Genomic DNA, 67,492 nt, shown 5'->3' with positions numbered 1-67,492 from the left:
CAGTTCAGTGTATGGAGTAAGCATTGCATAATTAGGTTACCCCATGTGTCTTGAAATGCATTTTCCTAGACCTAATATATTATATAGTTACTTTGTGCTGCCAGTTACGAAAGGGAGTGCCACAGTGGTCTGACAAGGTGTGTAATAGGCAGGAGAATTCCCCCAGGTGTGTGCTGGGCACTCAAGGTCTCCTGAAGGCTAAAGTTTGTTTAATTTCTGTTAAATTTATTTTTGAATCTTGAGTCTAGGAAGCAGCATGAAACAAAGGCTGAACCTTGGCTTCTATGTTCCTCTCAAATCCGGAGCGACTCCACTCCCCTGCATCCAGCGAGGGCAGAGAGGCTTCTGGCCTACCCAGCCCCTTGGCTCCCTTATCATCTTTAAACTGGGCTAGGTCTACACAAGTAGCTGAGAAAGGCTATCCCATAACCCAAGGTTTTTTTTACAACAGAACCCACTCCTAACGCTTTCGGAGCAACATTTTCTGGCACTGAGCTATGTTTTGGCATCCTAAAGATTACTTCCACTTGGGTCGTTCTTGAACAACTAGAAATCTAAAACTCTCTGACACATTCCTATGGAAAAATTCTTTGGGTGACAATGCGCTCACACCCAGCAGAGATATTGTTTATGAGTCCATGGATTCTATGTAGACGCGGCCATATTTTACAGTCCAAAGGAATCAATTAATTAGCGCCTCCCAGTCCTCTCGCAGGCCGCTGCTCCACTGAGCTCGAGAGCTGAGATAGATGTGCGTGGCCAGCTTGCTGATCTTGTTAACACGCCTCGTCATAAAGATGGAGATGATAAGGAGAGCAAGGAAGCCGCTGCAGCCGCGAGGCGGGGCTCGGAAGGCCCAGCCCCGCAGGGTGTGGGGCAGCAGCTGACCCGAGCAGGAGCTGGGTGCTGCTGCCCTGATGCCCCACACAGGTTTATCCAGTGTTCCCTACTTCGGGGCGTTCATGTTGTCAGCTAGGACCCGGATAATTCCCTCTCCTCTCCCCTCCCCTGAATTTTCCCTTTTCCTCATCGAACCCCAAATCAGATTTTTTTAAATAAAAAAAATATAAACCTTTGTCCATGAGTGCCTGTCTTGCCCTCTGCCACGTTTGTTCGGGGACCTGCTGCCTTGTTCTTTCCCCTGCATTTCGCTGCGTGGTTCACTTTCGTCGTCTTCTGGCTCACTCTTTCCTCCTCTGGCTCTCTCTCTAGCTTCGTGGTTGCTTTTCTACCAGGTCGGTGCTGGCTCAGGCCCCAACAAGCTTGTAAAAAAATATACAAATACCCCCTAGTTATCTCCTGCCAGAGTGAACACCCCCAGATAAGCCAGACCCAATGAAAATAAAATTAAAAAAAAAAACCTTGGGTGTAATTGCTGGTTTGGGTTGCAGCACTTAATTCTGTTTATTCTCGACTCACCGATGTGCATACTTAATGGAGAGATATTGATATTAAAGGGCAGGGGGGAATTAATTTTACTTTTATAGTCATCTATTAAGAGCAGAAGATGATCTGAGTCTCCTTTAAAGGGACCCAAAAGGGGAGGGAGGGAAAGAGAAAGAAGGGGGGGGAAGGAAAAATATGACTAAAGGCGAACAAAGATCTTTGCCTGAAGAAACAATGTAACACTAGACAGAACTATAAAGTCTGGGAATGTAAGAAAGCAGGACTCTCTCAGCGTCTTCCATTTGGAATCCTGTCCCCTGCACTTCCTGCTGAAATCCTGACCCTGACTACACAGTGGTATTCCAGGAAGAATTCATGCAATTATTTGGATAATTGTAGGGGGACAGAGAGAAAGCATTTCTCTTTTATTGTCTGACCCTCTCTGGTGTCTGTGCAGCGGAGGAGGAGGAGGGGTTGGGGGTGTATGGGATATAGAGGAAAAGGAGATGGTAGGGTCTTCCAATATCACCCTAAGCCCTACAAAATGGCTACTTTTAAATCAAGGAAGCCCCAGGCAGGAGCTTACAGATTTTGGAACATACACAAGAAGGCACAAGAAATACAGTTTGAATGCCTCTAATCCAGTTTCACTTTCCAGGATATTTGCTTGGTTTAACTTTGTCTGCATAGACCTGCCTCCTCTAATATTGTAATCATTACAAGTAAGTGGATAATTATAGGGGTGTCAATAATATTATTTTATAGCCACACAAGATATGATTAGAGTTAATGTTGGAGGCTCTGCTGGAGCCTTAGGAGGCAGCAAGAGACAAGGTAGAGAGGCCCGCATAGTTTTTCTCTTTCCTATTTTTACATGTGTGTGCATCTCCAGAAATCCCTAATTCTCTCAATTCCCTCCCCAGATGTCATAAGGGAAATCTCTAGTATTTTAAGGGCCGAAAGCCCAGAGAAGGGCAAACAACAATTTGGCACTTGAACTCTGCCCCTCTTAGTCTCAGGAACAGTGTGCTCTGTTCTCCCCATGCCCCCACAGCCTAAGGCTTTGCTCTCAAATCCAAGGCCACTATATTTTTCAGGTGAAACCAGTGAGAGGAAGACAGGGTCTTATCAAAACCAAGTTCATTATCATCGCCAAGTGGGCTTTGGGCCCAAAGTGAAGCCCTTTTTGATCCCAAACTGGCACTTCCTTGGAGTGTCCTCCCCCAGGGGCACTTGGGTGGGAGCAAAAGCCAGGCTGGGGCTAGGAGGTCCATTTGAAGTGGGAATGAAGGGAGGATCCAAAATATTTTTTCTTGTTTTGAGGATTTAAGAGAACAGAAGGCTGTGGGAGAGAAAGAGAGGCAGTGCCAAAGAGCAGGACAGAGAGAATTGAGGGAAAGTATGAAATCAGCAGGCAAGAGTAAAAGGAATGAGTGGAAGAAGAGGAGGAGGAGGAAGGGAAAGAGATAACAAAGAAAGGAAGGAAATAAAAAGGAAAAGGTAGAAAAAAGAGGAAGAAAAAGAAGGAGGGAAATGAAAATAAGAGAGAGATTTAAAGAGAAAGAGAGGCGAGAGGGAGGCAGAAACAAGGGTCGGAGGTTGCTCTCGCTGGGCCCGCTGCCTGCAGCAGTCTGGGTGGGCGGGGGCGCCATGACAAAGTGAAGGTCAAGTTAGCATCGTACCTTATAAGGAAGGCGTCGGTCCTCCATTTCAGCCTTTCTCTCTACCAGGACGTGGCCGTGGCATTTCTGGTCTTGTAAACACCGGACTCTTTGGGGCCCTAAAAAAATAAAGACCCCCTCCTTCCTTTATTGGGAGTAGGCTCTGCCAGCCTGGAAAGCGGCAGACGCAGAAATCAACTAATGAAGACTCCGGGAAACTTTTCTCTCCTTTTCTCTCTCTGGCTCCGCTCCCCGCCAGCTGGGGCACCCTCCCTCCCTCCTTCCTCCCCGCCCCCCGCCTCCCCCCGCCTCTTTTTTTCTCTGTATCTCCCGGTCTTCCGTATCTCTCCCCACTTTTGGTAACTCTGGGCTCCCTCTCTCGACTCCCCTTCTCCCCTACTGCAGACTTCTAAATCCGTTCCATTCCACTGCGAAGCGGAGCAGGACGTAAGAATTGGAGAGAAAATTAAACGTCATAAAGAAAAGTTCATTTACAGCTTAAATGTCTGAATTTACGGTTTCCTTCAGAATACAAGGCGGTAAGGAGAAGTGAGGCAGCAGGGGCGGGGAGGGTCGGTGTGGTAGGAGACCTGATTTTATATATTTCTCAGATCCAGAGGGGGGAAGAACGGGGGAGAAGCAGGAAAGAGAGAGAAGCGTTTTAACGCGGCAGCTCCAAAGGAGGAGGCTGCAGCTGGCGGGATCGGGAGCAAAGCGCGACTGCACAGGGACCCGGCACTGCGGCAGCGATCCCCGAGCGCTGAGCCGGCTCAGCGGAGGCTTTGGGTGCGGAAAGAACAAGTATCTTAGATATCTGTGGGTGTAGGGGAGGAGGAGGGCAAGGAAGGAGGGAGGCAGGGAGACGCCGAGAGTAAGGCGGCGCCGTAGCCGGCCAGCGAGACGGAAAGTGAGCTCCGGAGAGGCGGCGGCGGCAGCTGCTGCCCGAGCGGTGGGCAGTCGGCAGGCTCAGCTTGAAGGCGCTGGGACGAAGAAGCCTGAACTGGGATCCTTGATCCTTTTTCTCCAGTGTAGCACTGGAGAGGGGGGGGGAGAGAGAGAGAGAGAGAGAGAGAGAGAGAGAGAGAATGAATATGAATATGAATTGATGTGGGAATATCTGCTGGAAAACTCGCCTTTTTCCTGGACCTCACAGCTTGTTTTCGCCTTCGCCTCCTCTGGGCTCAAGGAGCCCTTTAAGGGCCTAATCACTGCTTTTGAAATTGGAATTCTAATGGCAAGGGAAGGGAGGGGTGCACAGAAAGCAATGGTGGAGAATTCTGCTTAAATCTGGTGCTCCAAAAGCACTTAATTGTCACCTCCACCCTCCCCAAATGGAAAACTGGCCTGTGGGATCAGCCCCCTCCCACTTCACCTACCTGGCTGAGAGCACCTCAGGGTATTAGGGACCTGAAATAGAGCCTGGGGGTTGGGGGGCCAGAGCAGGCAGGAGTATGGAGATGGTTAGTGGAGCTCCCAGGCCTTAATGCCTGGTGCCCTCCTACCCTGTGTTCTGATAATGAAAAACAAAGGGGGAGGGTTTATTTCTGGTGGTGTTACAGTATCCTGGCTTTCAAAGACGCTTCTGACCCCAAGATTGAAGGTGATAAGTGTCTCTCCCAGAGACATTTAACCTGGGCAAAGTGCCACTTATGTCACAAAGTGCCTGGGCTCAAGGGGCTGAGGGAGTAGCCAGGGTAGGGACATTTGTTGCCAGGAAGCCCCAGGGAGGGAACGGCAGGCCCTTTGGCAGTGGATAAAGAACAGTTGAAATGGACTTAGGAGGCCCTTTCTGATGTCCCCCCAGCCTGGGAAGGGGAGCCCCAGGAAGTGAGGTGGTTATGAGCTGGGACGTTTCCCCTCAGTGTGGGAAAGATAGAGATAGCCAGACCTCACCCTGCAAAAATGTGCTTCATGTCTGTGACATAAAATTGGCAGGCGCTTTGGAGATTTAGGGACTTGCAGAGAGTGGGGCAGGGCCAGACACCCTGGTGAAGGCAGAGGCTGAGGTGTGATTCAGAGTGGGTTGGGGAATCTAAGGGGTAAGACTGGAAAGGTATTACCCAAAATCATTTTCTCAGAGAAGCTAAGTACACACAATGGGCTCCAATATTGAAAAACAACAGATGATCTGCTTCGAAGGGACATAAACAGGCCAAGCGGATGCAGGTTAATAAAACCCGAAAAAGCCCAGACAGGAACACTTAAAATGCCCAAGAAACAAAGCACACCATGACAAATTCTCACCCAACACACAAGTACACGCACCGGAATGTTCCCAGACACAGAGAGAAAGAGACTTCCCTACCTCAGGCCTCTATTCATGGACACTCCGGCATACCTGCCCAGCTCCAAGAGCACACACAAATTTGTGCACTCTCCTAAACTGACCCAAAGAAACCCCCGGGGGTCAGGGGGGCAGGCATCGGCTGCATGCACAACCCGCAGAGCCAGCCCACGTCTCCTGAGCCTCACTAATGCACGATCCATACTGAGAGATAAAAGTCTAGACAATAGACGGCTGTTTATGACAACGAGTCTCTCCAAGTTTGGGGCCAGGCGATAAATCTCTGGAAAATCTTCCTGTAACTCATCTTCTGGCTATAGTGATGAGAGAACCACGGAGACCACAGAAAGGAAAGCAGCAAAATGGGGGAGACTTTTAAATCATGAGCAGAAGGCACCATCCCTGCTGGGGTGAGCAGGCATACCGCCACCCTCACTCCACCCAGAGAGTCCACACTGTGGGAGCTTTCGGATCAAGCATCAGAGTACAGGCGAGTCAGGGTGCTCAACAGCCTCCTTAGCTTCCCGCTGCTTGGAAAGTGCAGGCAGAAGGCAGGGCCTGGAGGCTGGAGCAGACCTACAGACCATTCTTGCTGGGAGCAAAGGGTCATTTTTGTTGGAGACTAGACTCTTCTTGCTTTGTGTCACCTGAATTTTTTTACCTCGCTCTTGCCCTCCATGTTTGTCTGTCTGTCTCTCTCTCTCTGTCTGTCTCTCTCTCTCTGTCTCTCTCTCTTTCTCCTTTTCCTTTTCCGATTGATGGGCTGTTCCCTTTTGCATTTTCGACCCAGGCGTCTGATTACAAGTAAAGAGCCACTGAAGTTGATCTCATAAAAATGCCGCGAGTTCACTTTGATCAGCGCAGACTGAGTCTGAGCCTAAAGTAGGCGCTAAAGCTGGGGAATGGGGGCTTGAGCCAACCAGGCCTCCGCTGTGCAGCCAGGCGGGAGATCCGGGTGGCCCAAAAGAGCAATCCCACCCAGAAAAGGTATTTTCTGTGCTGCTGCAACTCGCTCTGGAAACTAAGGCCCAATACCAGCGGCTCTATTTCCAGACCGCTTTTAAGACTTTTCCTTCATTTTGGAGCATTTGGTGAGGGGGACAGTGAAATGGGCTCGTAAAATGGGGCTTTTATGGGTAGAGATTGGACTGCATTGCTAGCCTCCTGGGACAATCTCACCGAGGAGGAAGCTGGGTGGGGTTGCGGGGGCAGAGAAGCCACCCTTCTTCCTCTCCCCTACCTGGTCCATCGATCTGAGGAACCTCCAATCAAGGCCCACCAACTTAGGTGGTCTGACTCGGGGGCCTCTGGCTTGGGGTGATGGCCAAGTCTGAGGAGAGGTGGAAGCCGTGAACCAGCAGTCTCACACCCTTCTCTTTCCCTGTCTGGGCATGGGAGTAAGGTGTCCCAGGTGCAAGACAAACTGCTAGCCTGAAGAAAGCACACTAAAGGGATTATTAAATGTAGCGATATTGCTGTAAGGGAAAGAAACGTGCCCAAGAAAGTGCAAGCCGATTTCTAATGAGCGTTCCTCCTTGCCATCCCAGCCTGGAGACAACTAAGGGTGTCCATGCATGGGACTCTCTCCACTTATCTTTTTATTGACTCCACAAGGGGCTGAATTTACAATCCAAGCCCACTAGAGCTCTTATGGGTCCCTTTTTCTCTTCTCAGTGTCTTTCTCCCTGCTCATGTTTCTGCGAGGTGGTCCCCTTTCCCTACCACAATCAGCTCTCTAGAACCCAGAGCAGCAGGAGGAGGTAGACAAGCAGCAAGGTGGCCCCAGCACTGTGCGCATTTGTGGGGGGTGGGGGCTGCTCTGGGAGCCACCCAGGTCAGAATTCAGGAGATACTGCCCCCTTCTGAACCCTTGTTGTCCATATGTGGGAGAAAGGGTGCTGGAGTCTGTCGTGGCCCCTGTCAGACTACCGCGGAAGCTGCCCAGACTGCAGCCGCCTGCTAGTGTCCAGGCTGGCTGGCGGCGCTGAGGCTACCAAGAGCCAGTGGGGAGGGCAGGATGGCCCTGCTGCGGAGGATTTCAGGCGAAGGCTGGGGACTCCAGGCGGATGGAGGGGCCACAGGCTCCCAATAAGTGAGGTAAAAAATAAATCCCCTGGAGCAGGGCTTGACAGGGGAGGTTGGGGGCCAGAGATGGGGCCCATGTCTGGGAGGCACTGATGCCCTGGCCAGAAGCTGCAGACTGAGAAGGTACAGCCTGAGGCCAGCAGCCCAGTAGATGCTTCCGGGTGGCCTGGACCCAGGGCTAGGCAGGAAGGCCATTACCTCACACCATGGGCATTTTTGCCAATCCACTTCTAGTTGACCTTAGCCACCAGGGCCTTTTCTCCTTGACCCCAGCAGCAACCATCAGTTGCTGGGATTTTTTGTTGAAAAATTAAAAGTCAGATCAATACTAGAGAACATTTTAAACTTCACACTTTACTTTTAGGTGGAATAATATTACTTTCCACAAGTCTCTGTTGGGAGGCCTGAGTTTCCTAGACACCAACTCCTTGACATACTTTTTTGCCATTCTTTTTTGTTGCAACGAACCAGGGCCGCCAGCAGCTCCTTGCAGCCGCCTGGCTCACTTTTATGGTGGCCCCAGAATAAACTTTGGTGGTCAAATTCAAGTGCTCAGACCCACAGCTGTCTCCTCACAGGAAGAAACCCCCCTCCCCAGCCCTGGCTGTGCAGACTATGCCTTGGGGGATTGGGCCCCATATCACCCTGGAGGCCAGGAGGGGGAAGGAAGCAGAGCCCTCCAGTGAAGTGGGGAAACTGGAAGCTGAGGCTCTGAGCCCTCATCCACACCTCTGCAAGGGATAGGGGTACCTCTCGCCTCCCTCTTGCTAGTTCCTATCACTGTTTGGGGAGCATTTTGCCTCCAATAATCTAGAGTTTAATGAGGTCAGCACGAACCCCATAAAAGCCACAGTACATAGTTCCCCACCATTATAATTAAAAATGCTGTCCCCGGCTCACCCTATAAAAAAGGCTAGAGAAAAGAGGCAATGCAACAGATTTTTCTTTTTGTGGTCCTTTCCTGACAGAGAAATCCCACACTTTAGCAAAGCCCCAATCTAGTTCCTCTTTGATTCAGTTAAGATCTGACCAGGACTAAAGAAGCACCCAGCACTGAGTAGGTAGAGGGGCTCCTGAGTCCTAGCCCAGAATATTCCAGAGCTGCCCCAAGAATGAGACCCATGCTTGAGGCAGTCTCCACCCAAGTATAATCCTAAAGGCTGAGCAAGTTTGGGGAGGCAAGAACATTGAGGAGGAATAGATATTGGGGGTTATATTTGGAGACAAGGTACAATTTTTTGTCTTCCCTATCTGGTTAGGGAGCCTCAGCATCTCATCATGTTTCATCAAGAAAAACCAAATCTAAATATTTTTAAGTGAAAATCAATTTTAACCAAAAATTATGGGTGTAAAGAAGGTTTGGGCTATTTCTGGCTTTCTCTGAGTGTACAGTGGGCTGGGTCCCTGGGGGCTTCACTTCTTCCCCTCCTTCCCAAACAAGTCATGTTCTGGCTGCTCCTCCTTGGATCTAAGGTTGCTTTCTGCTCTTGCCGGTTACCCTGGTCCCTTGGACTCAGTCCAGAACCTTTCAATAAAGTGATTTTCAGCTGCCCAGATGTGTCCTGTGGTGCCCAGAGGGATGGAAGACAAGGGAGGGCAGAATCACTGAGTCTACCCTTGGGCCACAGCCATCCAGGAGGCTGACAGGCTCTGAGGAGGGCAGGGCAGGACTGAGAAACAGGAGGGAGGCACTAAGGTCTGTCTGAAGCCCCAGGGAGAGGGGTTGGGGGATTTGACTAGGGAGTGGCCCCTGCTCCTGCCCTGCCCACCCCAGGGTCCACAGCTCCCTTCCACTGTCCTGCTGGTCTATACTGGAGATGCATACCTGGCCCAACAACCCACCCCACACTCCTCCAAATCGTTCAAGGATAGGAGCCCCAAACCCAGTACCCCCAGACCATATCCTTCCTGAGCCCCGATAGTAGGCTTTTTTCCAGCCTACTATCGGAGGCTGAGCCCCCAACCCAAAAGGCCCTGACATAGAAGATGCATGGCTCTTATTCTAATCCTTTTCTTTGGGGTTTGGGATTTGAAAATGCACAGTGGATGTAGCTTTCTTCACATTGATTGACAATAAAGGCAGGCATGAAATATTCACCCAGGGCCACTCTCTCATACTAAATATTTAACACAACATTAGAGAAGGTTTTTCCCAGACTTCGCCAGGCACCGGCTGGGCGGCTGGCGCACTGCTCACCACTCATTTATGACTAATCGGAGTCCCTAGCCAGCGGCAGCACAGCAAGCCAGACAAAGTTGGGACACTGGCTTGCAGCTGGGCTGCCTCACCTTTGGGAAACTTCAGATACTCTTCCGGGGAGTCTCTCTAAAGACTCCAAAAAGGGAATCTTGTCATCTAGCTCTGGCCAGGAAAAGAGTCGACTTCTTCAAACTCTTGTAAACAGGCGCTGACTCTGGGAGTTGCAGGGGTAAGAGTCCCTGAGACTTGGTGGGGGCGGTAAGGATTCACTTCTCTTGGGGAAATCAGGCAGTGGGGAAAGAAATCCTCACTCCCATCTGTCTGGTGCTGATCACAGGGAGGAGGCAAGACCCCCACACTTGAAAGCCCTCCTCCTTCCCCCCGTCCTGGGGGGAAAAAGAGCAGCAGCTAGAAAAAAATACAGTTACCCCCTCCCAGCCACCACCCTCGCCCATCCCACCGCCCACCCCACCCCAACCCTCTCTCTCCTCCTTTGCTCGTGCTGTGGAATGGAGAGGAGGGGAGTGACGGGAGAAAAACGAATACAAATCTGCAATTGATTTTCATAATGTTTCTGCGGTGTTTGCAAACCAATCGCCTGAACGTCCCCGATCTTACCTAAGAGAGAACCCCTCCTACGTCTGCGAAGTGCTCCGAACTGATATATGACAATATCTACTTTGGATCACGTGCTCGGGGAGAGAGACTAAGACGGATAACGCGTCATCTCGCCTTCCCAAATTTTCCCCCCTCGCTAGACCGGGTCCAAAACCTTCATCCGGAGCCGGCAGGAGAGGAGAACGATGTTTAACTCGGTCAACCTGGGCAACTTCTGCTCGCCGTCGCGCAAGGAGAGGGGCGCTGATTTTGGCGAGCGAGGGAGCTGCGCCTCCAACCTCTATCTGCCCAGTTGCACTTACTACATGCCCGAGTTCTCCACGGTCTCCTCCTTCCTGCCCCAGGCCCCCTCTCGTCAGATCTCCTATCCCTACTCGGCCCAAGTGCCCCCGGTCCGGGAGGTCTCCTACGGCCTGGAGCCATCCAGCAAGTGGCACCATCGGAACAGCTACTCCTCCTGCTATGCGGCGGCCGACGAGCTTATGCACCGGGAGTGCCTGCCTCCTTCCACCGTCACCGAGATTCTCATGAAAAACGAAGGCTCCTACGGCGGCCACCACCACCCCAGCGCCCCGCACGCAGCCCCCGCCGGCTTCTACTCGTCAGTCAACAAGAACAGCGTCCTGCCTCAAGCCTTCGACCGTTTCTTCGACAACGCCTACTGCGGTGGCGGCGACGCGCCCGCCGAGCCCCCCTGCTCGGGCAAGGGCGAGGCCAAGGGGGAGCCTGAGGGACCCCCGGCCTCGGGACTAGCGTCCCGGGCTGAGGCGGGTGCCGAGGCCGAAGCTGAGGAGGAGAACACAAATCCAAGCTCGTCCGGTTCAGCCCACTCCGCGGCCAAGGAGCCGGCCAAAGGAGCCGCCCCCAGTAGGTAGCAGCGGCCGGGAACAGGCGGGCAGCGAGGGAGGGAGTGAGAGAGGGAGGGCGAGAGTAGGGGGGAGGCAAGGGGAGCGGGGACGGCCTCGTGTTTTGGGTCAGTCCGATTTTATGTGGAGTTTTATAAGCATTCAAAGGATTTTATTATAACCTACAAAGCCCTCTCTCCCAACGACTGGACTTTTTACGATGGAGAAGGGGTGGGGAGGGAGGGAAAAGGGCTCTTTGGAAAAGCCGGGTGAACCCCCCCTCTCCCGTTATCTCCCTCGGTCTGTGAAATTTTTAAAAGCGCCACCATTGCGGGCGATATTAACTTTGATCGTGAACTTAGAGGAGCATTTAAGGAAGGATGGGGAGCTGGGCTGCCGGGGAGTGGGAGGGAGGGGAGGGGTGGAGGGGGAGAAAGGGGAGGGCGAGGGAAAGGCAGGGAGAAACCCAGAGAGGGGGAGAGGTGGGGTAGAGAAGCAATGGAGCAGAACCTGAGACCGGAGAAGCGAGCCAGGGCTGCTCTGATTCTTTTTAAAACTACTTTTGAAAATGCTCAAACTATGTGTTTGCGGGTCCTTGAGCAGAAACCCAAGCAACCCTGGGGTCAGCAGCGACAGAGGAATAGGGAGAGGCGGCTCAGAGCTCCCCTGCGCCCCAGGCGGGGGTCTCAGCGTTTCTCCTCGGTCTGCGGCCTTGGTGCTGGCCTAGAACTGCAGCCGCGAAGGCGCTGCCCCGCGGGCGTCCCGGGGCGCCAGGGCCCCGGAAGCGACTCTCTGGTGTCTTGGTGCCTGTTCGCTGGCTTCCTCCCCGCCTCCCCACTGCGTTCGCCAGATCTCACTTCTTTGCGCCTGTTCTCCGCCGGTCCCCCAGATTTCTGGAGGAGGGGGTGGTGGGCTTTCAGAACTACTGGGAGGGCGGCTCGGGAAGGGGCAGAGGGCTGCAGGGGAGCAAGCAGGGGGCCCAAGCGGAAGCCTATGGCCCCAGAGGGCTTTCCTTCTCTCCCAGACTCGGTCAGCCACCTCTCTCTCTTGAGGGGTGGGGGTAGAGAGGGGGTGCCGCGGGTCATGCCGTGGCCCCGGATTGGGACAAGCTAGATCTGGCAGGGGGTCGAGGCTTGCCCCAGCGCTGCGCCCGCGCGAGGAGAGCTGGCCGGCCCGGCGGGAGGGCTGCCTGGCTGTTTCGCTGGGAGAAGGGCCGCTGGGGGCTCAGCGGGCTGGGGTCGCCCGGGTCTCACGTGTCTCTCTCCCCCCTCTCCTCGCACTTGCCCCCTCCCCTCCCTCCAGACGCCCCCCGCACCCGCAAGAAGCGCTGCCCTTATTCGAAATTCCAGATCCGGGAACTGGAGCGAGAGTTTTTCTTCAACGTGTATATCAACAAAGAGAAGCGGCTGCAGCTGTCCCGGATGCTGAACCTGACGGACCGACAAGTGAAAATTTGGTTTCAGAACAGAAGGATGAAAGAAAAAAAACTGAGCAGAGACCGGCTGCAGTATTTCTCGGGAAATCCGCTGCTGTAACCGCAGACCGGGCCCTTTTGGGGAAGGGGGAAAGGGGGAAATTATTTTATTTTATTTTTATTTTTTATTTTCTAACTCGTCTTCTTTCCGCGGGTGGCAACTGGACTGTGGCCAGGGCTGGCCCCCACTGCCGTTGCTGGCACTTCTTTCCGGAGCCTCCTTCACCCTCGCCTGACTCTTGCTGTGTGACAGGGACCGAGCCTGGAAGGGGGGGTGAAGGGAAGTGTCTGACTTACGGCGAGTGGACACCGTTGGCACCGAGGCCACCGTTGGCACCGAGGCCAAGACTCTTTATTTAAAAGAAAACACACCTCGGCGACAATGTCTTGCTGCTCAGATTGGGTGAGGGGAGTGGCGACAGTAGCGGGCGCCTGAACCGAACACTCCTCAAACTAAAAGCCTTCCCTTGCCCAAGTGAAAATATCCGCTAAGACACCATGTCTGTCAGCGGAAACCGCTCCGGCTCCCCGCCCCTACCCCACCTTGCCCCACTATTAGTGGGCAGCTAAATGTGATCCTGCCTTGCTGTGAAATTCCTGTACCTTCGACCTGGTGTTAGGTGTGCAAAGTCCGTGTCCTACCTCCGTCCTTGCCCAGGCCCCGCCCGAGCCTAATTGTCTTCCCCGTGAATGTGTAGAGCCCTCCTTTGAAATTTCTTAACTGGTGCATTGAGGTTTCCTAACCTTTTTCCAAGCAGTGCCCCACTCCATGGATTTATAGCTATAGTCTATGCAGTTGTTACCTCCTTTTTTTTATTTTTAAGGACAAAAGAAAAGATTGGGGTGGGTGGAGGCAGTAGGAAGATGGGATTGGGCACCTCCCCCATGCTGGGGCCTGAATTTTTGTAAATAAATTTCACAAGCATTTCTTTCTACCCAGAGGGGATGGGGGGAGGACGGCCCAAAATGAGATTCGAATCACCCATCTCTCTCCATGTGCGCGAGTGCGTGTGTACATAGGCAATCCCCACCCTGCTCCCATCCCAGAGGGATTGCTGTGATTTTTTTTTGGTGGCAAATAAAGATATTTCATTCTGTTCAATATTATGATTTTATTTGACCCTTTTATTAACCCCTCTCCTCTTAAAACCCTCCATTCTCCCAAGGCGGTGGTGGAGGAGGAGGAGGCAGGCGGGCAGAGCCCAGCCCTTGAGGAGAGGCATGCAGAGGTTAGGTAGGCCTGTGCTGGCCGGCCTGGAGCTCTTCAGCACTGGCAGGGCCAAGAGTGTGGTGGTAGCCTCCTCTCGCTCTCAAGCTGAGGACATTCCACAGCTACTCTTAAGCTCTGCTTCCTCACGTGCAGCTCGAGCTGAGCTGTGTCCAAATGCCCAGCAACGGCTTTCTGTTTAAGTACACGTTTTTTGTGGAGTTAATTGTAACCATCATCGAATTTAAATTTATAGGAATTTTTTTGGCTCCACCGCCCTCCTGCCAGATGTCTCCGTCTGTCGCAATTAAATGTGTAGGGTTGAGGGTAGGACTTTAGTGTTTTTTTTCTCCATGAGAAGACTGTATTGGAATTTTTATATACAGTTTTTAAGGAAGGAGGGGAGAGGAAGAAACCAGCCCCCTCCTCCTTCTCTCCGAAGCCTCTGAGGGTGGGAAGGTGGGGCCTGGCCTCTTCCCCTCTGGCACAAATGGCCAGGCTCCTCCAGACACAACAAGACGCCTAGGCTGGGGCCACCCTGATGTTTATACATTGGGTGTCCCAGAGTAGAAAGCCCCAGAGATTTGTTTTGTAGGGGTTGGCATGGGGTGGGGCACTGGGGAAGGAGGTGACCTGTGGGGACAGTCATCACACCCATCTATATTTGCTCCATTTTCTTCTGTGTAAAGATAATCATGGTCCTTTCAGTGCTTTCAGTGAGGGTACTGGGCTGATGTCTGTTCCAAATTCGTTATTTGGAGGCAGAGGTTTGGAACCAATTCTCTCATCTTTCCCTTCTCTTTCTGTTCTTGTCTTATTCAAGAAAGATTTTTTGTCAATATGATTCTGTTGGATGAAAGGCAAAAGAATCATGACTATCAAATGAAGGTTCTGTCTTTTTTGATGGCAGAGATCCCAGCAGCCTAGAGGTCTGAATCTCTAATTTGTAAATGTGGGTCTTGAGAGAAGATTTCCAAACTGGGGCATATATGCATCCCATAATTTCCTCCTGTGCCCACAAACATTTGATTTTAATCAGTGTGCCTATGGGTGCAGGTGAGGAGTGTATTTATATGATTTTGCCTTAGTATGAGAAGTGAACCTAACCACATGCACATCTAGAGCTTGTGCCTCTATGGTGTGTAACCATAGGCAATGTTTAGTGAGTGTGGGCAGGAATGCAATTGAAAGTCCTCTGTGTGCTTGTGTGTGTGTGACACGTCTCTAGGTATGAAGTTTAGCCACTAGTCATGTTAGGGAATATTAGCCTTCTGGCCATGTTTCCTGTAAAAATAGGAAGGAGATAACTATATAGAACAAAGCTGTTTATAAAGCAAAATATTAACCTCTAAATGGCTCCTGATTTTGGAGAAAAATATTGAAAACCCACAGCTACTACTTTCTCTGCAATGTGCAGCCCAGAAAATGTCCTCAGCTCCAGAATAGATTGCTGATAGATGAGAGGAGAAGATCATCACGAAAGAAAAACAAAGGCTTCTGTGACCCAGGCCCAAGAACCTGCCAGGCCTTGGTGACCATCAGAAGGAGGAAAAAAGGAGGGTCTCTGATCCCCCAAACAAACCCACCTTCAGACTCCTGGGACGTCTAACCCCTCTTGCAGGTCAGGGCCACCCTGGGCTCAACCTCTTGGGGTAATCCCCTCCAGCCACAGCACTGCCCAGAAACAAAAGATCCTCGTCTAGACGCTGCCATAAAGCGCCCCCCGCGCCTCTAAACCCAGTTTCATTTCGCCCTTAACGACCCAGTCTGGCCTGTATTAGAAAACGCTTCCGCCCTAAATAGTAAACAAACCTGCAGTGGAGGGCCTTGGCTCTTCCAACACATCCCAGACCCCCACCTCATCACCCCCTTGCCCCACATTTTTCCTCTTATCCTCCAGTCTTTTTCAGTTCCCAGCTCCGAAACCCTCCCCCCCGCCCCAGTAAATAAACCCGAGGCCGAGTTCAAAGTTTCCCGGAGCTAAGGAGGAATGTTGGTTGTAAAAATCCAAGTTTATAGCACACGTGGGAGTTTACAAGGGTATTAAGTGGTGTGGGCTGAGAGAGCACTCTGGGCACCACCCCCTCCCACTATGGGCTTTGGGGGTACAGGGGGAACCCGGGGCACTTGAAAGGATGAGTGGGTTGGGGGACAGCCTTGGGATTGGGATTTCTTCTTCACTTAGACCCTTACGTTGCTGGGGAAAGGTGATGTCAGGGCCCCTTGGAAGAAGGCTCAAAACCCCCACCAAAAATATCTGAGAGAAAGTCCACAGGTTCTAGGTGCCCCAGATGGGGAGGTAGGGGACCCCTGTCTTGGGGGAAGTGAAAAAGGTGCAGACCAGTTGTTTGAATGGTAAACAGAGTTGGGGATACCTGGAACCACTTCTCAACCAGAGGGGGAGAAACTACCTTGGGCTAATTTCTCGAGTGGGCTGAAGGCAAAGAGGGCTTTTCTCACCAGGGCAAACAAGAACTTTGAACTTCAAGGGAGTCAAGGGCACCACCCCTTCCTTCTCCCCGCCCCTCTCAGGAATCTGTAGGGCAATTGTTTCTGGGCCAATATTCCCTGAAGGGGGCGGCCACTGGGGTTTTCTGGTGCCCCAGGGCTGGATAATGCTGTTGGCTAACCCCTCCCTGCACAGAGCCCGCCAGAACCTTGTGCACGCGACTACACTCTTTATTATTCATATAAACCTTTTGAAAAGGCAACGCCCGGGAAGTTTTTATAACTTTGCTTGGCGTAAAAATTTTACAAGATTCCCCCTCCCTTTAAAAAAAAAAAAACTTAAAATTTTGGTCTTGCCATAGGATGGGAGGGAGGAGAGAGGCTCTGGGATGCAGGGTTGAGGAGGAGTGTTTAGAGCTGCCTCTTTTTGCCTAAGGCAAAAAGGTTTGATGGTCTGGGTCTACCCTTCCTGAGGCCCACCTTGGACCCACGTTTGACAGCTACCAGCCAACAGAGGCTCCAGGCCTCCCAGAGAGTCCTGTCTAATCTGCTCTTGAGACACACCTATACAGACCCCCAAAGTTTAGACAATGTTAGCATGACAAGACCTTTCCCCACCACACTTGATCTCCCGTAAACACCGTTTCTCTCTCTCTCTCTCCACACACACACACATACACAAATACAACACTGCACACACACCCCCAACCCACTGCACAAAGCTGAGACCCATAACCTTGACTCAGATTGCTGATTTGGGAGCGTCTCTGCACACACAGTCTCACATCCGTGCCGCCTGTGAAGTCAACAATGGGTTTGAAAAATCAAAATGCCAAGAAACTCCTGCTCAGAGGTTGCAGTGGTTGCAGAACTAAAGGAGACAGAGGGCCAGCAGGGCTGCAGTCCAGGAGCCCAGAGAACAAAGGCACTCAAGGGGGGACGTGGCCTTGAGCTGTCAAGCCCACGGATGACCCCTTGGACCTGCCCCCTACCTGGGACTGGCAGAACCTCACTCCTTCATTTCCCCTGACTCCAGCCTTGGGAGCACCAATTGAGCTCAACTTTGGGTCATTTTAATGTTTAGCTGTGGAGGTCAGGACAAAGATGGAGTGACTTTGCCAGAGGTAGGCCTGGTAGATAAGGTTCTTTTGGGGCAATGGAAGTGAAAATACACGACCCCTGGATTCCTGGTACTTCAGAGAGCCATGAGCTTGAGTGGTGGTGTGCCCCGGAGCCGATTTTCCTTCCCTCTAATGGCGACGGCTGAGGCCTGGTGGCCGCGGCTGACATCCCTACACTTCGCCTTGTGAGGAGCCTGGCTAAAGCTGAAGGCGGGAGAAGGTCAACTCCAAGCCTTAGCAGCCCGGCTGGTAAGGCATACGACTGAGACTGGAGCATTCCCCCTCACTAAGCCCAGCACAACAGAGAAAAATAGCAAAGTCTAGGACAGAAATTCAAGGGGAAGTAAAGAATTCAAGAGGAAAAAAAAAGCAAATAATAAATTTGGTAATAGAGAAAGAAAGAAAGAAAAGAGGAAATGGGAAAATAAGGAAGACAACAAATTAAGAAAGAGAAAGCATCGGAAAAAGAAGGAAAAATGAATTGCAGGGGGAAAAGGGAAGAATGAAAAATAGAGAAAGAAGCAGATAAAGAAAAAGGAGAAGGAAGAAACAAGAAGGAAGGAAGGAAAGAGAGAAGGAAGGAAGGAAAGAAGAAAGGAAAGAAGGAAAGAAAGACAAACAGATCTTTGAAAAGGAATTTAGCCGCTTAGGGAGACTCGGGTTTTTCTGCGGAGCAAGCCAGCCCGACCACAGCCTGTCTGGAAACCTGACCTACTTGGGCAACTTAGAAGCAAACCACTAGAGCGGGGAGCAGGGCCTTCCCCCCAAGACCTCCTCTCATCTGTCCCCTCCTCCCAAAGCTTCTCTCCGAGGTGTTTGCGGTCTGGTTTCAATTCAGGAGGCAAAGTTAAATAACTGAACGGCTGCGGCAGGGCCAGGAAGCAGGCAGGCTGGCACGGCTTATCAGACTTCAGGATGCAGGGATCTCAGGGAGCACTTTGGGTAAAAGTGAATATTTGTGGCTGTGTATACACAATTAAATGCAAGTTAGACATATGTATAGATGCTAAACTCCACAGCATCTGGGTACAAGTGTGTACTTTCTGCTGGCCGGGCTGCCAGGGTGGCTTCGAGATCCGGATTAGACTTGAGGCCCCTCTAAGCTTCCTCAGCCTCCTACCTCCCTCTGGTACCTGTTTGAAAATCTTTTGTGGGGGGCCTCTGAGCATTCCGCATTTTGCCTGGAATTTCTCTGCTTCCAATTCAGCTGGGGCAGAGTCTTGAATGAAGCTAATGAATAAGAAAAGCAAATCTTTCCTTCAAGTTTTGGGAAGAGAATTATTTATCTTGGTCTCCAAAACAAGAGGAAAAAACCTGCAATCACTGGTGCGACTTTGTTTTCCATTTCGCTTGAAGAGATTTCAATACACACACTTTATTTTTATTTTATTTTATTATTTTATCCCAAAGGGAGAGACACTCTTCCTTTTTCAGTTCATCTTCAGAATTTCCCAGATGACTTTCTTAACCTCTTGGGGAAACTCCGATAATTTTTGTTGGAAAAATCAGGATGCGTCTGGGGTGCTTTGAGGGCTACAGCCAGGAAAGCAGCAAGGTTCCTTTCTGTTGTTGAGCACTACATTTTCCTTCTGCTTTCACACGGGACCCCTAGCGCCCCAGCCCTTGGCCTGCGCTGTGGAACGCGCTGGATACTCCTGGAGTATTCGAGGAGTTTCCGAATCCTCCTCTTCTCCCTTACTCACAGCCCCACAGGCAGAAGGAGGCCCAGTCCGGGCTCTGCTGCCCCTCCAGGGTCTGGGTACCTGGGGAAGGGCTCTGGGGTAGATGGGACTTGTCAAGACATATGCACACAGCCTGAGCCCCTCTCTGTCTGCAGACTCTGGATATTCATTTTCCCAAGTTGAGGTAAGAAGGGGGAACCCCAGAGTTTTAGGGTAAACGCAGGTCTCTCCGTACTCCAGAAAGTTGGAGAAATAGATTAATAAGAGTCGGTATGGGATGATTCTAGCAACACAGACTTCCTCTGGATCCCAATCCAGTGGCCAAGGGCGCAGGCTGGAGGGTCTTGGCCTGTGGGGCAGGGCGGTGGGCGCCTGGCAGCGGCGGCAGGCGGGGTGGCTGTGGCGGCCCGCTTGCCTTTGAACGCCAGGCCGGGACAATAGGACGGAAACGGCCTTTGCTCGTGGCCTCGGGAAAGACCGAGCCCAAGGGGGCAGGGCTAGGACCCAGACCCGCACAAATGCTCCCCTGGCCCAGTCCTCATGCTCACTTCTTCCTTCATTTTACCTCCACTGAGGCAGAATCCCAAAGTCTGCAAAAACCCAAGTTATTCAAGTCTGCGTCCGAGCGGGCTCCTGTTTAACAGCGCCGGGTTTTCGTTTATCTTGCGTAATTAGAGGCAAACATTTTTCCCACCGGGGGTCCCACTTAGGCTGATGAATTTGATTTCTTTTTTCATTAATGGGCCGTGTTTATCATACTTCTAATTATTTCAACTTTAAACACTATTCCTTCTTGTGAGGAGGTGGGAGTCGAGGCGGGAGGCTCCTTCTCCCCGGGGTATTATTTCCATTAGTAATGGCAAGGATTCTGAAGCGACTCCATCCCCTCACCACGGCTGAGGTGAGAGGTGGGATTGGGATGGGGGTCAGGCTTCTGGGAGCCCTGAGGCCCAGTGACTCCCCTCTTTTCCTGCTGGTTCCCTAGGTTCTACCTTGGGGGCTTGTCTTAAAGTTTATCTCCTCCACCCTCCTCTGCCGACTCCCCCAACTCCCTCCCAAGCTGGGCTCAAACTTGTCCACTGCAAGATTCTTCCCTCCAAACCTTCCCCGGATCCCAGCCTGGCCTGGGCAAAGGCTCCGGTAGTGCCGTCCCAGCCCTCAGCTACCAACACCTAGAGAAAAATCAGGAAAAGCTGAGGTGACCAAGGGGCACCTGGTTGTGGGGGAGTCTGGCCCACCAGACTCCAAAACCAGGGTGGGGGAAGCAATGGCATGGGACTGGGACGCTAAACTCCAGGGACAAGCACACCAGGCAGGAAAATAAGGAGATGTGAAAGAGGGGGGAGGGAACCCCCCAAAGCCATATAATTCTCAATTGCTTTGGTCTTTAATTTCATCGTCCCATAAATGAGGAAATATCAGTTCCCATACTAAATTTTTATCCCCGGCTGATAAATATGACGGGAAATTTTCGTTGAGTCCTCGTAAAAGGGAACGGTTTCGATCAAACTGGTGGGGAAAGACTTATGCAGATAATACAAACAGAGTGGTCATAAAGTCTCGGCCGTTTCCCGCGGGATGGGCGGTGGGACAAATGGCTCCCTGGATTGACTGCTGCCCGGGCTGTCCCAAGTCTTGTCTGGGGCCTAAACAGCCTAACCTTGCCCTGGACAACCCCCATGCTGAGGCCACGGCGACCCCTGCAAATGAAAACACAAAACCATTTCAAATCTCCCCTGGCCGGTCCTGCAAGCAAGTCACATACTCCACATTTCCTTCCAGTTTTCCGGAGGTTCAGAAACCCTTGCGCCTTCTCGCCACCCTTGGATTGGGGAACTCGGCGGATTTCTTTCCGCAGTCTTCTAGCCGCGCCGGCTTGGGCCTCCCTTGAAGCGATCTAGCCTCCTCACTCCTCCTCGCCGGGGCGCTCCGGCTTCAGTGCGCTCCCCGCCAGCATCCAGCCCCTCAGAAAGTCGAAACCGGAGGCTCTATCCAGGGAAAAATGCGGGGCGACCGGAAAGACAAGTTTTTCTCCGGATTCCGTTTCCTGAGGAAGGGGTGGAGAGTTTAGTTCGCTTTGGAAGAAAGGCGATGGAGAAACGGAAAGAACTATTTGGAACATACATTTCCCTTTATTTCTTCCCCTTATTAAAAAACAACAAAAATAGACTGGTCTTTCTTCTTTCAAAAATGCTCCCAGCCCATTCGCTGTGTAAACACTTCTCTGGGTCGGATTTTGTCGCGTTTTGTGTCCTGGTTTCCCGTGTGATCCGTGACTCCTCCAAACTGGCCGAGGCTCCGCGGATTCCCTTTTTCTCTCCAGGAATCTTCCCTGTTTTAGTGGGGGCAAGGTCAAGCGGAAAGCGAGGGCCGCCAGGGCCTGGAGCAAAGCAGCCGAACCGGCTCCAAGGCCAAAGCCTTGAGATGGAGACCCAAGAGCCGCCCACCCCTCCAGGCCCAGGCCGCAGCTCCGGGATCAGGGAGCCGGTGCCCTTGGTCGCCGGCTTCCTCCTCGCCCTACCCCTACATCCACTCGGAACCTTCTTTCCTGAGCAGCCCTGAACGGACCGTGACCCTCTCCCCGACCCACCCCAGAGACTGGAGATTCATTCCCCCCCGTCAATCCCAATAGGGAACCTGCAACTCAACCAGCCTCCAGCACCCCGCGGTCCCCAAGCTCCCAGCCTCAAGGGCCAAGACGGAGGAATGCGGAGGCAGGAGAGCAGAAACTTTAGTCTTGTCTGGGATTCCTTAACTTTTTCCCCCTTTCTCTATCAGACCTCCCCCCCCCCCACACACACAAACAAAACACAAAACCTCACCCCGCTCCCACCCCAAGGGAAGAAGCGAGGGCAGGATCCGAAGAGATGAAAAGGGGAGATGAAGAGAGGGGAAGAAGTACCTGAATCGTGTCTTGACCTTTTAATTTGAATTTGACTGTTTTGAGCCCTGGGTTGCCTTGCTCTCTCCCTCTCTCCCGCATTTCCCCCCCTCTCCGCCCCCCTTTCCCCAGGAGTTACAGACTGGTTTCCGAGTAAACAAACCTCACTCTCCCCAGAACCCCCCATCCCGTTCCACCCAGCTACGGCCCCTGCCGCCCGGGGGTCGCTTCCTTTGTTCGCAGGCAAGGGCTCTGGTGCCCCTACCCCGAGGCAGCTGCTAGGTGGCGCTGTTACTCCACGATGCGCGCTCCGCCTGCCGACAACTTGACCCCGCTGACGTCACGGCCGTCTGAATCATCAAGGCCATTTTCAAATCCCATTGGTCTAGCCGTCACATGGTGAGGACCGAATGCGCGGATAATTATGGAGCTGATATTTCCCCCCCTCCCCTTCTTTTTCCTCCCTCCCCTGTAACCGCGCCCCCCCTCCCGGATGGGGGGAAAAAAAAGATGTCAGCTCCTCCGCTGTAGTATTGCTCCTTAAAAACCCCTGTCTCTGAAAATGACATGCCCTCGCAATGTAACTCCGAACTCGTACGCGGAGCCCTTGGCTGCGCCGGGCGGAGGAGAGCGCTATAGCCGGAGCGCAGGCATGTATATGCAATCTGGGAGTGACTTCAACTGCGGGGTGATGAGGGGCTGCGGGCTCGCGCCCTCGCTCTCCAAGAGGGACGAGGGCGGCAGCCCCAACCTCGCCCTCAACACCTATCCGTCCTACCTCTCGCAGCTGGACTCCTGGGGCGACCCCAAAGCCGCCTATCGCCTGGAACAACCTGTTGGCAGGCCGCTGTCCTCCTGCTCCTACCCACCTAGTGTCAAGGAGGAGAATGTCTGCTGCATGTACAGCGCAGAGAAGCGGGCTAAAAGTGGCCCTGAGGCAGCTCTCTACTCCCACCCCCTGCCGGAGTCCTGCCTCGGGGAGCACGAGGTGCCGGTGCCCAGCTACTACCGCGCCAGCCCAAGCTACTCGGCGCTGGACAAGACGCCCCACTGTGCCGGGGCCAACGACTTCGAAGCCCCTTTTGAGCAGCGGGCCAGTCTCAACCCGCGCGCGGAACATCTGGAATCGCCTCAGCTCGGGAGTAAAGTGAATTTCCCAGAGACCCCCAAGTCCGACAGCCAGACCCCCAGCCCCAATGAAATCAAGACGGAGCAGAGCCTGGTGGGCCCAAAAGGTAGCCCCTCGGAGAGCGAAAAGGAGCGGGCCAAGACCGCCGACTCCAGCCCAGACACCTCGGATAACGAAGCGAAAGGTAAGGCCGCCTGGGCCGCGGGCCCGGCTGGGACGCTCGGGCACTTGGTCTTCGTGGCCAGGGTCGGGGGCAGGGGAGAGGATTGGGCCGAGGAGGCCCCGAACGGTCTTAGGAATGCGAACCCGGCTTGTGACTAGTGTCTGCTGAGCTCCAGGCTGGTGGCGCGTCATTTAGCTGGGGAAGGTAAGCGGCGACTTGGAGGTGCCTGGCCGGCCCTGCCGTGGGTGCTAAGGCGGGGGCGGTGCGCACCGCGGGCAGCCTGCAGGCTCCGTGTGCTGCCCAGGATGGGTGACCGAGGGCGCTTGCTGGCTTTGGTTTGCTTTCTCAATGCTGGTGTCCTGGGGGTCTAATGTTCCCCCCACACACACACTCCCCCCAGCTCAGGTCAGAGGCTTGCAAAAAGCTTAAAATGGCGATCTTGGGCCAGGGACTAGGGAAGGCTTGGGAGATGAGGGATTTCTCTTTACTGCGTTTTCCCAGTTGAAAATTGTTTTCTGCGAAACGCGATTTGTTGTTTGTGGGTCTGATTTGTGCGTGCGGTTTGGGCTCCCTTGGTTTTTGGCTCGGCTAGGAGCCTTGGGCAGCGGGGCTGGGGCCGGAAGAGGTGGAGGTGAAGGGCTGCCCGCCACGCCACGTCCCTCCCTCCTCCAGATGCCTGGCTTGGGGATGGCGTTGGAACAGGGCATTTGGAATGTTGTTTTTTGTTTCCTCTTTTAAATTTTTTCTTTCCCCTTTTTTTCTAGTTAAATTACACTTTTTTTATTGGTTTCCAAAAGCAGCTTACAAATGAGTGGTTGGGAAATTTCTGTGTGCGTGGCAAGAGGTTTTCTCCTGAAAGGGAGTGTGACTTTGGTTGGATTTCATTGTGATTTTGGTTGGAGAGAGAAAGCCTAGCCAGAGTTCAAGCTCAGGGTTCAAGATTCATTTCTGCTGTAGCAACTGGAGGCCTCAGGACCTTTCTCTGACACCTGGAGAAAGCATGTGGAGGAAACAGAAGCATGGGAGGGAGGCTGAGAGGAACGACTTTTCCTGAAAAGTTGGAGCAAAAAGCATCGGAAAAGGAAAAGGCCCAACGGGGAGGAATAAACCTGCTCCCCACGACACTGGCTACTGGCTACAGTATATAAGAGGGGTTCATTGGGTGTAGAGGCAGATGAAATACTGAGAGCAGAGCAGGCTGGGGTGGCCCGGATCCTCTGGTGCTTTGTATATGGATGCGATGCACACGCATGCCTGACGGCGACCTGTGTCACACTCACACACACCCATCTTGCATGCTTCTCACACACTCACGCATGCCCGCTCACACATGCACAGGCAGTCTTTTGGCGGGCAAGGGCAGAGCCTCATCCTCTTGGATCTGCTCTCCAAAGGTGGCCTTGGCAAATCAGCCTGTAAAGATACTGACCAGATGAGCACGGTGTGTTCTTGAAGATGAGGGGGAGAGTAAGGTGCCCACACCCATTAACCCTCCCTGTGGCACATGTGCAATGTGAAGGTTTAATTTTATACCCTCTCTACAGACCCTGAGCTTGGTTGGGGAGCAGATTTAGGATAGGAAAAGCTGAGTTCTAGCCCCACCAAAAGCAAAGTCAAGGTTAACAAGTTCACCTCTTAACTCGACCTGCAACCATTCTGGTAGCCTTCCCTTTCTCTCCTGCTGTCCCCACAACAATCTGAGTGAGCCCTCCCATCCCAACTAATCCCCCTTAGTCTATCCTTTGCCAGTGCCCTTCTTACTCCTCCCTTCATTTTTGGTGTCCCCACCAGCAGAGACAAGAGAGCTTTCTGCTAAACTTCCCCATTTATGATTTCTGCCCTCCCCCCCCAATCCAACAACCCCAGTAAGAAAATAAACAAGGCACAGGTAGCTGTGGAGAGTCTGTAGACAATTTAGGGGGAAGCTGCAGGTGAAAGGGTATAAACATAATTAAGGACATTCAGATTTTTTAGACTGCAGCCTCAAGTTTGCTTTTTTTTTTTGGTGTTTCCTAGTTTCCTTGGGGCCCTCACTCCACCCCACCCCCACCAAGATAAGATGAGGAACTTGGTAGCTTCATTTGGCATAGAAAGGAGAGAGAGAGAGAGCTCAGAACCAGCAGCAGAGTCCTTTACTAGGTTACCCCTCAGATCTTTGGACTCTATGATTTTCCCTAAAGAGATGGCTAAGTTCCCTTCTCCTGCTTAAGGAGCAAGACTGGTCCATTTCAGCAAGAATGTGTGCCATGGAGAGAAGCTGTCAATAAGATAATGGGAAATACACACCATACTACGGTATTTCCTTATATGAGTAGACATGGGTATTATCTATGTGTATGTGTACATATGTATAGGTGTGTGTATATCTGCAGGTATACACATGTACTTGCAGGCATACACATCTACATATACACAGACTGGGCAGGAGCTTTCTAGGCGGCTGCATTTCCTCAGGATATCTCTCTCCCTTGACCTTAGGTTCTCTGTCTGAGACCCCTCAGCATTCCCCAGAGCTGTTGCCCCTGACCTCTGCTGCTGCCACAAGCTCCCCTGCCTCAGCTACACACACCTAGGGGAAATGACCAGGAGAGGAAGAGATGACAACCAGGGAGATCTAATGGGGCAGAGTCACTCTGTGGCAACTCAGGTGGGAGTAAGAGCTGGGGGCCTGGTGCAGGACAGCTGCAGCTGGGACAAAGTCCCTCCACTGAGTTGAAAGGGGTCAAAGCTCTCTGGGAATTGCTCTGAGCCGTGGGTGGACTCTGTGCTCTGGTTTGGGCCCTGGAAAATGCTTTTCCATCTGGCTGGATTTTTCCAGAGCTTGAATGGAACAGAGTGAAGGGAGGGCCTTGCAAGGTTTAGAGTACCTCTCTGGGAAAGCAAGATAGGGAAAAGTGAGAGTACTCAAGATCTGATATGTTAAGGTGGACTTGGGTAATTTAAATTTAATAAAAGTTTGGAGACAAGAGCCTCCTCCCTTTCTCCCCTATAAGTTTAAATCCTAAAAAATAAATAAATAAATAAATAAAAAATTAAGAACCCTGAGCTCAAGAGGACCCCACCAGCCAGGCCCATGGGGCAAGAGCAGCTCCCCTGTGCTCCCTCAGCCACCCCACAGCAGGCTGGCAAAGGCTGCAGCACTGAGAGGGTTTGCGTCTTCAAGGGATACTTATGTACATAATGTTATTTTTAACAGAGGAGATAAAGGCAGAAAACACCACAGGAAATTGGCTGACAGCAAAGAGCGGAAGGAAGAAGAGGTGCCCCTATACTAAACACCAGACGCTGGAATTGGAGAAAGAATTTCTGTTCAATATGTATTTGACGCGAGAGCGCCGCCTGGAGATTAGCAAGACCATTAACCTTACAGACAGACAAGTCAAAATCTGGTTTCAAAATCGCAGAATGAAACTCAAGAAAATGAACCGAGAGAATCGGATCCGGGAACTGACCTCCAATTTTAATTTCACCTGAGTGTGCGGTCTCCCCTCCTCCCTCCCCCCTCCTTCCTTTCCCCGCCCCTCCTCCCTTTGTGCCTGGTGATATTTTTTTTCCTGCCTGAGTATAAATGCAACGCGCCTGCAAAAAAGGCAAAGACCTCAGACTCTCCTTCCAAGGGACCTATGGTTCGTGCTGCGAAGATGCTTCCACCTAAAGCATGAGAAATGGGGTGCTGGGGTGTTGGGTATGATGTGTGCCCTCATATATGGGGATGGGAGTGTGACTGGTGTGTGTGTCAACCCCTCACTCACCCACGCACTCACACACAGCATTCTGTTATCCATGCAAAGTTAAGATCGAATCCACCCGCTTGTAGGGGAAACAAGAAAAAAATCAACCAGAGAGGGTCTGTAATCTCGCAGAGCACAGTCAGAATCGCTCCTTCCTTGCTGCATTTCCTCCTTAGAATAATAGACGTTTTGGAAAGTTCAGCTAGTGTTTGTGTGTTTGTCGTAGCACCCAGCGCCTCCACCAAACCCTCTCAGTGTCTTTACCTCCCAGTCGCTCTGAGAATCTGCTTGAAGTCTCGTATTTGTACTGCTTTCTGCTTTTCTCCCACCCCTCCCAGCACCCCCCACCCCCTATCCACTAACATCTCAGAAATTCCATCCAGAGGAACAAAAAAATTAAAAATAGAACATAGCAAAGCAAAGAATGCCCCCCCCCAATATTGCCCTGTCTCTGTCTGGGAGTTGTGTTATTTAAAGATATTCTGTATGTTGTATCTTTTGCATGTAGCTTCCTTAATGGAGAAAAAAATCCTAATAAATTTCCAGAATCGTAATCTTCAAATGGGTGGTTTTTTTGTTTTTAGTGTTTTTTAGCAACACCCCCTCCCCCAAAGAGGCTGAGTGTGTGGATGTGTGTGTTTTGTGTTTGACTCATCTCCTAGAGCCTTTCTAGAACATCTCGTGGCGGGTTTAATGTAAGTGAGAGACCATAACGTTGATTTAAATATTATCCAGGTGACCACAATAAGTCAAGGTCATAAAACAGTAATGTCAGGACGGTCTTGGTGCGCGCGAGAGGTGGATTTTATGATCTGCAAATATAATGTGGTGCTGCAGTAAAAGATGCATTTAAAGGTGACTGGAGGAGGGAAAGAGGCAGAGAGCAAACTGCAATCTTGAGGAGCAGACGGATCTGATTGCCTGGGGTGCTGGGCTAGGCGCACCCCACTGCTTGTGGGGGGCACCCCAAGAGCCCCCCACCTATCCAAGGAGAGGAATAAACTTAACCGCTGGAGGGGCATAAGGAGCTCGGCCCCCCCCCTCGACAGCAGCTAACAGAAGCGCCAGCAGCAGCAGGAGGAGGAGGCAGCGACAAGGTAAGAGAAGCGGTTTCTTGTTCTTCTCTTGGCGGCGGAGTGCGGACTAACGGCGTCCCCAGGTGCTTGGCGTGCAGCGGGCAGAGCCTGGAGGAAGGTGTTTCGGGGATCCGTGCTTGCTGAGAGCCCAGGCTTGCCTTGTGGCGGCTGACAGAGGAGGGCAGCAACCGTGAGCTCCCTCTCCTTCCCTCCCCGGCCCATTGCCGTGGGGTTAGGCGGTTAAAGGGGTAATTTGGTGGGTTTTGGCTTCTTTATCTTTTTGGGCACTTAGGGTCGCCTCGAGGTAGACGCTCCGGTTTAGGTGTTGCTCAGTCTGGTCGTCTGTTTGAGGGAGGAGGGGGTAGAGAGGGCTGGAGCTTGACGCTTAGGTTTTCCTGCTTTCTGCTGGTTTGGGCGTGAGCTCTTCCAGGCTCTTGTTCCCCACACTCTCTGGCTGTGGGGCTTTGCCAGGCAAGTGGCCTGATTGGAAGTGGCTCCAGAGCACAAGGCTGTGGTTCGGCCACCCATATTCACTGGGAAGTCTAAACCAAGCTGAGAGAGGGAGAGGATAGAGGGAGTCTAGGAGGAGAGTGCAGGAAAGCCAGATGGATAAGACAGGGGACCCAGCTCAAGAGTGGAAGGAAGATCCAGCTTCCCCCAGGGCCAGGGCCAGATGCAGGGGAATAGCTCCACTGCGGTGCTGGGGGTGGGGCAGCGATTTGGCGGCTAGCGGTCCCATTTCACCAGATTTTCCCAGATCGATTTGCTTAGACCAGAAAGTGATGAAGGCAGTCAGACCCCCTACCCACCCAGCCACCCAAAGTCTACTCTCTAGTCCTTAGGGAGGTTGTGGGGGCGGAAAGGGGGACGGGGCTGAATTTCTTCCTTCCCCAACCCCCTTCCCTTCTCCTCCGGATAGATGCAAAGCTGAATCTCCCGCCCTGCTTGCTCAGCTGATCTGTGGCTTAGGTAGTTTCATGTTGTTGGGATTGAGTTTTGAACTCGGCAACAAGAAACTGCCTGAGTTACATCAGTCGGTTTTCGTCGAGGGCCCCAACCCATCTCTCCTGCTCCTTCCCTCCCCAGTGGGACTGCCCCACAGCCCCCTCCTAGATAGGGCAAAGTGGGTGCAGACCAAGGAGGGCAAGCTGCGAGTGGGGCTGCGGGACAAGTCTGGAGAACCCTGCTTTATGCGATCCCCTCTTCAGCCTGTCCCAATCCCTGTGACTGAGGGAGAGGAGTTTTTCCTGCAGCTATTGTCTCCTGGGCCCAGCTGATGGACACAGACAAAGACAGTCCAGTCAATTCCAAGGAAATTCAGGAGTTTGAGTAGAGGTGGCCTGGTGGGCCAGCTCAGTTGGGCAGCAGGGTGGGGCAGAATCATTAGGAGAGAGAAGAGCACAGAGAAGGGAGTCTCTGGAATGGTTAGCTTCTCTCACCTGCCACCTCCAAGGAAAGCATATGGCTCCAGTTGGCTGGGTCTGGAGCTTCCTTAGAAAAGCGGGGGTTGCCTGGAGGTCCCAAGGATTGGGTAGCTCGAAGTGTCAGCCCAGCCACTTCCCCTTCCCTTTCTATAGCTCCATCTCCAGGGGAAAGGCATATTTGGGGTGTTAGTAGGTTAGAGGAAAACCATCAAGTCCAAGTAGAATTATCCCCCACTCACACACACACACCTTACTGGGAAACATCAGGACAAAAACCTGACTCTTGTCTCCGTGTAGCTGTCTGTGGTCCATAGGCCTTGGTTTGTGTGTCTGTGGCTGTCAGGCATCTGCCTGTCTTTGCACTGTGTGGAAATGTCTGGGTGAACAGAGGCTGCCCGTGTGCCCACCATTACCATGTTGTTGGCTGATGCCAGGGGGAGGAGGGGAGGATAGTGGGGTAGAAGGAAATCTGAGCAATGTAAAACTTTGCGAAGCTTCCTCCACTCCTTTTCCCCTCTGGTTCTTCAATGCTGGCCCAGGTTGCTAGAGAGAAGGTTCTCAAAAGAGGTTTCTTTGCCTCCGGAGAAAAAAGGGGGAGGGCTCAGGGAGACTGAGGAGATACACCCCTGTTCTCAGAGATACTGGGAAAGAGAAGCCACAAGGTCAGGTTCTTGGTTCTCTTACTTTGTAAGTATTATGATTATTAAAACACTGTGAACTTTCAAACAGGGGAACAAAATCATGTCCCTGTAACAAAATATATAGAGTTCTATATTACTGCAGTCATGTGCTGGGGAGGAGGCAGAATATATGACCTCGGATGAGTGTAGGTCTCTGTTTCTATCTCCCTGTCTCCTCCAGACTCTCTCAAATCCCCTGTAGATACTTATAGGCATTTTCATTTATTTTTTTCCCTCTCTCTTTCATACAAAGAGATTTCTTTTGACCCCCAAGAAAGCTGGAGGAAAAAATGGGACTAGAGATTTTCATCTTTCCAGTTGAATCATCAGCCTTTCTGTCCCCCATTCTTTTGTGGGAGAAAAAAAATTTCTTCCCTTGCAGGAAAGTACTCCAATCTCTCTATGGCTCTCAGGGAAATGGAGATGTTTCCAGAGAGGCAGGCCAGCTGGTGGGAAGCAGGCAAGTGGCTCCCCTGGTTTGGGAGCTCCCAGCAGCCTGGCTGCCCCAGGCACATAGTCAGTTGGGGTGGAGGGAGTTCCAGACAAGGATAGGGTGCTCAGGAGCACTTGGCTTGGAGATAGAGTCCCCGATGGGCCGAAATTCACCCATGAACGACTTCTGCTCTTTGGGTCTCTCTGTTCCCATTCCTGTTTCAGAGCTGGTGGGCTTATGAGTGGGTGGTCGACAGAGCCAAGAGTTGGGGTATCCCCTTCCCCAAATCCCAAGAAATGGAGCAAGGTCTCATAGGGCCAAGGTGAGGGCCAGTCTGGTGGTCAGAGTCTACCCCAGGGCCCTGAGGCCGTGGATCATGGCTAAGGCGATGGTAATTATTTATTCGCTTCGCTGGAAGGGAGTCTTCAGAAGGAACAGCGTGAAGAGGAGGGAAAAAATTATCACTCTCGTCTGCGGATATTAAGATGGATTTTTATTTCTTAAAGGACCCTCCCCGCCGAGAGCGCATAAGCGTAAACTTAATATATGCTCCGCAGCCCAACTCCAGAAATCGCAATAAAAGTTAAAACCTCCCCTACTGGTTTTTTTTAATTATGATATGGGAAAGAGGAGCAGGATTTATAGAGCTGAACTCTCGGCGTGTGAGTGTTTGAGACTTGCGGGAGAAGGAGGAAAAGGCAAGAGCTCGCCAAGGAGAACCTTGGTCTCTGAGATATCTCGCCGGCTGCGGGGGCTGGGGCTCAGCCCGGCCGATCCCTGTGGCCTCCCTGGGACCCCGCCCAGGCCCACGGCCTTGTTTAGGCTCCGAGTTGCATCCCTTCTCAAGAACAGGTGAAGGGGGTGGCTGTAGCGGGGGACTGGGGGCCGTGGGTGGGAATGCCAGGGCGTAGAGCTTTGTGTGGATCTTGCAGGGGACAAGGTTTGAAGTCCCCGGCAGGCAGGGCCGCAGCCCGAGTATGGCCGGGAGGGCGGCTTGGCTAGGAGGGGTGTCCGAGAAGGGCGCGAGAGCACCGACAAGGTGGATTGTGTGTGGACTTTGGCGGCAGACGGAGCAGAGGGCTCCGGGGGCTGTGGCCAGCGGCAAGGCGGGCAACCGGATGTTGAGTCTGTAGGAAGGACCTTGAGGTCTGTTGAGTGTTTGGGCTGCCGGGGGGCGGCAGCCCAGATTGTGGAGCATGCAGTGCGCGGGGCGCGGCGGTCAGCGTGGGCGAGGCAGCAGGCCCCGCACACCTCTGCAGCTGCCGGGCCGTGTCCGGGACGTCTGAACCGAGGCCGACCAATAGTCAGAGCATGAAAAATAAATCCAGTTAAGGGTCTTTCTTTTTGTCTTTTCCTCATAAGAAGTCTTTTCTTTTTTCTCTTTCGGAGATACCTGGACTTGGTCCAGAGCAGGTTGCCCGCGGGAGGGCCCGAGAGCGGCAGCGCGCAAGGGAGGGAGAAAGGGAGGGAGGGCGAGAAAGAGGGAGGGAGGGAAGGAGGGCGGGCGGCAGCGGCTGTGGTGGCCGGGGCTTCCCTCCCCAGGCGGGAGGCGGCTGCCCTGCATCTGTGGCCATGGGGAGCCGAGGAGCAGGTAACCGGAGGCGCTTCCGAGGTGGGATTGGACCAAGCCAGAGGGACCAAGTCTTCTGGGTCTCTTTGCCTGAGGCCCTGGAGGGAGAGAAGGTAGGGAGATCGGCGCCCGCCAGGCCTGGCAAAGAGGCCTCCTCTGGGAATGTTGAACCTGTATATGATTCCAGGCTCACACTCATGTTGTGAGTCTGTCTGCCTCAGGAGATGCGGTTTGCTTGTGTATCTGAGACGCCTCAAACACTGGGCTCTCCTTCCAAAGGTTGGGGGGAAAAATCGGGGAAATTTGTCGGAATGTGCACTTTCATTCATTGGATTCTCTGCAACTCAGCGGGGCTGGTTAAGGCGCCCCCAAGTTGGAAAGGAGCTTTCCTCCTGTTTTCTGGATGCGGAGTCCTCTGGCTGCCTCCGCCACGGGCTGAGTTTCCGGCTCCAGGTTCGCGTGTCTCCGTGAGGTTTGAGGCCAGACAGCGCGCAGTCGGGCAGGGAGGGCGGGGGAGAGACGAGCTCTGGCCCCTTAATTGTACTTCGGACTGGTATTGTCTCTCCTTTCGCCACCTCTGCTTCCTCAGTCTGGGCTCCAAAGTCACTGCAAATTTCCTTGCGACACATACATCACACAAAAGATCAGGTAACATCACTCAGGGCCACTGGGGCTCCGGACAGAGCGCAGCCCTACCTCTGGGGCGGCTCCCCCTCCAGCCACTCCCCAGGCTGGAAAACCAGACTGTGTTGCGGGAGCCGGAAATAGCCCCGTTTGCTGCGGAGCGGCAGGGCGGGGGCGCAGGCGGGAATGCAGGCCCGGCAGGCCGTGGCGTTGAAAGGGCCACGTTCACAGGCCCTGGGGGCTTCACTCCTGCTGGGCTTGGGGGCCTGACTCCTGGTGTGTAGGGATCCCAGATACCCACCTGGGGTGGGGGCAGGACGCGGGTCTCCTCGCTGCAGGCCAGGAGAACTCAGTTTCTGCTTCCAGCGCAGGCCTTAGCTAGGAGGAGTTGTGTGTGGGTGTGTTTTTCCCAACAAAGAGGGATCAGGAGAGAGAAGGGGGGAAAGAAGAGGAGAACTGGGGAGGAGGCGGGGAGGGGGAGAGGGCAGCAGAGAGGTGAAATTAGCCCATTTCAGGGGGAGAAGGAAAATGAAAGCAAATGGAGCACGGCCTCCTCCGCTCAGGGCGGGTGCTGAGGAGCGGGGAGCCGACTCCCTGCCTGCCGAGGCCAGGATGGCCCGCTGAGGGCACCGGGAAAAGCCTGTTTTAAATTTAATCCGAACTTGACGGTGCGGATTGAACCGGAGGGAATTTAAATCACTAAAAGGAAGGCTGGGGCAGGGGGAGGGGATGACTCTAACCTGTCTGTCCGTCCTTCCCACGGTGCTAGCTTGGTTGTGGTGGCAGCTGCCCAGGTTTGAGGTGATGGAGTAAGACTGCCCCTCCCCCTCAGGGGGCTCTCTGGTGCCCAGCGAAATCTTTTGGGGGCGGGAGAGAGCTCTGAGAACCAGAGCGTACGCAGGGCCGCTAGCAAAAGCTGGGGCTTCTCTCCTCCCCAACAGGGGCTCCCAGCGGCCTCTAGTCCCTCGGTTTGCCCCAGCGGTGCCGCGGAAAATTGAAGGGAGTGGTGTAGGAGAGGGGGAGTTGTGGAGTACGACAGGGGATTCAGGAGTAACTAAACCCCAGGAAGATGAGACCCTCCTTCTTGGTGCCCCCACACCTACAAACCTGGATTTGAGGGAAGCCTGAAGGTCTGCTGCAGAGCCCTGACCTGCCACCCCACCTCTAAATGTGCAGAATGGGGGACTACAACCCACATGCAGCTGTGGAACCTGCGGGACCTCGGCCTAGTGGACTCTGGGACTCCTAGCCTTTTCCAGCCCCCCCCCCAAGATCCCTCTCTCCGCAAGGCATAGGGAAAATGAGGCATTGGCTGGGAGGAGGCTGTGGGCGAGGCCTGCCTCCTGATCCACAGCCGGGCCTGCGCCTGAGTGGGGAGTGTACGGAGTTCAGGTTCCCAAAGGAAAGGAAGGCGACAATCTCCCCCTTGGTTTCTCGAGGGATTTGACGGCTGCAGGCATCCTAGCTGGTGATACTGACTGCCCCGCTGCTGCCTCCGCTGGGTGGGCAGGCAGGGTGCACAGATAGCTCAAAAGTTGAAAAGAAGGTGGTGTTCAAAGGCGGGGTAGGAGAGAAGGGGATGTCTGTTTACAGCCACAATATCTATTTGAGGTACTCTCTTAAATAGTGGAGACCCATAGGATAAGATCCTTGGAGACTCTTTCCTCTAGGGAAGCTGAGGCTGAGGCAGCAAGGCCCTGTCGCCTGGAGAAGACGCAGAGGAAGAGCAGGCGTGAAACCTTTCCTCTTCTGTTTTCTTTGCTCCTTGCCTAGAGCGTGGCTCAGCCCCCAGCCGCCTTGGCTGCTGCCTAGGCCACCATGGGATTCTATATCTTGGAGGCCTAGTGTACCCACCCGAGCAGGTCTCCCGGGAGGGGCAGGAGAGGAGGCCTCTTCCTCCTTTGTGTCCAGACAGAAGTGGCCGCTGCGCCCGGAGTCGGTCTCGCGGCAAAGGACTGGCAAGCAAGCGGACTGCACAATGCCACGGCTGCTCCGCCAGCTCGCGCCCTGCCCCGTCCTGCCTGCGTATCGCCGCCCTTCCTCCGCCTGGCTCTCTGCACGCCTCCCTTTCCCTGCTCTCCTCTCTCTTTTCTTCTTGCTTTTCTTCTTTTCTTCAATTCTCCCCCTTTTTTCTTTTTATCCTAATTCTCCGTTTCCTTCTTTCCTTTCTTGGGCCTGGCTCCGTGTTTCGGTTGGTCTGTCTCAGGCTGTCTCAGGCTCAGTCTCTCTCAGGCTCTGTCCCTTGATGTCCTCTTGGTCACAGTCTGGCCCGGGGCCCCGCTGAAGGCTAAATGTCTCCGCTCAACGCTGTCAGCAGCCGCCCAAGAGCCGACGGGTCCCCAGCCGCCTGGGGCTGGGGGAGGTGCTGGCTGTGCTGGGGATTTGGAGAAAGCCTCCGCAGGGGGACTGGAACCTCCTATCTTTTCCTTGAACTAGCGAGGGAGATTTTTTGATTGACAGCTAACGCGACTCCATCAAGGCCAAAGAGATATTCTGTTTCTTGTTGTAATTTGTGTTTCCCAGTTTAGTCCAACCGGAGGGAGGGGAAGACAGTTGGAGTCCAGGGGACAAGGTTGAGGCCCCCAGGCCGCCGCCTGTCCCCAGCCAGACACTTCCCTCATCCCACCCCCCATGCGTCGAAATCCCAGCCCCGTTATACCGAAAAGCAAAGAACCAGAGAGGGGGAGGAGCAGGGACTGGGGAGGGGGCCTGTCGAGCTGGGATCAGTGCTGTCGCCACAGCTGTATTCTCCTCCCCAACTTTCCTCCCCACAACACACATACTAGGTACACTCTCTGCAGCTCTTCTCCACCCTAGAGGAGAAAGATCGACAGATATGCAGGAGAAAACCAGCCCCCCTCCAGCCCCCATCCCTATCCCTGGCGTTTGGTCCTCTCCTGGGGACAGGAGAGGGAAAGAAGGGCAGGCGTGGCTGGGTCTGGGAAGCCTCCTACCCTGCTGCCTTCAGAGCCTGCATCTCAGCCTCAGTTCTTGCTATTTCCACTAGCACAAACTGAGACACTTCCCATCTGACCCTGAAATTGCACCCCTCCTTCAAACTCACTCTACCCTACCTAGGTGCACCAGGTCTCTGAGGATGTCACCTGCCCCTCCCTTCCCCCCAGCCAACCTCCCTAACCCCTCTCCTGCACCCACACTGAGAATTTCCTGCTTGCCTAAAGCCCCCCTTTACTATACCACCTTGGGACAGTCTGATGGAAAGCAGAGGGCTGGGCAACAAATCCCAAATTCAAGGAGGAGGGTAGCAACCAACTTATTGGGGGGAGGGATCCAAGTTGTCTGATATTCCCCTACAATCACACTGCCCCCTCTGGAATTCCTGAATCCGACCCCAAAGAAACTGCTTTCTCCCATCCCTCCGTTGCTTTTTTCCCGTTCCAAAAACAGCCTACAATTTTATTTAATGAAAGACACATTTATGAACAATCAAATGATCCTCATAAAAATTTTATTGAAGGACGTAAAAACAAGCTACTTGCCCACGACCGAGGTCGCTCTCGCCTTGCCCGCTCTCACCCTGGCTCTCTGCAGATAGAACCCGGGAGTGACTTCTTTTTTGGGGGGAAGGGTGTCGCAGAGATGGAGCTGGGGGCAAAGGAGGAAGAGCAGGAAGGTGGGATGGGGACTCCCCACTAAAGTTGTGTAGATCTCTCCTCCACTTCTTCAAGCTGGCAAAGAAAGATAAATAGATATAGATAATAAATTAAAAATAAAGGCGCTTGTATATCTGTGCCAAAGCAAAGAGAAGACTTCTGAGGCTGATGATAAAGGTATATGAAATCCCGACGTTCTACCCCTCCCACCCGCGGACCACCTTCCTCAAGCTTCCCCTACCCCAGATTTGGGGGCTGAGTTGGCCAGTGGCAGAAGGACGTTCCCCTTTCCCTCCTTCCCTCCCTCCACCCTAGCTTCCCCAGTCCCCTCCCACCCTCCCTCCCTCACTGCTGCTGCTGCTGCTCCTGAAAGAAATACATACATACACACTATTTAAAAACGCATTTTTAAAAGCCACGTTCCGAACTGACAATCGCTGATCTCGGCTCGCGCAGGGACTGCGGGAGCGTCAGGGCCGACAGAGACGGATTACGTCAAGAAATAGTTCCTCCACCTACCTCGGCCGGCCTCCCCGCCCCTGTGGGGCTCCCGCGCCCAGCTCGGCCCTGGGGGTCCAAGAATCCTGGCTTCGGGGACTGGCATTTTCACCCCATTAAAAATCCTCATGGTTGGGGGGAGGCCATCTGCTTATGGGTGGACATGGGCATAAGGGGTTCTCTGGTGAGATATGAGCCCTCCTGAGGGGCTGGCCGGTGCTTTGGGTCCAGAGTTGCGGAACCCCAGGAAACCGCAGGTCGCGGGGATCAGCAGAGAGAAGGGGGTGGGAGAGGGGGGGAAAAAAAGCAAGGAAAAAAAAGCCCCTGCGCATTGATCCGCGCCGTATTTTTGGGTAAATACGATCACGTGGGGGCCGGGGAACCAATGAGCTGCGGGGAAAAGGCTGGAAAAATAATTACCTGCCTTGATTGTTCTGTGAGCAGATAAAAAGTACATATACAGTTCATACAATAATCTTATGTATGTAAAACCCTGTTACGATGTCGGCGACGGGGCCCATCAGTAACTATTACGTGGACTCGCTCATCTCTCACGACAATGAAGACCTCCTAGCGTCCAGGTTTCCGGCCACGGGGGCTCACCCCGCCGCCGCCAGACCCAGCGGTTTGGTGCCGGACTGTAGCGATTTTCCGTCCTGTAGCTTCGCGCCCAAGCCGGCAGTGTTCAGCACGTCGTGGGCGCCCGTGCCCTCGCAGTCGTCCGTGGTATATCACCCGTACGGCCCCCAGCCCCACCTCGGCGCCGACACGCGCTACATGCGGACTTGGCTCGAGCCGCTGTCCGGCGCCGTCTCCTTCCCCAGCTTCCCGGCCGGGGGCCGTCACTACGCCCTCAAGCCGGACGCCTACCCCGGGCGCCGCGCCGACTGCGGCCCGGGCGACGGCCGCAGCTACCCGGACTACATGTATGGCTCGCCCGGGGAGCTGCGCGACCGCGCCCCGCAGACACTGCCCTCGCCCGAGGCGGACGCACTCGCGGGCAGCAAGCACAAAGAGGAGAAGGCCGACCTGGACCCCAGTAAGTTGGGAGCAATTTTCCTTTACAACCAGCGCGGGAGGGGAGGGGAGGACGGGCGGGGGGAGCCGGATTACAGCCCCTCTGAACGGCGCAGGGAGCGCGGGAGAGGGGCGAGGGCGAGGGGGCGAGGACTCAATAAAAGCAAATTACCTTGGGGAGCTTTCAGGCACAGGAAGGTCTGAGGAGGGGGCCCAGGGCGACAGGTTGGGAGAGGGTCGAGGGGCACCCCTCTCCCAGGAACTGGCTTTGATGAGAGACCCCTGCCCTCCTCCCAGCCCAGGCTTTTTGGCTCAGTCGCCACTTTCTAAGAAATGCAGACAGGGCCAGGGGATGGGGCAGGGGCGAGGTTCATTTTATGGTTTGAGGTTTGAGATGGGACGGGGGAGAGATGAGGAGCACACGGGACAGAGAGGAAATACTCTCGGGAGAAAAATCACCCCTACTCCCAGTCAGCATGGGGTCCTCACCCCACTAGAGATTCATAAAACAGAAGGTCCTTGGACTTCTCCCCCAGGAGCACTGGGTGAGGGTCTGGGGGATTTTGAAGCCTGGGAACTTGTAGAGATCAGGACTTCCAGAGAGAGAAGTGGGGACAAAAGTGGGGTCTGAGTCTCATTAAACTTGAGAACCCTGTTCTGAGGGTCTGGGGTGGGGGTGGGGGGTTGAGAATGGGGATCCTGGATGAGGAGTGGGAATCCCCCGGATTAGAGAATTGTACCCCCCACACACTTCAATCAGGGAGACAAGAGCCTTCTGAGTACAGCAAAGAAGGACTCGGGTGGGGGCAGGTGGGAACTGCAGGGCCAGAAAAAGGGGGAAGAAGGAGAAACAGTAGGGGAGGGGTTGCAGCCCCCAGGGTGTGAGGAAGTGTCTGGGGGAGTCCCAGGAGGGGGCTGCAGGAAATCTTTTCCTCCAGCCTCATAAGGGGCCAGGGCCTAATTATATCCCTCTGAAGGCTTCCCTCCCTGCCCTCAGCTACTCCCATAAACCTGAAATTGGAGGCTTGGCTCCTGCAGAGCCTGTCCTGGGGCCGACAGGAGGGGGGCACTGGAGGCCAAACTGGGAAGCTAAGATGTAGGGGAGCCTGTCCCCAAGACCAGCAGCTCTCTGGGGAGAGGAGAAAGACTTTTCCTGTCCCACCATCACCCTGAGAATTCGCCTTAGCAGGGTTGAATTCCGAGCGGGAGATGGGCGCTGGTGAAGGTGGTAAGGGGTTTAGGGACTCTCAGGGTCAGGAAGCAGAACTGCTAAAATTTCAGGACTTGGTCCTGGGCTGGGAGGATGGGAGGGGGCAGAGGAGGAGGGAGATGGGGAGGAGAGAGACCTTGCTATAAAAATAAAAAACAAGAGAGAAGCGTTTATGGGCCTATGAAACGGTTGGGAATTTGGACTTTTTATGAGGATATTCTCGAATTACTACTCTTGAAGCTGAGGACCAGACTGTAGGGGCTTTAATAGCTTCGGATTTCCTACAGTTTTAGGTGCTGGAAACTGAAAAGGGGGAGATGGGGAGGAGGCAGAATGCAAAAGGAGGAAGGGGAAAATTCCTAAAGCAAAACGTGTCCAAATTCAGGTTCAATTGTTGAGTTTGGGGAGCCTGGCTAAGCCTGGGAGTGGAGTGGCAAAGGTCCTGGGCTGGAAAGGGGCTCCACTGACCCCTGCCTCTGTTTGGCCCTCCAGGCAACCCCGTGGCCAACTGGATCCACGCCCGCTCCACAAGGAAGAAGCGCTGCCCCTACACCAAGTACCAGACGCTGGAACTGGAGAAGGAGTTTCTCTTCAATATGTATTTAACCAGGGACCGTCGGTACGAGGTGGCCCGGGTTCTCAATCTCACCGAGCGGCAGGTCAAAATCTGGTTTCAGAACCGAAGGATGAAGATGAAAAAGATGAATAAAGAGAAAACCGACAAGGAGCAATCCTAAACCCTGCCCAGCCTGCTGCCTCAGCACAGCCAAGGGAAAAACAAAAACCCCCAAAAATACCCCAACCCAGGCGGGAGAGAGCACGAAAAAGAAAAGCAAAGAGCAAGATAGAGAAAAGCCAATCAGCTTAAAAAGAAAAAAAAAAAGGAAGGGGAAAAGGAAAACTCTTGCGATTTGGGAGGGTTCAGTGTTGAGATATTGGTGTTTTAGAGTTAGTTCTACCCAGCGAGGAGGAGGTGGGAAGAGAAACTGCGTTCTCTTTCCCCAGCGCAACTGAAATAAATGACACACACAAATGTGATTTTTTTTCTCCTTTCTTCAGAGAAGCCAGTACTTGAATCGCTATATTTCTATTTTTTTTTTTTCCTGTATTGTATTTGGTCCAGGTCATCCCTTCCTGGGCCTGGGGCGCTCTGTGTGCAGATTTTGTACAAAAAAGACACACACATACACAATAATGACTCCCAGCCCAGGAGCTGAATGGCGAGGGCCGGACCGTGCCGAGGGCTGGGTCGGGCGACGCAGGCCAGCGCCTTGGGCTGTACATAGCAGTGTTTCCTCTCACCCCCAGCGTTCAGCGTTCGTCCCCAGCGTCGGTCCTGTAACGTGCTTCTGTTTGTTATGGTAGAACAGCTCTGTGTTAATATATCGAAGTCACTTAAAAACCCAGAAACCTAACTGTATCCAGTTCTCATTATTTCTCCTCCCTGTGGTTCCAGGCTACTGTTGTGGAGGAGGCAAGTGCTCAGATCTTCTAGGGGAGGCTGGAGCCAGAAGAAGGGGCTCTCTCTACCTCAGAAGGGCAAATGCCTGCGGCTTCTCTCCAGGCAGGGCGGGGTGGGGGTGGGGGCTCCAGGGGCGGGGTGGAGGCTGCTGAGGCCCAGGCCCAGCTTGTGCCTGCCCCGGCTGGCTGCCTACAAGTTTCCTGGTGGCTAGATGGAGTGCGGGGAGAGGCTCGGCATGAATGGTTTTCCCTGGCTGTAATTAATTGTAATAATTTATGAGTACATGAGATCGGAGGGAAGAGATAGGTGAAGATGAAAGTTGGGTGCTGGGTGAGGGCCCAGGCTGGATTCTTGCCTGACTGCATTGGTGCTTTGGTGCTTCCAGGGATGGCTGGGAAAGAAGGTTGGGAGGGGGCTGGGTGCAGCTAGGAGAAAGGCCTGGCAGGCCTCAGGGAGCAGGATAGGCACTGGGGACTGCACTGAGAGAAAAAGACAAATGCAGAGAGAGAGAAGAGAAGGAATGGAAGGAGAGAGGAGAGAAAGAAAATTAAAAAAGAAGAAAAAGGAGAGGAGGAGAAAGATGGCAAAGCCAATACAATCAAAATTAGATTTAGTTTCTACTTCTCAATGCAGTCTCAGCTCCTCTCTCCTAGTTCTCCTTTCTTCCCAATCTTTTTCTCCCCCGTCCTCTGGTGTTTGGTTTGAATGTTGGTTTGGGGGTGACCAGGGTCATGCTGAGTAGCTCTGGCTTTTCTGGGAGATGGCCCAGCCAGTGGCCAAGGAAGCTGGTCAGGGATTGTCCAGGAGTGGAGTGTTTCCTGGTAGCTGTGGGACCCCAAGCACAAAGGTGTGGGGATATGTGTGTAACAGCCCGGTGGGACTGGTCGGCTGCACTGCACCCCAGAGCGCCTTCCTAAAACCAGCAGTTTTCATCTGCTAATCAGAAGCAGACACAAGCTGGGTATGCCTCAGCCCGGCGCCCCTTTTCTCGGAAATCCCCCAATCTGGAAACTATTAAAATCAGACTGCTTGAAATATAGCCCTTTAATATCTCAAGCTGCCCATTCTGCCGAGGGTGCAGGGTGTTGTTCTGAATACTTGGGGGATACCTCCATTAAAGAAAATAAGTGGGGGTCCCAGCCCATGTGCTGCTCCCCCCATAGCATCATCTTACACAATTGGTGAGACACTTGCAGAGACCAGCCCCTTCCTCATCATTTGAATCTCCTACCCACTCCTTCCATTAAACGCTCCAATTTTGGGGGCTGGAGGAGGTGGGAAGCGGTGAAAATTTTGGTTCATAATATTGTGGGGGTGGTGAATCAGGTCGCAACAAGGGATATGAAAGTCGCTGAAGCACCCGTTTGTCTTTCTGGCTTAGGAGACCTCCTCTTCAATTCCAGAGCAGTGGTGTTTTTTTTTTTTGGTCCTTTTGAAAGGTGCTTTGCCTGTAATTTTTTCTCTTTCCTCACTTTTTCACTCCTCCCTTTGGCCATTTTGCTGTTTTGGAACCCTGGCTCAGTTCTGCACCCCATGGAGGCCAAGATACTCCTCTCTCCTCGGGTCTGGACCGCTGGAGACGCGGGCTTCTCTCCCAGCCTGAGCCCGGCGTTTCCGGGCTTCCACCCCGCCCCTGCTCCAAGGCCCTGTCGCCTCCCCTCGGTGTCCGTCAGCGTGGCCTGCTTCCTGCAGCCAGCCCGAGCCGTCCTTACTGTGGGCAGGAAGGAGGTCCTCAGGGCTTGGAGGACCCCGAGGAGAGCATGGGATCTAGAACAGGCCCACTCAGCCTGGCCCACTGTTCAATCCCAGCCCAGTCTCCAGCCTGCATGCAGGTCAGGATTGGATTCGATTTTTATTCGCTATCACTTATGAATTAAAACAACACGACACACATCTGGGGAAAGAAATAAAAGCTAGGGGGAGAGAGGCGCTAGCAAATGCCCTCCTCCCCTAATCTTTCCCTCCCATCTCTCCTCTGCTCCTTTGTCAAAATCACAAAACCCTAAAGGTTGTTCCACTTGGGAAGGCAGAGGATAGGTACATTTCCGCAGCCCCGAAATGCCACTTTTATGGCGCTGTTTGTCTCCCTGCTCTGGGTTCTGAATGGGGCCGAACAAAACAGCAGCGCGGAGCTGGCTAGACGTCTGGGCTTAATTGTTTTATGGTTTAAATAAGGTGGACACTCTTTCCTTTGAAATCGGATTATAGGAATGTTTTGTCTATGGCCCACGGAGAACAGGACCTCACTGGCTGGGAGGGAGAGGTGGAGAGAGCGCTCGCAAGAGAGGGATGGGCTACAAACCAGGGGGCAAACAGCCTGAAGTCAGAGTCCCACCCCAAAGTCCTGCAGGCGGCGGCGGAATAGGCGGTGCGAGGCCAGCATCAGGGTAAGAGAAGACTTTAGGGTGCGTGCCGCGGGCAGGCGGTCGTGGGGGCTCCAGAGCGTGCCTCCGCATGTGCGGAGGTGTTCCAAGCTCAGAAATGCGCCTGAATGGGGGAGATCGCGGCAATTCCTTTGCACAATGTCTCTTAATCGGAGAAGGGAGGGTAACAAAAGGAGAAAACAGTGTGGAACCTTTCACAAGGTTTATTTTAAGAACTTACAAAGCAAAAGAACAAAGGCACCAGGGCAACTGTCTTCCGGGGAATCCCTCTCCTTCGCACCCATTTGGAGGTTCCTTCTTCCCCCTTCCCACCTTTGGGCCAAGCCTGGGACCTCTGTTGGCTTTTTCCCGGCCGGACTGCATTGGAGCAAGTGGACGCGAGGTGGCGCTGTTGCTCAATGTTAGAGGCGGCGGTGTCCGGGGCCAGCCTGGCTGCACTGACATTTGAGGCCTGGCCGCGAGCGGAGGCGAGAAGGCCCCGCGCCTCGGCTGGCCCGGCCCCACTGGCTCTGAGCAAATCAATCCTCTCACCTGCGAGGTGTAAATAATTCGCGAGTGGCACCGGGAGATGGGCCCTCGCTCTGGCAGCGAGCTCCGAAGGCACAGGAGGGCGGGCATCAAAAATAATCGCTTTGCAGAGGAGATAAGTGCGAAGCCGGTAGCGCGTAATTAACACAAAAAGGCAGAATGACCCGGACAAACGAACATAAATCCGTGGTACCTATGAGGGCGGTGCAGGCCTCGGGGAGAGGGACAGAGACGGCCTCGGCGAGGATGGCTGCTAGCGATTCCTTTATTTCCAGGCCCAGGGAGCAAAATAAACCACATACGTGTAAAAGAAAAAAAATCCAAATGAAAGAAAGGCAAGGGACCCCCACAAAGTGGAAACCAAGTCCGACCAGGGGTTGCGGGACTGGTGGGTTCTCCAGGCAGGCGGCAGTGGCGGCACACTCGGGACAGTTGCATTCCAAGACACAAAGGCCCTGAAGAATAGCTCTGTGGCAGGGTTTTCGCTAGACCATAAAATGTCGAAATATCCCTCCACCCCACCCCACCTCCTAAAAGATAAGGCGCAGGCCCCAGAGCGGATCCAGCCCTCTGGGCCTGCTCTTTCCAGGCGAGGAAGAGAAAGTATTTATGACAGTCCCTGGTGACACAGATGCTGGGAGCCCAGAGTCCACCCTGTTCATCTCGGCACTCAAAGAGCAGGCTCAGAAAAGTCAGGGCTGGAGCCATGGCCGAAGCGAGCTGGGCTCTGGTAGTGAAGACATCGTCGTAACACACCCCTGTTCTGAACCCTAGGGAGCCCTGGGTGTCTAAGAGTTTGGACAGTCCCTAACTCAAATGGGGGTGGGATTCCCCAAATGCAGAGGATCCTAGAAGGGTCTCTTGCTGCCTGCACCAGTGACTCTCCTTTGGGAATTTGTCAGGGAGTGGTCATTTTCCCAGTAATCAGTAATTATTTAGATAACAGAGGGAGGGGGTGTTCATTATTTCTAAATCATCCTGCTCTGCACCACTATTCCTTCCTCCATCCCCAGAACTGGGATCCGGATGGGGAAGGAAAAGATCTGGTTGTCTAACCACCTCCTTCCTCATTCAACCCTGAAACCCCAGGATGTAGAAGAAAAATAGGTAGCAGATTTTTTTTCATGATGCAAACACCTAGAGATGCTTCTGTGTTTGTCAGGCATATGTGCATGTGTACCTGAGTGTGCACATGTGCGTACAGTGTCTGTGAGGTGACAGGGATGCTTCCAGGCATGGAAGTATGCTAGCTTACAGTTAGCATGCACTTGACAGGACTCAGGGTGAGAAGGTAGCAGCGCATACAGTAGGTGTGTATCCCCAGTGTGTGCCAGGATTTCCCTGTGTTAACAACCTCACACACTGTGGAGTGAGAGGACTGGAAAAATTCTATTCATCTTTTTCTTTCATATGCACATGGCACACATATACATGGCTCTCTCATTTTCTCCCTTTCTTTCTGTGTTAAACCCACACAATTGTACACACTTATCGCCAGCAAAGGGTGGTGATGGGCTAAGGTTCTTTAATCCATTAGAATTAAATTTGTTCAGTCTTGGGGACGAGGGAACCCCCCAGAGAAAGTGTAGGTGTCTGTTGACAGTTCCCATCCACATCCTGGCCTGGGCAGCCTGCCTGGGGAAGAAGGGGATGCAGTGAAGCCAGGGGGCCCCTGCCAGGCTGAGCTGGCATTTCCTATGGGGTGGGGTGTATGTGGGACCAGTAAGAGGTCTGCTCTAGTTCCCTCCAACTCAGATGCAAATAGTCTCCTACAAAGAAACATCCTGGATCAGCCCAGGCAGAAGCCAGGGACACAGAAGCTGCCCTTTCCTTCTTAGTCCCCGTAAGCATCTTTGCTCTCAGAGCCCGCAGCCAAGCTTCTGCCTGTATTTCCTGCTTCGGATAGGTGCTGGTGTCTCAAGGGGCATTGTGGCCCTAACTGGGTATATGGAGTGCCCCCACCACCACATCTGCTCTTCTCTACGCATAGCAGGCAAGCAAGAGAGTCCTCAGGATGTAAGGTAGAAGACAGGACAGCTTTCGACCCTGGGAGGGGCCAGGGGATGAAGGGTCTGATGCTTGAAGTATCTGGGGGATATGGTGTGATTCTTCCTCCTTAAAGTCCTCATACTTAAGGATCCCCTAGGGAGCCCGTCTTTGGGGTTAGAGGCCCTGCTTTGGCTTGCTGTCATTCAACCCCCTGGGGGTCTTATACCTGTTGAGGTAACCTGAGTTGACCTGCTGGCTCAGGTCTCTCTCTCTCTCTTTCTCTCTCTCTCTCTGAAGAAGGAAAAGAGAAGGGGGGGAGGCACCTTCAAATCTGAATTCATACCTTGAGAAAGCTGGCCCCAGCCATTAGCTGGGGCTGGCTCACCACCCCCCTACACACACCACACCCCCCATCCCTCCCTCTCCTCCCCTCCCCTTCCTCCAGGTCTCCCCCAGCCCTGTACCCCTCAACCCCCGCCATCTCTCTCTTTCTCTCTCTCTCTCTCTCTCCCCCTCTCTCTCGCTCTCTCTCTCGCTCTCCCTCTCGCCTGTCTTCATGTCGTGGATTGATGAACGCGAATCGCGTGTAAGCGCCGCCACCGCCGGGAGTCTGAGGAATTCGCCTGGGCTGTTAAAGGAAAGAGCTAAGTGAGAGAGCGCGAGCTCTACCTACCGACAGTGAAGAGAGCCGCCGCCGCCGCCGCCGCCGCCGCCCGCTCACTGCCCGCCGTCGCCGCCCGCGCCCCAGACCCGGAGCTCTGCTGAGCACACCGAGCTCAGCACCAGGCGCCCCCCAACCTGCCCAGCCCCCAGCCCACCAGCCCAGCCCAGTCCAGGGGAGCCAGCCGGCCTGGGGTTCGGTCCCGGGGGGAGGGGAGTTTCGGGGGTACCGGGCGGGGGAGTCGCGAGCCAGAGGGGAGGGGGCCGCGGGTTTTCATGTACCCAGCATGAGCTCCTACTTCGTCAACCCCCTGTTCTCCAAATACAAAGGCGGCGAGTCCCTGGAACCGGCCTATTACGACTGCCGGTTCCCTCAGAGCGTGGGCAGGAGCCATGCGCTGGTGTACGGGCCCGGCGGCTCGGCGCCCGGCTTCCAGCACGCTTCGCACCACGTCCAAGACTTCTTCCACCACGGCACCTCCGGCATCTCCAACTCAGGCTACCAGCAGAACCCATGCTCGCTTAGCTGCCACGGAGACGCCTCCAAATTCTATGGCTACGAGGCGCTCCCCAGACAGTCCCTTTATGGGGCTCAGCAAGAGGCGAGCGTGGTGCAATATCCCGACTGTAAATCCTCCGCCAACACTAACAGTAGCGAAGGACAAGGCCACTTAAATCAAAACTCGTCTCCCAGCCTCATGTTTCCATGGATGAGACCCCACGGTGAGAAGCCTTTTCTCTTTCCCCCTTGGTCTCCCGCGCTCCGGGTCTTCCCCCGCCTCCCTCGCCTCCTTTTTGTCTGCCCTCGCTTTCCCTCCTGCCTTTGGGGTCTCTTCCTCCCCACCCCTGTGCCTGGGTGGGTTTGTAGAGGTTGGGAAGGTTTCTCTAAGGGTGGGGTGGGGGATGCCTGGGACATTTTTGGGGGTGGGGTGAAGGTGGGGGAGAGGTGGTGTGGGGGTGCAAAGGGTTAAAAATCGTTTTCTCCATCTCTGTCTCTGCCCTCATCTCTAAAGTCAAAGTTGGAGAGGTGGCTGGGAATGGTACCCTGAGTACCCTGAGGTTATCAGCCTTTGGAGCAAACCAGTTTCTCCAAAGGCAGAGAGCCTGGAGTTCAGGACAGTGGCCAGGCTGTCTTGAGGTGAGGGAAGACCCCCTGTTTCTCTCCCCTAGCCAGAGAGTGGTGAGACTCCAAGGACAGGCTCTCTGGCTCTCTAGAGTACCCACTGCCTCCTCTCAGAGAACTATCCTGAGGGCCAATACTCCAACTTTTCTATACTTCCCTCAGTTGGAGAGAAGACAGGAAGCCTGAGAACAGGAAAAAAAAAAAAAAAAAGAGTTGCTCAAAAGGAGAGGGGCCGTATACATTAGGGGTCTCTGAGGTCCAGAGGACCATAACCAGGCTCCCCCCAGTCAAGAGTTTGTGGGGTCTCTCTGAGATCTGCAAAGCAGCTCAGGTCATGAGCCTCTCCAAGGGTGGCCCCTCACAGCAGCCCAATTTCGAAGTACAGGGGGAAGCGATAAAGCGACAAGTTCCGGCGGGGATGGCCCGTGATTTATTTGCTGGTCTCCAGTTAGCAATCAGGCAGAGCAGTGATAGATTCCAGTAGATCAATTTTTTTTCTTATTAGAAAAGCATTAGACAGACAGAGGCAAGGAGGGGGCAGTGGGCAGAGCCCCTCTTCTTTACCCCCAGCTCTTTTTCCTTTGGAAAGAGACTCTGTCTCCAGCTCTGCTCACTAAATGCCACTCTGCACTTGTAAACAAAGCTGCAAGGGCCAGTTTCCTGGTATTGCAGGCCTGGGGGGACTCTGTAGGGCTCCCCTGGCCCTTGAAAGCCCCCAGTTTCCAAACAGACCCCAGTCCCTGCCCCCACACCCACCCCACCTCCCAAGGTGAAGCCAAACCAAAACAATCCCCCAAACTTTGCAGCCCTTGCCTGCCTTTTGCTCTTGCCTTTTCCACAGAAGGGAGGCGATCTGGGGATATCAGAGGGGGAACTATAAGGGAGGAAGTGTGGCAGGGGAAAACCGAGCCCCCACCCAAACATAACCAGACTGGGGTTCTGTTCTGTCCAGCTCCGGGGCGTCGCAGCGGACGGCAAACTTACAGCCGGTATCAGACCTTGGAACTAGAAAAGGAGTTTCTCTTTAATCCTTATTTGACACGAAAGCGCCGGATTGAAGTCTCTCATGCCCTGGGACTGACCGAGAGACAAGTGAAGATCTGGTTCCAGAACCGAAGGATGAAGTGGAAAAAGGAGAACAACAAGGATAAACTGCCGGGAGCCCGAGATGAGGAGAAGGCGGAGGAAGAAGGAAATGAGGAAGAGGAGAAAGAAGAGGAGGAAAAGGAAGAAAACAAGGACTAAGCAAAAAAGAGAGATCCCCCCCTTTAGCAACTCCCTTGAAGTTTCGTTTTATGGTAGCAGATAAATTGAGAAGTTTACGACTGTCATTTGCTTTTATAGGGAATAGAATGACACTCACAACTCTAACTACCTGTCAGATACTTGCAGCTCTGGTTTTATTACCTTTGGACTTCCCCCACTCTTTATTTGTTTGGGGGCTGGAGGGGGGAGGCCGAGACATGGCAAAAAATTCAGACTCTGTCTCACTCCTTGCCCCAACACACACTTGTCCCTACCCCCACCCTTCTGAGTCCTTCTTGGATTTTAAGGTCTGAGACCTGGCCTCCTTGCTCCCTCTCTCTGCCCGTTATTGCCACACTCCCACCTCCCTGCTACTCTGGTATTTATTTTTAGAGGGGAGCCCCCTCAAAATGTGGAAGAGGACTTGTAGCTTTGTTTTTATGCTAGAATTAGTGTACTAGATTTACTTTTTTTAAAGGGAAAGGAAAGAAAAAATGAAAGGAAGGAAAGAAAGGAAAAAAAAATAAAAATAAGGAAAAGATAGCAAGGAATATCCCCTCCCCCTCCCTGGGGCTCTCTGCTTAGAAAAACCCCTTGACTTTCTCTACAAACCTGATGGAAACCTGAAGGAGACGTGGGTCTCTCCCCTGCCCCTCTTTCCGTGGGGGTAGATGGAAGCCTGCAGTCCCTTCTAAAATCCTACCTAGCCATTCCATGGTCTCTGGGCCCCATGCCTTCTCCTTCGTGGTTTGGTTTCTGTTCTGTTGGGCCCAGCTTCCTCTGAGCTGCATTAGTATTAGCGCTCAGAAATCACCATAATCATGAAAGTAATAATAATAATACTGATAATAAGTCTTTAACATACTACCTAAAGGGAACCTGCAATAATCTTGAAAAAGAAAAAGAGACATTTAAAAAAATCCTACTGTAGGAGAAAAAAAGAGAAAAAATGGAAAATGAAAAAAAGAAGGAAAGAAACCTCCAACGTATTTTATCACTACCTATAGAAATAAATCCTGCTTTGAGAGTATTCGTAATGCGGTTTTGTTGTCGTTTGTTGCTGCTTATTTCACTAAGAAAAACCCAACAACTGAGACTGCCTAGCCCACCGGTCCTGTGCGCTTTTATTGTGCTTCTAACCCCAGTAGAGTAGAACTAAATTGCACTGAATGTATAGTTAACTCTGTCTTGAATTCTCTGTTTATGCAACGTGCTCGAAAGAAAAAAAACGTTAAAATATATCTATAATAATAATTTTTGGTCATTTGTCTTTATGTCCAGCTATGAATGTAGATTTTGTGTCCCGACAGCCCTGTTCCTGGTCCAAGTACTTTGTATTGTATACGTGAGTCATAATAAAAAAAAAAAGGAGAAAAATATCTGAAGCTGGAATGACTTGCTTTTTCTCCATAGCTCTTCCCTGTTCTCTACCCCCTTCCTCCTATCCTCCATTCCCAATACTCTGGAAAAGGTCTGCTCCACTGACCTGGCTCTGGGGTCGGAGAACTCACATGGAGAGGAGCCTGGTAGTTGAGAGGGCAGGCTGGACTGGAAGGGCAGGTGAAAAGGGTGGAGGGTTAAGAGAAACAGTCCATTGGTTGGGAGAGGAAGGGGTATATTAGCATGCTCTTGGGGGAATCTTGGCTCTGAACAAAGTGGGTTTCTAGATGCCAGCACCCCAGCAGCAAGAAAGATCTCCATACTAATCCACCTTCCTTCTCTTCAGCCCTGGGCTGGACCCAGACAAAGAATCTGCCCCATGCCCCTCCCCGCAGCTATGCCTTTTTCCTGCTAGGGACTGGGACTGAAGATGAGGCAGTGGGGTTCTTTCTGATCTCCACATGCCCCTTGTGGCCAACCCTTGGCACCCAGTACTAGAATAGTGAACACAGTTGGGGGAGTATGAGGCTGAAGGCAGCTGATTTGTCTGCAGGGGTTGGCTGGAAGATGCCTAGAGATGGGGGACACTAAGGATGGGGGATGAAGAAGCTTGAGCCTGAAGGAGAGGATAAGGGAAGGGGAAAGTGACTGAGCTGGTAGAACAACCAGCCTGAATCTACATCCTGAAATACAAATTCGGTCATTGACACAGAGACATCACTGTCACTCAGCCTGCTTGTGTCCACTCCAGCCTCTGTTCCAGCTGTTTGAAGCCTGCTCCAGGCTTCACCTTGGCAATTGGGCAGCTTGCCTGGGCCCCCATAGTTTGGGCCATTGGATTGGGGGGATGAGTTTGTGGAGTGGATACTACCCCACTCCAGCCACAGCACCTAAGGAGAGTCTTCATTGGCATCTTCATTCCCCAAAATAAAGAGTTGAAGGCTCAGGGGCAAAGGAGTCTCTTATTGCTCTCTTCAGAGTCCTGACAGAAATCTGTTTATGCCAATGAGATTCTGGTCAAATAATCCCAAATTCCAGAGATACAAGTCTTCTGACTCAGCCAGGAGAGAGGGAAAAGGGGAGGGGAGAGGATCTTCTTGTCTTAAAAACCAGACCCCCAAAGACTGAAATATTTTTTGAGGCCAGATTTCTCTCTCTCTCTCTCATCGCTATCTCATCTCTATCTCTGTCTCTATCTATCTCTATCTCTATCTCTATCTTTATCTCTTCTCTTTCTCTGCTGGTCAATGATTTTCCCAGACCGAGGCCCAGGCCAACTCTGGTTTTATGTAATTTCACCGGGGTCCCAGTCTCTGACTCCCAGGCAAAGTGGTCCTGAGTACAGGATGGGGTCAGGCTTCATTCATAGGGGACTCCTGCTGCCTGAGAAAGGCTGCAGATTGGAGGCACCGGCTGCGGCTTCGGACAGCTGGGGACAGCTTTGAGCGGGAGCTCAGGGTAAATCTACCCGAACTTGGGGTCCCTGCTGTGAGCTGGGAGGCCAGGCAGGTAACCTCACTTGCTGTGGGAGACACCGGCTATCCGCCAGGGAGGCCTGAAAAGAGAACATTTCTCTCCGACCTAGGGCCTTCCCACCAGCATGTCCTTAATACTCCGAGGGACCGCCGAGAACCGTTTCATTTTTAAATGTGGAATTATTATTGCTATTAATAAAAATATCTGGCCCAGTAGCCAAGCGGGATGAACCCAACATTAAGTGACTCCGAAGGGCCTTCGCTGCTTTTCCCCCACACCAAATGTCCCATTCATCCCTGGACCGGCTCAGCAATGTCCGTGGCCCCAAGCCCGGCGCGTCGGAGGGTAGGGTGCGTCTGGCGCCCGGCTTCGCTAGAGATGCCAGGCATCCAGAGGGCCAGACCAAGGGAGCCCCAGCCGCCCGCTCATGCAGTACCCACTCCTCCGCCCCTCCTGCCCACTGCCTCTGTTTTCTCGTTTGGAAAGAAAAGGAGGTAAAAAACAATTTTATGGGAGAATGTAATTGCGAGCGGGATGTTCTCTCTTTAGAAAGGCGTCCTCCCAAATGCTCCCGCCGTCCCATTACCCGAATGGGGGCCATTCCGCTGCTGCAGATAGGACTTTCTCCCATTCTTTACTTTTTTATTAGCCAATCAACGTGGCTTCCGAAAGCTATTTGTGATTTGTGAAAAATAGTATCTTTCAAAATGCTGAGTTGAAGCATCTCGCTCATTGCGCCTTGAATTTATTATTCTAATCTCAACCGTAGAGAAGGATAATGCAGCTATTAAGTTGGGGGGCAAATTCGTTTCCCTGGATTTTTTTTAAATTCTCAGCTTTTTCTATCCCTCCCCACTCCCTCACTACTGAGGCTAAGGAAGGTGCGGGTCTGTAAGAGATCTGGCGTGGGGGGTTAGAGAGGTTGTGAGCTCCTGAAGGGCTCCTTGGGGGACCCTTCAATGGGAGAATGAGCTGGGCTCCCCAGCTTCATCTTCCCCAAACGAGATGCCCCGCCGACTGCCTGCCGCCTGCTGCTGGGATAGTTACCCCCGCCCCAATTAGAGAGAACTCAGGACAGGTTGTGCCACAGACTAGAAGTAAAATTTCCGGTGAGCTGCCCGCAGCGCTGTCCCATTCTCCCCGCTGCCCATTGTGAAAAGCTGGGCCAGCGCTTCCTCGTCGTAATTTTTAACTACCTGTTATAAAATTTATGGGTGGGTTTGTAAAAGAAACGAGATCCCTGCATCCGGCTGGGGGAACTGCTTTGCTTACTGTGCAGGAAGTTTGAGGAGTGGATGAGGGATCCCCTGTGGGTTGGGGTGAGGGCACCCAGCTATTGAGGTTCCTATGCCAGCTGTACGTAGGACCAAGGGGAGAGCTGCCGGCCTTCAAATCTCCAGCCAGTGGGGAGAGTGACCAGGCTACAACACTCTCCCCCCGCCTATGCAAATAAGCTCTGTAGGGGAATTTATTCTGGGCTCTCTACACCGCCATAATTTGGAGTCTGGAGAAACAGGGTGCTCAGAACTGTAGCGCAGAAGGTGGAATTCAGGACAGTAAAAGGTTCTTTTTTTTCGGGGCCTAGGTAGCAAGTCTCAGCTACCCAGACACTGAACTAGGAAATTTTTCTGAAAAAGGTGTTTGTGGGTAACCTGACAAGGTCGATGGAAAAGACTTCAAACTGCTTTGGACTGCAAAGAAAAAGGAAGTGGGAACCAAGATATTGGGCTTTAATTTCATATTTAATTTTAAAAAGATTTCGAGTAAGCCGCCATTTGAATCTAGGAAATTAGACCTGATGCTAGGGATAGTCTTGGGAGAAAATGTCATTCTGTCTGAGAAAGGGACCTGGGGGTGAGGGTCACTTTGAGCGTCCTGGAGGCTGCCCCAATTTCTCATCCCTCCAGCTGCCAGCAGGCTTGTCCCCGCCGGTCTAGCCCTTTAGGATCTTCAGACCACGGTCAGGTCAGACTTGGTTGGGAGGTTGTCAGCAGCCTGTGACTCCTGTTCCTGTCTGGGGTGGAGTGGGTGTTTTGGGGGGGCACCCCAGTAGAGAGGATATTGTTCTTCTCCTAGAAAAAAAATGGTAGGGGTAGGAAGGGCAACCCTTTTCATTATCTTCGCCTCGCCAGCCATCACTGCCCCCAAGGCCACAAATCTTTGCAAAGCTTTGATTCCCCCAGATCTAACCTTAATATCCCTATTTATTAAAGAAAATATTTAAAATTCGGCACAGCAAGGAGAAATGGTCGCCTGAACCCTTCGTTCTTTCCTCCCTGCGTCCGCCCTCTGCTCTTTCCGCGCTCGCCTAGAGCAGCCCGGCCCGTGGGGAGTGGGCGGTGGGTGGGGGTGGGGTGGGGGTCGGGGGATGCTCCCTCTCTGAGAGAATTGGGTAAACATGGCGACCGCGGCGCCCATTTGCACACGCTACACAAATGCATCGCATTCCCGGTTGTTTGCAGAAAATTTACAGCTGAGTAATAAAAGTTTACGATCGACTCACAAGTTGGATTGGCCACAAGAAGTCATGTGGATTCCATCCATGAACGTGAACTTTTTATTGTGGTTTGTCCGTTCGGAGCGCTCCGCAGAACAGTCCTCCCTGTAAGAGCCTAACCATTGCCAGGGAAACCTGCGCTGGGCGCTCCCTTCATTACCAGTATATATATATTTTTTATTAATCTGATTAATAATTATTTTTCCCCCCATTTAATTTTTTTCCTCTCAGGTGGAGTTGCCGAAGCTGGGGGCACTTGGGGAGGGTGGGGAGGGGAGGAGAGAGGCAGAAGTTGAGGGCATCTCTCTCTCCCTTCCCGACCCTCTGGCCCCCAAGGGGCAGGAGGAATGCGGGAGCAGGAGTTGAGATAGGGAGCCGCAGATGCCTCCGCCCCTCCCCTCTCCAAGGCTCTCCCTCCTGCCCCCTTCTTGCAACTCTCCTTAATTTTATTCGGTTTTTTGATAATTAGGATTATTCTTTTTTATTTTTGAATTTATATAAAGTATATATGTGTGTGGAGCTGAGACAGGCTCGGCAGCGGCACAGAATGAGGGAAGACGAGAAAGACAGAGAGTGGGAGAGAGAGAGGCAGAGAGAGAGGGAGAGAGGGAGAGTGACAGCAGCGCCCGGTAAGTGTTTCCTTATTGGTTCAAATATGTAACTAATGGTCCGTAGCTGGGTGGCGGTTTCAAGATAAGGACAGCAGCGGCTTGCCTTGGTTAGAGAGGAGAGGGGGCTGGCGAGAGGGTGGGCGCGTGGATAATTATGGGGAGGAAAAGGGGAGGGAGATAGGGGGTTAAACTGGAATACTGGTAACTGGTAGTGGGGCGAGTGTGTTGTCCTGATGTCATTGTGCGCCGAAGTTGGGAGTTGGGGGTGGGGGCAAGGGGACTATGCCTGTGGGGTGCAAGCCTGGGGTCTAGGACGCGAGCCCTCTGTCGGATGCCCACTGTGTCGGTACTCATTTATTACAGATAATCGGCCTCTTGGCTAATGAGACTGGGACGGAGGGGGCCTGGAAGCTCAAAGTCCAGGGCAGGAGGGAGAACCTGTAGGCTGTGCCCATTTCTCCCTGGGCAAAGTCAGCCCCCCAATCCCCAAACAAACTTTCCAGCGCCCCCTCCCTGTCCGGCAGCCCCCTCCCTCCCAGAGAGCGCGACCGCCAGAGCTCACACATGCGCAGTGTGGGCCCAGGGCCGGGCCGCCGAGCAGGAAGAGAGCGCAGCTAGGCCAACGGCGGGGCCGTTAATTGGCAATTAGGGGGGAGGCTGGTGGCTGGTGCGCGTCAGTGGAGGGGAGAGCTTCTGCCCACCCCCTACTCCCGCCCCCACCCAGGCGGATGGAAGGGTGGGAGGTGCCCTGCATTGGATGGAGGGTGGGGGTGGGGGATGCGGTACTCAAAAGCCATCTTGTGCTCAGAGAAAAGAGGCCTATCCGCTTTCCCTTCCCGGGTCCAGCGGCCCCCACCCCCAACCGCGGCCATCCCACCCGGGGTGTCCACTGGACTGCTTCATCCGCCTCGCATGGCTGCTCTAGGCTAGGACCTGCCTTGTCTGGGGCGGAGGTGGGAATGGGGGAGGCCCCAGTCTGGGCGGAGACAGGCCCAGGCCTGGGTGTCAGGGCCTTCTGGGTGCTGTGGAGGCAGTGAGGACTCAAGGGGCAGCTGGCTCATGGGGTAGGGGCTTCAGAATGGGGCGGCCGGGAGGGTCCTGGGCGCTCGTGATCTTCCTAATAATTGGTGCTAATGGTGTGTTGTATAGTCTTAACCCGACACATATGGTTTCATAACACAGTGGCTTAATTTCTTCCAAATGTACGTGGCCCTGAATGTGTTGCAGTTTGATATATGACCCCGCCCTGCTCCCCGGCCTCGGTCCGAGGGGTCACCTATATGTGTGAGTTTCATAAAGGGCGACACACATTCAAACGCTCTTACACACAGGCAGACACACCCCACAGCTGGGGGGTGGTGCATATTGCTGGGGAGTTCTGAGAGTCTGTGGGCCAGACTCATCTTCAATCCAAGCCAAGACGCCCCCCCATCCTCTTCCAGAGGGGCGACCGGGATTCTGCGCCAAGCTTCAGTGGGGGAGGGGATCACTCTACGATTTCCTGTTTAAACCCTGACCCGTCGCCTGGGGGGGAATATGAGGTGGGGGGAACTCGTTTTTTTTTAAATCAAATTCTTAAAAGTGCAGTTTGACTGTATTCAAATCAAACCCCCAGGGCCCCAGCTGACGGTGAATCTTCTCTCCCCTCCCCTCATAATCCTCTTCCCTTTCTCTCCTGCCCCCCCCCCCCAAAATTTCCCTTTCGCCGCGGACATAAAGGCCTGTAAGGTATTCTCCCGGGGGAAGAAATGGCATTTTCTCTCCCCCTCCCCCCCATAGGACTAGTGTGTCGGCAGAGGCGTCTGCCGAGGGGCTAATTTCGCGTTCCTTGTTTACGATCGAGAAAAGCGCTTGGCTCTCCCCAAATGGGCCCAGCCCGCCGCCTGCTCCGGCTGCCGCGCGCTCTCCTGCCGCTCACGCAGGGCCCATAGGCTGACGCCCCGGTTATCCAGGCTGCGGCAGGCCGGGACCTGGAGTCTGTGGGACCTGAAAAGGGCAAGGGGAGTACGGTGGGACAGTGGAGGGGCCCGAGAGACCCGAAAATGGGAGCCTTTTTCCTGGCGAAATGTGAGAACCGCCGACCGGTGAGGCCTCTTTCTTTTCTTTCGCCTGTATTTTGTCCGCCTCTTCCCCTTTGGATGGACACACTGATGGGGGTGGGGGAGCATAAGTCTCCTTTGTTTGCCCCCCGAAAGAAAATCTTTTCTGGAGAAGGCCATCCAGGCCAGTGGAGATTCACCTGGAATATTAGAGGGGTCCCCTCCCATCAGAGGGGCGGGCCTGGGTGAGGCTGGGGTATATCTCTAGGCCTACAGGGATCTAATTGGATGTGCTGACAGAGAGATTTTGGGGTGCTAGGGCTCGAGATTGACCGCTTAACAGCACCAATCCTGAAGTGTCCCTCTATAATATTTTTATCAATTTTTTGTCCCTTCCTGGCTAGAATCCGGCAGGCCCCCACCTTACCCTATGCCCTTCACCCCTAGGCCAGTCCTCCTGAGTCAGAGGTAAGCAGAGAAAGCATAGCAGCAGTGACTGTCCGTGGTATTCCAGGCTGGCCAAGGGATAAACCAGACCCTAACTGATGGTCACCAGCCCTCTGCATCTCAGTTACTTTCGCTTTTCTTTCCCTTCTTTCTCTCCCTCTCTGGCATTCAAACAGAAGCATAAGAGGGGACACCAGTGGCAACCCTCAGCCTCCTTGAAGGCCAAATTCCCTGCAGACATGGTCCTTACTGCAGGAGAGCCCTTCTGTGATTATCTAATAATAGCCAATGTGGCTGAGAATAGAATCTGGCTCAAAAACTACTGGGCAGACATTGAATCTGTGAGTTAGGGCCTGGCAGCATTCCCTGGGCTCAGGGCCCCAGTGTTCCCCTCTGAGCCCACTCTTTGGGAACCCTCAAGGCCTGCCCCTTAAGAGGGGTGCTTTGTCAGTCCTGCCATCGACTGTATTTCATGCGCCGATGATTCCTAGCTAAGGAGAAATGGGCAGAGCAAACCCTTTCTCTCCCTGGTCTGACAGTTGTGATCCCCACGGAAAATGCGACCTTGTTTGGATAAAGCAACCTTGTTGGGCTGGCTGTTGTGTTTTGAAACCAGACTTGGTAGTGTTATGCATTTATTATATACAGGCTCAAATGTACAGATTCAGACTTATGCATGAATATATACAGACTCATATTTCTTTGGTGGTTAATTGTATATTACCATGCCTATATTCACTCAAACACTGTTTTATGTGCATGCAAAATTTTGTTAGCCTTCACTAGATGAGAGTGGGTTCATAGAGGCACCGGGTGCACAGCAGAGGTCCTCTGTGCATGCTTTGCTGGAAATATGTGTGCGCTGGAATCGGAGTATGCGGGTTCCGGGTTCCGCTAACCAACAGATGCCACAAAGGCTTTCTCAGACCTTATTGCTTTTGCTGTTCAAACAGCTGGGCTGGGGAAATACTAAATCCCTTCTGTTTTCTCTCCATACCTCCAGACAAACTTTCCTAACTTTAAGACTATTTTACAAGGGGAACCCAGTTGTCTTCAAAGTGAGTTCTGTGGGATTCGTTGCTTGGGTGTGGTGGGCCTGTGAGCAGTTCTGAGTAGTCAGCCCTGGTGCTGGAAGCCTCACTGGAGTGATGAAGGGATTGGAGTGGTTAATAAGGTGGCCTCTGGGCAGTGGTCTGGAGTGGCTGCCGGCCAGGGTGCTTGGAGAGGCTGGTGGAGAAGGCAAGCCAGAAGGATTAGGTGTGCGGCGAATATGGATCCCTATCCCTGCCTGGCCTGGCTGCTCACTCCTGCCTGCATCTGTGGAGGCAGATTAGGAGCCCTCTACGGTCGGTCCCCCAAATACCCAGATCCGGTTACTGGTGGAACTGCGTTTTAATCCTCTCTACTACCTGAGCCAGGGCAAGGCTGGGCCAGGGAGAAGGATGGTCTGGGTGATGCGGGAGAGGAAGCTGGGCCTGGAGCACGGAGTATGGGCCACCGAGGCTGGGAATTAATGGGCCCCCTTTCCCAGCTTTTCTCCCTTCCCAAGCCACAAAAAGACAGAGTGGAGGGGAAATATAAATGTCAGCGGAAAACCCCATAAAATAAAATAAGGGCAGGAACTGGGCTGGAGGGGTTTTCCGCTGCTCCCTAGATGATCAGGTTCCTCCCAAGACTGTCTTGTCCAGACATGCTGTGCCCGAAAGGTGCGCAGCTTTCTTCCACCTTCCTTCCGCCCTTCACCGAGCCTGGCCTCAGGCTTTCTGGGCCTGGGCCTGGGCCACCCGGGGCGCTGGGGTGACATTACCCCAGGACTGTGCCTCTCACCCGCCCACGGCCTCTGCCACGGCGCTGCAGCGGCTCCTGTTTATTGTGTCTGTGAGTTGTTTACTTGTTTTGTCTGCTGCCACCCTGCGTCAGAAACCCGCCAAACCAGCAAACTCGTCCAGGAGAACAAAGTGCAGCGATATCCCCAACTCCCTCCCCTTTCCAGCAACCCCCTCCCGCCCTAACATGCTCCTTCATTCTCCCTTTCCGAAAGGAGGAAGCAGAAATCCTCTTAAAACAGGGCAGCTGTTTATAGGGTCAGGGGAATTATGGGGACACCATAAACCTCCGGGTGTCCCTGTGGTGGAGAGACTTATGAGCAGCCCTCCGCTTGCCTCCAGCTTTTCTTCCTTCCCCCTGTAACCACTTGGTTAAGGGGACCACAGTCACTGAGAAAGTTGAGCCCACCCGCCTCACCCCACTCCTCTACTCCCTTCTGCAGGAGTTTCCCTGAGACACAGGTTGTTGGGTTTTAAATCAGGGTAATGTTGGCAGATTCATAAAGCTAGATAAAGCATGTTGCTCTCCCCCCCATCCTTCCCTCTTCTCAGCCCCCCAAAATAGCAGTGAATTTAAGCAAATCCTGCAAAATTAAATTACCCCTTTGCTAAAGATCCTATAAATCTCCAATCCCACCAGGTGTAGAGTCAGAGAGGCCACTGTTAGCCTTTAATTTTGCTCCTGGCTATCAAATCTAAAAGACTATCATTGAAGTAAGTAATATTCTCATTTCTGAAATTAATTTCCCCTCCCCATCTCTCTCCCTCTTTTTGCCAGCACAAATTAAATGGTTCTTTCAGAACTGCAAACAATAAAGGATAAAATTATTTATAGGGAAACGAAGAGGATGTTTTATGTTGGCTTATTGTTCCAGAACATAATAACATTTTATTCTGAAGTGGGAGAAGTTAGACCAGGGGAAAAATAAAGGGGAAAGGAAAAAAGAGTGAGGGAAGGCCAACCACCCACACACAAAACTCCTGCCTTATATAACTTCTGTGACAATCCACTGTGATGTTATAAATGCCGAGTTCTTGAATTTTACAGTTCTCATGAACCTCCAAAATGGGTCCAAGCAATGCTTGATGTAGAGGAGCATAAGAGAAGCCAGCAAGTTAGGGATCCTTTGGCCCAATGCAAAGCAGCATATTTTGCTATTGCCGCTTCTTCCTCATCTGACACCATTTTGAAGCCCTATCCTGGGGGCTGAAATTATTCTGTATTTTAATTTTTTCTCCTGGGCCAAGCAGGGCCATTTGCTTTACACCTCCCCCCCAAAGTCCCTGTGCATCTGAGCTCCCTCCCCAATCCCAATAGGGATGAGATGCGGTGTGTCCCCAGGCTCTCCCCAAGTCCCCTCCTCAGCCGATACTCAGCTGCTTGGGATAGAGTGGGAGGGTTGGGGGCCAGGCCCCAAAAAGCCAGAAATAATTTTTTCCAGATGGAGCTGGAAGGGGGCTCAGGTCTGAGTGTGATGGGACAGAGATGCTTGGGACCTATTTTACTTATTAACCTTAAGTCAGAGAAGTAATTGAGAAGCCAAACAAATGCCAAATGCTGCTACAGGAGAGTTTGTATCTGCTGATGGTGGCAGCAGTAGGTGGAGTACCAGTAAGGAAAGGTCAGGAAGGAATCTGGAAAGAGAAAGGGAGGTGAGAAAATATGACATGAGTTAACAGAGCCCCTCTGTATACCTTTCTTCTCTGTTTAATTGCAATAGAGCAAAAGCAGCTCCGGCAGCCTCTCAACCTCTTCTTAGCTCAAAAGAGCCACTAGTGCAGGCCTCCGAGGTGTTTGGGGCAGTTCTCAGCAGCTTGACATGCCCCATCTGGCCTCTTTCTCCTTCCCCCTTCCCTGCTGACCCCCAACTCCCTTCAGCTGGGCAGCCTGGGCCCTGTCCCTAGAATATCAGCACCCCCAAACGGGATCCATTTCCGGGTTGGGTGTGTCAAATTTCACTTTTCTCCATGCCTGCACTTTGAAAAGAGAAGGCAGGCGTGTTCCTTTTTGGAATGCAGTGTGCATATGGAGGGGGGAATATTTGCTCAGACAATTTCCCCCACCCTGTCTATGAGAAAGCGGGAGCCCCTTGGGTGAGCCGTGCTTTGGTGTTCCCAAGCAGACCCAGTTCCCTGCGTTCAGGTTCTCTGGCAGATCCGGAGGCTCTCTTTGCAATCTTTTTTACTAGGAGTTCCACGGAGATCAAAGGAGCTTATATACACAACAGGCATTTGGAGTAGGATTTATTTTATAATTTTTAAATTAAAAAATCTAATCATACGCCAGTCGGGCCATCTGAGCAGTTGCTCTAGAACAGCAAATCCTTAACCAAATAGTGCGATTGTGAGGTGAGCTGAACAATTATTGAAAGGCGGCTTTCTCTGTAAGAGGGATTTTAGTCCTCGCCCAGTGGCACAAAAGGGGCCGGCAGGGCAACCTCTTCTCCAGCTCTGGAAAGTGAGAATTGGGGGTGAGGGGGGCAGGGTCGGGCAGCCGGCAGTCACTTTTAGGCAGCCAAGCACCCAGGCCGAGCGCTGAGTGCTGACTCCTGCAGCTCCAGTGTTCAGGTCCCTGGTCCCTGAACAGCCTTCGGAGGCTCTGAGCTGTAGTTGGCGGCGAGGCAGCCAGGAATGGAGTGTGTGTTTGTGTGCAAGGGTGGGTGAGTCACAAACATCTGCACAGTTTGGAGGTTCTGGGCAAAGAGAGGAGACCGGCAGAACACAAACTAAGCATGACCTCTGGAAAAAACTGTCTTCAAATAAAAATTCCAGATCTCATCCCTTTCACTTCAAATATCCCCTCCCCCCAAAATTAATATTATTATTTCCAAGAGCAAGGTGGAAAGCAAAGGCCAGCAAGATGAGGCCTGCTCATGAACCTCTGAACCTCTTCAGGGCTGGGGTCCAGTCCCACCCGCTCTCTGTCCAGTTCAGTGCCACAAAGGCCCCCAGCCTTTCCCTGGCCTGGAGCAGGGGAAGGCTGGAGTTGAGTGCGTAACTTACCCTGGGAATCCATCAAGTACTCAGCCTCCAATACAACCCTTAGCCTTGGGGACTCCAGGCCAGTGACTGCATCCCACCCAGGGGTCCTAGGCACAGAGAGTAAATTTCTCTCCTATAATTAGCACTCTCTAAAATCATGTGTTTTGGATTGGGGGGACTGGAGCAGCAAATGGTAAATGTCCCCCTTTATTCCTTTTTGGTGTTTTTCCGAATCCCGTTTTTGAATTCACCTACTAAAGCTTCGGAAACCAAAATCTGCTCTGGACACCAAGCCCCCTCCAAATGCTTGATTCCGGAGGCCAGGGGGCCAGGGCAGCAGCGCAGAGACCTGCGGGCCTGATGGGGAATGTTTTCTGATTTCTCTAGGCTTGTTTTATAGAAACAAAGAATAAGTTCTCTCCCTTCCTTTCCAAGACTTGTGCATATTTACAGAGCTCAACTGCAGTTTTAATAAAACATCTGTTCTTGCTTCTGCTGATGAGTTTCCATAATTGTTTTCAGACAAATTTAACAGGAAAATATAAATATATTTAGAAAAATCCAAGTCCCAGTTTTCCCCCATAGCCCTTCCTTTGCCAAAAAAAATAAAATTAACATGAAATGGGAAAAGGAAAATATAATCCAATGGAGGAAAGACCGAGCTCATCTGACCTGCTCTCCCCCCTTGGATCGAATCCTTCCAGCAAATTTCAGCTTCATAATTAAAGATCTAACTGAAAGAAGAAGGCTTCTTTCCTCAGGAACGAAAGAAGGTGATGGGGAAGAGTGTGTTGGAAATTAATTTTGCTGAAAGTCTTTAAGCAGTGAGGGAATTTATTTGTATTTCTGCTTCCCCTTCTCTCCCCCTTCCAGCATTTCTGCCTTTTTCACCCAGCAGCTGGTTTCTGTTCATTATAAATCGGCGAGACCTTTCAGTCTCTGCCCTCTGTTTAGGGACGTAATAAAACACTTAACTTTCCGGGCCTGAGACTTACATTCTGCTCCTTAGGTCGCCCACCCCCCCTAAGCCCACCGCCTTTAGGCCCCGAAAGAGAATCTCCCTAACTTTGGGGCCCCTTTCCTCTCCAGACTTGGTTGAGGAGGAGCTCAAGGAAAGTCAGGCATCCTTGCTGGGGGGCTGTAGCACATGCTTCCCCAGAAGCCCCTTCTTTCTTCCAAGGTCCCTCCCTCCCCCACCCACCCATAAAAGAGATTTTAAAATACATAGAAAATCAACACTCATTGAAAGCAAAACCTCATTAAGACATCCTATCTTCCATCATTCAATTTGTTGTACATTGCAACAATTTAATATCTTGAAGGAAATATCAGTGACATGATTTATCCCTCTAGCAATCTCTCTCTGAAGTGTGGGGGGGGATTTACTCTCTCTCTTCTGGCCTCTTCTACTTGTTACACCACTACCTTCAGGGCAGAAAGGAGGTTGGGAACTTTGAGAGAGGCTACTTGTGTCCAGGGGTGCACTGACTTGTTCCCTAGCTCAGCCCCCAGGGAACTCTCTCCTTGTTCTCTCTCCTCCCTACCTCTTGCCCTCCAGGGGGCCTGGAGCGCAAACCAGCTGTTGGAAACCTCTGCCCAGGCATGCCATGAATCTGAAGACAGCTGGATTCTAGAGCGAAAAGCAACTCATGTTGGCGTCTATGTTTGTGTACCTGCCATGTGACCCCAAAATAAGATAACTCATCTCAAAATTTCTTTCTTAATTTAAAAACCCTCCTGTACCCTTTCACCTACATCTCCTTGGGGAGAAGAAAGTGTGGTTCAAGAGGAGGAACCTTTATAATTATAGGGGTCTTTCCCCTACTCTTCCAAATACCAACAAATTTCCCTCCTTTCTGAAGGATTAGGGCTGTATTTTTAAAAGCCAGCACAAATTGTCTGGCAGGAAGACTCTTCAACCTCCTAACGAGGTTCATGTATTAACTAACATGTTGTCTCTACACACTGTCTGCTTTTGGGTTCGAAAACTTTATTTTTCCCCCCTAGCGACACTCCAGGGAAACCTTAATGTTACAGAAGATGAATAAACGAGTTTTTTCCCAGCGTAGTCCCGTTTATGGCTTTATTGCTACCCATTGATTACTCCGCTTTGTTACACAGAAGGAAAAGATCATAAAATCCGGCGACATCCGGGTTCTTGTTATAGCTAGTCCCCCCCCACCCAAAACGGTGAGAGGAAAATATGAGCTTTGACTGCTCCCTGCGCACTCCCCACCGCCCCCTCTTTGCCAACTCAAAGCATTTTCAGCCTATGTCACAATATCAAATTAAGTTTGGATTAATCAGGAGAAAAAAACCCATCTGCACACCTTCCCCTGTTTCAGTTCGCCCACTGCGGCTCCCTCGGAAGCCTCGGACTCAGCTGCCTTTTCCTAACCGTCTCTTCCTTTTTCTCAGCCTCAACGTGGAAAACATTGGGGGTAGAGGCAATGGAAAGGCCCGGCTCCACCAGGGATGACTGGCACTTGGGGAGAGCTCCTCAGGAGCTCTTTGCTGAAGTCTCTAAGCCCCAGAGCTCAGGTCCAGGGCCGCCTCCCCTGGCAGGGCTGTGAGTCCGGAGGGGGCAGGGGGCTCTGACCTGTGCAGGGGCTTGAGCCTGCAAGAAGCCAACTGTCCGTCAGAGCCTCTCCAGCCTTCTCTTTCTGCCTGGATCCAATGTGAATTGCCCCACCGGTCCTCGATAGCTCCAAATCATAAATTCTCACCAACATAAACAGGAGTTGATGTCCCTAGAAAGACTCTCAGAGTTTTCTTTCTTCTTCCTTTCTTCCTTTCTTTCTCTTTCTCGTCTTTTACTTCTTTTTCTCCTTATTCTTTGCAATTTTATGCATTTTCCCTTTTAGGCAAAGATGCTGCATGAGTCTTCCCCAAAAGGGGGTCCTGACAGAGAGGGCAAGGAGGCAAAGGAAAGCAAATGTACGGCCCCTTTGCCCACTTCAGCTCTGCCAGTGTAACCTGAAGTCTCACCCTTGACCCTTTAGATCTAGTTGCTCCCCACATCCCTCCTATATCCAAGACTCTCAGCCACACTCTCCTTCTTCTGGGCATCACGTTTTATGAAATTTCTTTCTACTTATGATTTTTTTAATTATTGGGAAAAAATACTAATTTAGTGATGGGGACTTACTCCACGGAGTGTCAAAACCAGGATTTCCTGTAGGATTTCTGGGGACTCCCCTGAGCTGGGAGGGAGCTCCTCCCATGAAGAAATCAGGAAGTAATTTTAGAAGGGGGCAGATGTAAAAGATGAAATCAGATTGAAAATATAGGGATTTCTTCACCCCTGGCTCTGGCCACAGTACAGCAAAGTTAGCTGGGGCTGAGAGATTTCCTGGGAGTGCAGTTCTCCTTCTCTGGCCCCAAAGCCCTGCTCACGGAGGTGCACCCCTCTTTCACCCCCAGACCAGTTCTCTTACATATATATTTTTAAAAGAAATTCAAGTCTTACTTTCAAAGCACACACTTAGTCTCAACTAGGGAATCAACAGAAGCAGAAGCGATTTTTTTCCCCCTTCTTGACATCTGGCTTACGATTGGCTGGAAGGGGGTCAGCTGACTTTGTCATTTTGTCTGTCCTGGATTGGAGCCGTCCCTATAACCATCTAGTTCCGAGTACAAACTGGAGACAGAAATAAATATTAAAGAAATCATAGTCCGACCAGGTAAAGGCAAAGGGATGAATTCCTACTTCACTAACCCTTCCTTATCCTGCCACCTCGCCGGGGGCCAGGACGTCCTCCCCAACGTCGCCCTCAATTCCACCGCCTATGATCCAGTGAGGCATTTCTCGACCTATGGAGCAGCCGTTGCCCAGAACCGGATCTACTCGACTCCCTTTTATTCGCCACAGGAGAATGTCGTGTTCAGTTCCAGCCGGGGGCCGTATGACTATGGATCTAATTCCTTTTACCAGGAGAAAGACATGCTCTCAAACTGCAGACAAAACACCTTAGGACATAACACACAGACCTCAATCGCTCAGGATTTTAGTTCTGAGCAGGGCAGGACTGCGCCCCAGGACCAGAAAGCCAGTATCCAGATTTACCCCTGGATGCAGCGAATGAATTCGCACAGTGGTGAGTTTTACAGCTCCGAGATATAAATTAAATAAACTGAACTGGCTTTATGACCGGCTTCCCTAGAAGAACGGGCGGAGAGAGTTTTTTATGGCCCCATAAAAACAATCACGCTCGTCTCCTCGCCGAGACAGGGCCCCCTCTTCTACCCCTTCAGCTCGCCTCTCGCTCGCTCACAGGGGCCTGGCCCCCTTGGCCCCTGACGGATTGGAGGGCTTCAAGGCGAGCTGAGGGGGCAGGAACAGGGCAGGGGATGAGGGGAGGGAGCAGACGATGAGGGAGCCCCCCAAAGTCGAGTCAGGCTGAGGAGAAGGGAGGGGGAGGGGGGCAGAGAAATGGGAATAAGTTTCCAAGGATCAAGGGTGCTTGGGGAGGTGGGGAAGCCCAGTCCTTGAGAAATGGGGCCCTCATCCCCAGCATTTGGGATTTTAAAAAAATCAGCTTTTAGACTTGCAGCTTTCTGCTCGATTTTTGCCCCGCCCCCCAACACCTTTCTTGGGGACACACACCTCCCACCCTATGGGAGGTCTGAATGAAGTTGGGTTCTGGCTGTACCCCCAGTTTAGGGGGGGCAGGGCAAAAGGGAGAAGGCTGGAGCCCGAGGGGGCTGTGAGCTACTGGCCAAGTTGGGAGAGTCAGGACTTTGCTAGGCGAAATCATCCGCAAAGGACGTCTGGCTGATTGTTTTTAGTGTGTTTTGTGCCCGGATCTCTAGGGGTCGGTTACGGAGCGGACCGGAGGCGCGGTCGCCAGATCTACTCGCGGTACCAGACCCTGGAACTGGAGAAGGAATTTCACTTCAACCGCTACCTAACGCGGCGCCGGCGCATCGAGATCGCCAACGCTCTCTGCCTGACCGAGCGACAGATCAAAATCTGGTTCCAGAACCGCCGAATGAAGTGGAAAAAAGAGTCTAATCTCACGTCCACGCTCTCGGGGGGCGGCGGAGGGGCCAATGCCGACAGCCTGGGCGGAAAAGAGGAAAAGCGGGAAGAGACAGAAGAGGAGAAGCAGAAAGAGTGACCAGGACTGTCCCTGCCACCCCTCTCTTCTTATCTCCCTCGCTCCCCTAACTCTCCTCTAATCACACACTCTGTATTTATCACTGGCACAATTGATGTGTTTTGGCTCCCTAAAACAAAATTAGGGAGTTAAGTGTGGACCTGAAAGTCAGCTCCGGACCCCTCCCTCACCGCACAACTCTCTTTCACCACGCGCCTCTTCCTCCTTGCTCCCTCGCTAGCTCCTTCTCGGCTTGTCAGCAGGCCCCTTCCCCCGCCCAGGCCTTGGGGGCTCCGGTCCCTGAACTCAGACTCCATAGATTTCCCTCCAAATGAGGAAGGACTTGGCTCCCCAGACCCTCTCCATGCCCCCGCCCCCGCCAGCCGGCTCCGGGCCCTGGGGCCTCTGCTCAGGGCCTCAGGGCCGGCCTGGCAGCAGGGGAGGGCTGAGGCCCACGGAGGGTGCGCCTTGGCCCCACACTAACCCCCAGGGCTTCCCCGCAGTCCCTGCCCGGCCCCTCTGCCCCAGCAAATGCCCAGCCCTGGCAAATTGTATTTAAAGAATCCTGGGGGGTCATTGTGGCATTTTACAAACTGTGACTGTTTCTGTGTGAATATTTTTAGCTGTATTTGTGGTCTCTGTATTTATATTTATGTTTAGCACCGTCAGTGTTCCTATCCCAT

At 52.7% G+C, this 67,492-nt stretch overlaps 5 protein-coding genes and 3 long non-coding RNA genes across 10 annotated transcripts in view; 5 read left to right on the top strand and 3 right to left on the bottom strand.

Annotated features, from left to right (window-relative positions):
• The first annotated feature begins 10,305 nt into the window (after positions 1 to 10,305).
• On the top strand, positions 10,306 to 13,655 carry HOXC11 (homeobox C11). The gene is made up of 2 exons (XM_045555245.1): positions 10,306 to 11,101; positions 12,382 to 13,655. The coding sequence occupies exons 1-2, from the start codon at positions 10,420 to 10,422 to the stop codon at positions 12,612 to 12,614; spliced, it is 915 nt and encodes a 304-aa protein (XP_045411201.1). The 5' UTR covers positions 10,306 to 10,419; the 3' UTR covers positions 12,615 to 13,655.
• A 6,916-nt stretch (positions 13,656 to 20,571) lies between these two features.
• Positions 20,572 to 22,714, bottom strand: LOC123639753. The gene is made up of 3 exons (XR_006735799.1): positions 22,671 to 22,714; positions 22,158 to 22,277; positions 20,572 to 21,343 (listed from the first exon to the last, which is right to left on the bottom strand). It is a non-coding gene; the product is annotated as an uncharacterized LOC123639753 (long non-coding RNA).
• Positions 22,303 to 27,477, top strand: HOXC10 (homeobox C10). The gene is made up of 2 exons (XM_045553826.1): positions 22,303 to 23,205; positions 26,381 to 27,477. The coding sequence occupies exons 1-2, from the start codon at positions 22,455 to 22,457 to the stop codon at positions 26,656 to 26,658; spliced, it is 1,029 nt and encodes a 342-aa protein (XP_045409782.1). The 5' UTR covers positions 22,303 to 22,454; the 3' UTR covers positions 26,659 to 27,477.
• A 4,556-nt stretch (positions 27,478 to 32,033) lies between these two features.
• On the top strand, positions 32,034 to 40,099 carry HOXC9 (homeobox C9). 2 transcript variants are annotated; one of them, XM_045553823.1, is made up of 3 exons: positions 32,034 to 32,211; positions 37,279 to 37,873; positions 39,554 to 40,099. In XM_045553823.1, the coding sequence occupies exons 2-3, from the start codon at positions 37,336 to 37,338 to the stop codon at positions 39,796 to 39,798; spliced, it is 783 nt and encodes a 260-aa protein (XP_045409779.1). In that variant the 5' UTR covers positions 32,034 to 32,211; positions 37,279 to 37,335; the 3' UTR covers positions 39,799 to 40,099. The 2 variants fall into 2 exon arrangements, with proteins under 2 accessions (XP_045409779.1, XP_045409778.1); XM_045553822.1 differs by lacking the exon at positions 32,034 to 32,211 and having other exon boundaries at positions 36,602 to 37,873.
• On the bottom strand, positions 32,240 to 33,483 carry LOC123639750. Its single transcript, XR_006735798.1, has 3 exons — positions 33,463 to 33,483; positions 33,024 to 33,100; positions 32,240 to 32,715 (listed from the first exon to the last, which is right to left on the bottom strand). It is a non-coding gene; the product is annotated as an uncharacterized LOC123639750 (long non-coding RNA).
• Positions 36,175 to 37,165, bottom strand: LOC123639749. Its single transcript, XR_006735797.1, has 2 exons — positions 36,856 to 37,165; positions 36,175 to 36,411 (listed from the first exon to the last, which is right to left on the bottom strand). It is a non-coding gene; the product is annotated as an uncharacterized LOC123639749 (long non-coding RNA).
• A 5,971-nt stretch (positions 40,100 to 46,070) lies between the features above and the next one.
• HOXC8 (homeobox C8) lies at positions 46,071 to 49,831 on the top strand. The gene is made up of 2 exons (XM_045553825.1): positions 46,071 to 46,807; positions 48,160 to 49,831. Exons 1-2 carry the CDS (start codon positions 46,372 to 46,374, stop codon positions 48,450 to 48,452), a joined length of 729 nt encoding a protein of 242 aa, XP_045409781.1. The 5' UTR covers positions 46,071 to 46,371; the 3' UTR covers positions 48,453 to 49,831.
• Positions 49,832 to 60,387: 10,556 nt separating this feature from the next.
• The window catches only part of HOXC6 (homeobox C6), a 7,301-nt gene continuing 196 nt past the window's right edge, over positions 60,388 to 67,492 (top strand). Inside the window, exons 1-2 of one of the 2 annotated variants that reach the window (XM_045553819.1) lie at positions 60,388 to 65,807; positions 66,499 to 67,492. The exon at positions 66,499 to 67,492 is cut by the window's right edge and continues 196 nt beyond it. In XM_045553819.1, the coding sequence (XP_045409775.1) occupies positions 65,408 to 65,807; positions 66,499 to 66,830 (732 nt within the window). In that variant the 5' untranslated portion in view covers positions 60,388 to 65,407 and the 3' untranslated portion in view covers positions 66,831 to 67,492. The remainder of the gene's footprint in view (positions 65,808 to 66,498) is intronic. The other variant, XM_045553820.1, reaches the window with a different exon arrangement.

This window comes from Lemur catta, chromosome 6 (assembly GCF_020740605.2).
Source record: "Lemur catta isolate mLemCat1 chromosome 6, mLemCat1.pri, whole genome shotgun sequence".
Lineage (NCBI taxonomy): Eukaryota > Metazoa > Chordata > Mammalia > Primates > Lemuridae > Lemur > Lemur catta.
Note: the sequence above shows the minus strand (reverse complement) of the source record. Positions and strands in the feature narration are given on the sequence as shown.

What these genes read in the sequence shown, in the direction of transcription:
- HOXC11 (XM_045555245.1), top strand. Translation starts at nt 10,420, where the DNA reads ATGTTTAACTCGGTCAACCTGGGCAACTTCTGCTCGCCGTCGCGCAAG. An exon ending in GGCCAAAGGAGCCGCCCCCA is followed by an intron (nt 11,102 to 12,381) that starts GTAGGTAGCAGC and finishes CCCTCCCTCCAG; the next exon opens with ACGCCCCCCGCACCCGCAAG.
- HOXC9 (XM_045553823.1), top strand. Translation starts at nt 37,336, where the DNA reads ATGTCGGCGACGGGGCCCATCAGTAACTATTACGTGGACTCGCTCATC. An exon ending in GAAGGCCGACCTGGACCCCA is followed by an intron (nt 37,874 to 39,553) that starts GTAAGTTGGGAG and finishes TTGGCCCTCCAG; the next exon opens with GCAACCCCGTGGCCAACTGG.
- HOXC8 (XM_045553825.1), top strand. Translation starts at nt 46,372, where the DNA reads ATGAGCTCCTACTTCGTCAACCCCCTGTTCTCCAAATACAAAGGCGGC. An exon ending in TCCATGGATGAGACCCCACG is followed by an intron (nt 46,808 to 48,159) that starts GTGAGAAGCCTT and finishes TGTTCTGTCCAG; the next exon opens with CTCCGGGGCGTCGCAGCGGA.
- HOXC10 (XM_045553826.1), top strand. Translation starts at nt 22,455, where the DNA reads ATGACATGCCCTCGCAATGTAACTCCGAACTCGTACGCGGAGCCCTTG. An exon ending in CTCGGATAACGAAGCGAAAG is followed by an intron (nt 23,206 to 26,380) that starts GTAAGGCCGCCT and finishes TATTTTTAACAG; the next exon opens with AGGAGATAAAGGCAGAAAAC.